At 41.1% G+C, this 72,089-nt stretch overlaps 4 protein-coding genes and 1 pseudogene across 4 annotated transcripts; 1 reads left to right on the forward strand and 4 right to left on the reverse strand.

The window, feature by feature from the left end:
- Nucleotides 1-9,128: 9,128 nt before the first annotated feature.
- LOC123796635 (olfactory receptor 7A17-like) lies at nt 9,129-10,061 on the reverse strand. Its single transcript, XM_045804160.2, has one exon. The coding sequence runs from the start codon at nt 10,059-10,061 to the stop codon at nt 9,129-9,131; it is 933 nt and encodes a 310-aa protein (XP_045660116.1).
- A 12,169-nt stretch (nt 10,062-22,230) lies between these two features.
- LOC123796634 (olfactory receptor-like protein OLF4) lies at nt 22,231-23,169 on the forward strand. The gene has a single exon (XM_045804159.2). The coding sequence runs from the start codon at nt 22,231-22,233 to the stop codon at nt 23,167-23,169; it is 939 nt and encodes a 312-aa protein (XP_045660115.2).
- A 16,476-nt stretch (nt 23,170-39,645) lies between these two features.
- On the reverse strand, nt 39,646-40,578 carry LOC123796636 (olfactory receptor-like protein OLF4; annotated as a pseudogene).
- Nucleotides 40,579-49,248: 8,670 nt separating this feature from the next.
- On the reverse strand, nt 49,249-50,211 carry LOC123796639 (olfactory receptor 7A17-like). Its single transcript, XM_045804163.2, has one exon. It carries the CDS (start codon nt 50,179-50,181, stop codon nt 49,249-49,251), a length of 933 nt encoding a protein of 310 aa, XP_045660119.2. The 5' UTR covers nt 50,182-50,211.
- A 10,995-nt stretch (nt 50,212-61,206) lies between these two features.
- LOC148108959 (olfactory receptor-like protein OLF4) lies at nt 61,207-62,157 on the reverse strand. Its single transcript, XM_087866653.1, has one exon. It carries the CDS (start codon nt 62,137-62,139, stop codon nt 61,207-61,209), a length of 933 nt encoding a protein of 310 aa, XP_087722779.1. The 5' UTR covers nt 62,140-62,157.
- Between the last annotated feature and the right edge of the window lie 9,932 nt (nt 62,158-72,089).

The following is a 72,089-nucleotide window of genomic DNA, read 5'->3' on the forward strand; positions in this document are numbered from 1 at the left end:
TTGTTTCCCAGAGTCCATAGTCTCTCATGCTTCATTCCCCCTTCTGATTACCCCCCCTTTCTTTATTCATTTCTTCTCGTACCAATCTTCCTAGTTCTTATGTTCCATAGATGAGAGAAACCATGTGATAATCGTCTTTCTCTGCTTGACTTATTTCACTTGGCATTATCTCCTCCAGTGCCGTCCATGTGGCAACAAATGTTGAGAACTCGTTCTTTCTGATAGCTGAGTAATATTCCATTGTATATAAAAAATAAAAAATAAAAATATTTTTTTCTTTCTGTATTTTTTATTATGTTAGTCACGGTGCAGTACCTCATTTGTTGTCAATGCAGTGTTCCATGATTCATCATTTGTGCATGACACCCTTGTCATACTTGTCCTCCTTACTACCCATCACCAGGCTAGACCATCCCCTCACCCCCCTACCCTCTGAAAACTTCAGTTTGTTTCCCAGAATCCAGAGTCTTTGTTTTTTTGTTTCTCTATTTTTAGCAAATAATCTTTTAAAATCCCCCACTTTTGTTGCTCTGTGTGCATTTCCTTTAGTGAATTGTGGGTGTCTTCCCTTTACTTGTTATTCTGGTGGGGTGTTCAGTGGGTCAGATGACTTTGTAAAGTAAAATCCTCTCTACATTTTCTTTTGGATAAATTGTCTTTTGCTTCTCTATTATTCTGGGCATCAAGACACTGCAACTGGGGGTGGAGTGTTGCCAGAACCAAGGACGTTTGCTCCTTCTCACCATCTCTGGGGGCCCCCTGAGCTTATTAGATCTTTCTCCCCACTTTTCTTCCTCAAAGTTTTTGGAACTGATTTTTTTGTTTCATTAAATACTGGACACAAAATGACCCTCTTAAAAGGGAGACCCATGATTACATGCTCACAGGAGACTTAACTCCTGGAATTTGGATGAGGTTTGACATTTTTAGGGGAAAGACAATCTGATATCGGCAGCTTCCCCTGTATCCCTGTTTGCCTAATTATTGTTCCTGGAGGTGAGAACAGCCTGATAGTGATTTTTAAACTGATAAATGAACAAAGGAAAGGCAGAATGGTGAAGGGGAGTGGGAGATACAGGCTTCCATTTAAGGAATGAATGGGTCATGGGAATAAAAGGCACAGCGTGGGGAATATACTCAGTGATATCGTCAGAGCGTTGTGTGGTGACAGATGGCAGCTCCACACGTGTGAGCACGGCGTAATGTTTAAACCGTTGTCACTGTGTTGTACACCCAAAATTAATGTAACATTGTGTGTTAACCACACTCAAGCTTAAAAATTAATTTTGAAAAATGCAAGTCTGTTCTGAGAGCCTTTGCAGCGTTATTCTCTCTGATGGGCACACGCTTCCCTGGATAACCTTGGGTCTCCTGCTGTCTCCTCCTGAGGCCTCTGTGTAAATGTGTGTAGCCTACCCCAGCACCCCGTAAAAAATAACACCTCATCCACTCTTCCCTTTTAACCCACTTTGTATTTCTTCATAGCACCGGTCACCTTCTGATATTCTATCTGACCTTTTATTTGCTTATCTTCTCCATCACTGAATGTGCAGACACTTGTTTCCTGACACCTGTACTCTTTGCCTGGAGGTTAGCTGTTACTCAAGTTTATTCCTCAAATGTGTGACAGAATTTCTCACTTTCTCAGAAAGTATGGAATACATGAGTACTTGAGGAAAAGGCCTACTGTGGGATGCATATTTTATTCAGAGCTGGCTTGGGGCATCTGGAAAGGGGACAAGTTCCATACAAAACTAGGGATATTGACTTTGTGATCGAAAAACGAAGATTGTAGAATTTCACTGATATTTGTAGTGTTCATTATTGAAAAAAATAGCCACGTTAGTTTTTTGCTCCCTGGTAGTCACCTGCACCACATGGAACCAGGCAATGATACACAAATTTCAGAGTTTGTTCTTCTTGGCTTATCAAGGACCCAGAACTGCAGCCCCTCTTATTTGGGCTTTTCCTCTCCATGTACCTGATCACTGTGTTTGGAAACCTACTCATCATCCTGGCCGTCAGCTCAGACTCCCACCTCCACACCCCCATGTACTTCTTCCTGGCCAACCTGTCCTTTGCAGACATCTGTTTCACCTCCACCACCGTCCCCAAGATGCTGCTGAACATCCAGACTCAGAGCAAAGTCATAACCTACGTTGGCTACATCACACAGATGTGCTTTTACCTACTCTTTGCAGGCTGGGATGACTTTCTCCTGGCTGTGATGGCTTATGACCGGTTTGTGGCCATCTGTCACCCCCTGCACTACACGGTCATCGTGAACCCTTGGCTCTGTGCACTGCTGGTTCTGGTGGTCTGGGTGATGGGTGCCCCGAATTCCTTATTACAAAGTTTAATGGTGTGGCGGCTGTCCTTCTGCAGAGAAGTGGAAATCTCCAACTTTTTCTGTGATATGAAACAGGTGGTCCAACTTGCCTGTTCCGACACCTTTCTTAATGACATAGTGATGTATTTTTCAGCTCTGCTACTGGGTTCTGGTCCCCTCATTGGGGTCATTTACTCTTATTCTAAGATAGTTTCCTCCATACATAGGATCTCATCAGCTCAGGGCAAGTATAAAGCATTTTCCACCTGTGCATCTCACCTCTCAGTTGTCTCCTTATTTTATTGTACAAGCTTAGGAGTGTACCTTAGCTCTGCTGCACCCCAGAGCTCCCACGCAAGTGCAGTGGCCTCAGTGATGTACACGGTGGTCACCCTCATGCTGAACCCCTTCATCTACAGCCTGAGGAACACAGACATAAAGAGGGCTCTGAAAAGAATCTTTGGGGTTCCAGTGATGTGAGGGCCCATTGTCCTGGGCTGAAGAAGCACCCATGATTGCAGGGCTCACAGCCTCAGAGCCAGGAACTGCTATTCTTTTGATCAGACTAGGGAACTGGAATCTGCACCTCATATTTATTTCCTAGAATTTCCATTTTTTTGAATTCAATTTCTCCACACTTTTAAGTAACTCACTTATTAATCTTCTGTTCTGTCTGATATACAGACAGTATTCTACTTTGTCTGTTTCCATGTGTTCCAATGTTTTCCCCAAACTTGGATCACAAATGCCTGGAAATTTCTATATCTTACATGGGACATGTTGGATTTCTTAAAAATAATTTCTTTTTTTTCTTTTTTTATATGATAATATTCTTTATTATATTATGTTAGTCACAGTACTTCTTATATTATACTTCTTATATTATTATATTATGTTAGTACACAGTAGTACAGTACTTCCCTAGTTTTTGATGTAAAGTTCCATGATTCATTACTTGTGTATAACACCCAGTGCTCCATGCAATACGTGCCCTCCTTACTACCCAGCATCAGCCTATCCCAGTCCCCCACCCCCCTCCCCTCTGAAGCCCTCAGTTTGTAATTTCATTTCAAATGACTTATACCATGCCAAGTAAATTTTCCCTAGATTTCCCAAAAGAAAACTCATGAGTTGTATTTTTCATATGGAAAACACTACATTGCTAAGCCCTTCATGTGACCTTATTGTAGAGGACAATACAAAACCACAGTTTTCACCTTGAATCTGTCAGTGTTTTTGTATCCCTACCTTCACTCCTCTTCCTGAAAATGTGAACTCTAACCTTGTTCTGTTTAAGTCTCAGGCTCCTGACAGGGATGCTCAGGCTAGGAAAGCCCGGACACCCCTTGTGCCCTGTGCTTGTGGACATTCCCACAGATGCCTCCTTGACCAGAGCCTCTGCTGTGGCTGCACCAGCCCTTGGGTTCTCACTGTGACTGCAAGACAGGCCTCAGCAGCACCATCAGAGACTCTAACAAAACCAGTTTATTCCTCACAGGTCCTGGAGGACAGAGGCAGAAAGTGCAGAGAGTCAGAGATTCAGAGCAAGAGAGAGAACGCCCAGAACTGGGGCCCAGCCTTTATTGGAGTCCATGGGCAGAGTGGCTATGGGTTTCTAGGTTCACTCTTTATTGGCCAGTTTAAAACATACAAGTGAAATTCTGTTAGGGAAAGAGAAAGGAGGGTCACTACTGGTTCAGTATCGAGGTCACCCAGATCTTTCTGTAGAGTACTTCATGGCTGGAGACAGCCTAACTGTTGATCTGATAATAGTGTCACACACTGGACAATATGTTTATTCAGCATGGTTGTCCTTGAAATGCGTGTTTCAGAAATAAAAGCTTCATGTGAGACACTTTCTTTACAAACATGCTACTGTGCTTTATAACTAGCTCTCTTGTTTTATTCTATGATTCACCTAGGTGTCCAGAAAGCCTAGCAGTCACCAGCACGTACTGGGTAGCAAACGTGCATCTCCACTGGAGTCTACAAGGAAAGACAAATTTGAATAAAGAGATTGAGCTGATATGTTCTTAGTGTCAGAGATGACCACAAATATGACGATGAATTTTCTTTGGGTAAATACTCAGTACTGTGATCCCTGGATCACAGGGTAGTTCTACTTTTAATTTTTTAAGGAACCTCCGACTGTTTTCCTAGTGGCTTCACCAATTTTCATTCCCAGCAATAGTGCAAGAGAGTTCCCCTTTCCCCACATCCTCTCCAACATCTGTTGTTTCCTGTGTTGTTGATTTTAGCCATGCTGACAGCTGTGAGGTGGTATCTCATGATTTTGGATGGCATTTCCCTGATGATGAGTGACGTTGAGCATCTTTTCCCATGTCTGTTGGCCATCTGTATGTCTTCTTTGGAGAAATGTCTGTTCATGTATTCTGACAATTTTTTAATGGAATTGTTATTAATTTTTTGCTGTTAACTTGTATAAGGTCTTTATGTATTTTGGAAATTAACCCCTTATTGAATATAACATTTGAAAACATCCTCTCCCATTATGTAGGTTGTCTTTTTGTTTTGTTGACTGTTTCTTTTGCTGTGCAGAAATGTTTTATTAGTTTATTTTACGCCAGCTAGAATGGCAAAAATAGACAAGGCAAGAGACAACAATTGTTGGAGAGGATGTGGAGAAAGGGGATCCCTCCTACATTGTTGGTGGGAATGCAAGTTGGTATAGCCACTCTGGAAAACAGTGTGGAGGTCCCTTAAAAAGTTAAAAATTGAGCTACCCTATGATCCAGCCATTGCACTACTGGGTGTTTACCCCAAAGATACAGACATAGTGAAGAGAAGGGCCATATGCACCCCAATGTTCATAGCAGCAATGTCCACAATAGCTAAATCGTGGAAGGAGCCAAGATGCTCTTCAACAGATGACTGGATTAAGAAGTTGTGGTCCATATATACAATGGAATATTACTCAGCTATCAAAAAGAACGAGTTCTCAACATTTGCTACAACATGGACGGCACTGGAGGAGATAATGCTAAGTGAAATAAGCAGAGAAAGACAACTATCATATGATTTCTCTCATCTATGGAACATAAGAACTAGGATGATCAGTAGGGGAAGAAAGGGATAAAGAAAGGGGGGTAATCAGAAATGGGAATGAAGCATGAGAGACTATGGACTCTGAGAAACAAACTGAGGGCCTCAGAGGGGAGGGGGTGGGGGAATGGGATAGGCTGGTGATGGGTAGTAAGGAGGGCACGTATTGCATGGTGCACTGGGTGTTATACGCAACTAATGAATCATCGAGCCTTACATCGGAAACTGGGGATGTACTGTATGGTGACTAACATAATAAAAAATATTATAACAAAAAAGAAACAAAAAATGCATAACATGCACACACACACACACATACAGAAGACACAACCACGCTGGAATGTTTTCTTTGAAGCAAAAAATTAATGTCCACCCATTTCATTCTTTTCGAACAAGTTTCATATAGAGTTATGTTTAACATTCCACACTGCCTTCAGAAATAAGGAAATCGCGTCTCAGGGAGCTAAAATGTTTAACAATTCCCTAACAAAACAGTTCAAGCTGATGTAAAGTCTTGAATTACGCACAGATGGAAACATGCACTGTGTACTCTTCACTTTTGTGATGGTTCTTTAATTCATCAAATGGTGCTCTCTGAATATGCAGCTATTGTGTGTCATTATACTCCAATGATGTAATTATGTGGGGAATTATCTCTGGTGCAAGGCAAAGAGTAAGATGGAGAGCACAGTGAATCTCCATGAAGGTTTGGGTGAGCTCTTCTAACAGGGAAGGAAAGCAAGTGTTATATGGATGTAGGAACAGTGGGATGAAATACAAATAATTCACGTAAGTTCATTTAATTCACAAATAGAAGAATAAGTTACATATGGAAATGTAGTAATAAGACCATAAGTTGACGGGTACAGAGAAGCACTACAACCAGGTACAACACCGTGAATGAGCCTTAGAAATACATGCAGATTCACTCCTGACTCCAGACCCAGGAGGAGCCCTGCAGAGATCAGAAATACCTCCCAGAATATAATGCTAATTGATAGTAAAGGGATTACTGATGAGGAGAACAAAGGCAAGAGAAATGTAGATAGAAGTCAATCTCCTTACAACCTGCAGCCCTTGATGAATCCCTGAGACATGCAGAGTGTGACACTCCTCCAGGAGCTCATGGCTGCCTCAATGTTGATGCTTTATCAGAGACTAAAAGGAAGCCTATCTTGACAATAGCCAGACCTCCAAGGTCTTGTAAACTTCACATTCAGCATATAAAATTTCTTTTGAAGCTACCATTATCTGCACCTCCTCCCTCGATAAACTCAAAAGTATATAACCAGTCATCCTCACAGTCCCATGCCACTCTTTTTGTCTATGCTTCCTGACCTATAATAAAAGCACAGTTTGCATCATAAAATGGATCAAGAATTCTCTCTTAACCTTTGCACATGACAACCACACATCAGTATGACATCCCATTTGACAAGGACAGCCTGTTACACAGCGAGAGCTGACTGACACAATCACCCAAGTGAGCAGACCTGAGGCAGTTAGATCATGTGCTGCCTTTGCCTGTGGCACAGGACCAAACAAATGAGGAGACCAGTCCTGGTCATTGTTACTGACGTCTATATCTGATGGCTTTATGAACAAGTGACTACATGTGGGCTCCTTCCGGGTCACTGGGAGAGTTTGAAGGACATGCATGTTTGTGCAGAAGAACTGGTGACCCTGAACCACACGAGCAGCAGGACATCCAGCTCTCCTGTGAAGTGTCCTCTGATCACACAGGTGGAAGAGACTTCTGAGCAGGAAGGAGGCAGGAAATGGATGATTCTGATATTGTTCATTCATCATCCCTTAGCATTTGTGGCAAATATTAAGAAGAGGGAGTCATTTTCTGTACCAATAGAGAGAGTCGTATTATCAGGTAGCACTGGAACTTTTCAAGTAGAAACAGAAGATAATTCAGTGATAAATATATATGACACTAACTGACCCTTCACCTCAAGGAATAAACCCCCTCAGTTGTGGACACCGATGATCAATATTTCCACATATACATTCACTGCATGAATAAGAAATATTTTGCACAGTAAGAAGATGAGTACAATGAAATTTTGCTTCCTCATATTTATGGTCGTTTCTGATGCTAAGAATGTATTAGATCGATCTATTTATTCATATTTGTCTTTCCATGTAGACTCCACTGGGAGACATACACATGCTGACAGTGTCTGCAGTGGCTATGGTGGGCTTCCTGGACACTGAGCTGAACCACAGCGTAAGACCAGGAGACCAGTTAGGAAACACAGGAGCATGTTTGTAGAGTAAGTGCCTGACATTAAGCTTTTGATTTCTGAAGCCTCCATTTCAAAGACAGACATTCAGATAAACATATTGCCAGTTGCGTGTATGACACAATTACTATATTAGCACGCAGGCCACCCACCAAGTACCGATTTAGAAAGTCCTGGTGATCTAGATAACCACCATGAGTGACTCTACTTTCCCCTTTCTGTGCCAAATTCTAGTAGGGTGCTCTTTGTATGGTTTTGTTGTTATTTTTAAGCACTGTAGGAAAATATTTTATTATATTCTCTTTAATTTTTTATTTGAGTATATAGACACACAATGTTACATCAGATTCAGACATACAACAGAGTGATTCATTGTCTCTCTGTTTTGCTGTGTTCACCTCAAGTGTACCTGCCCTCTGTCCTGTTACATCACTGTTACAATGTCATCGACTGTATTCCATATGCTGTGCCTTCCCATTCCCATGATTTATTCATCGCTTATCTCCATTTCCACTCTCCTTCACCAATTTTGTCCACCCTCCAACTCCACCCGTGTTTTAAATTCACCAATAAAAAAATGAGCACAAGCCCCTAACCACCCACCCATGGACCCCAATGAAGACAGATCCCTCAGCGGTGCTCAATCTCTCTCCCTCTCAATGCCTCTCTCCCCCTCTGAGACCTCCCCCAATGGCCTTTGGGTCCCATGTGACCTACAGGACCTGTGAGGAATAAACCTGGTTTTGTTAGAGTTCTCTGATGGTGCTGCTGAGGCATGTCTTGCAGTCACAGTGAGAACCCAAGGGCTGGTACAGCCACAGCAGAGGCTGTGGTCAGGGAAGCATCTGTGGGAATGTTCGCGAGCACAGGGGTGCAGGGGGTGCCCGGGCTTTCCTAGCCTGAGCATCCCTGTCAGGAGCCTGAGAGTTAAGGGGACCAAGTTTAGAGTCCACATTATCAGGAAGAGGAGTGAAGGTGGTGATGTAACACCATTGACAGACTCAAGGTGAAAACTGGAGTTTTGTTTTTTCATTTACAATAAAGTTATGTGAAGGGCTTAGGACCAAGCATAGTTTCTTCCATATGAAGAATAAAACTCATGATTAGTCTTTTTGGGGAATCTAGAGAGAATTAAATGGCATGACAGAAATCATTGAAATGAAATTACATTTAAGAAATCCAAGATGTCCCATGTAAGATACAGAAATTTCCAGGCATTTGTGATCCAAGTTTGGGGAAAACATTAGGAATATATGAAATTGGACAAGGGGGAGCCTCTCCATATATCAGAAAGAGCAGAAATTTAATGTAATGAATTACTTAACTGTATGAAGAAGTTGAATTCAAACAAATGGAAATTCCAGGAAATATATAGAAGGAGCAGGTTGTAGTCCCACAGCCTGATCTAAGAATGGCAGCATTTGGCTCCAAGGCTGTGAGCCTGGCAATCATGGGCAATTCTTCAACCTCAGGACCATTGGCTCTTACATCATTGGAACCCCAATGATTCTTTTCAGAGCCCCTTTTATGTCTCTGTTCCTCAGGCTGTAGACGAAGGGGTTCAGCATGGGGGTGGCCACCGTGTACATCACCGAGGCCACTGCACCTGCGTGGGAGCTCTGGGTAGCAGCAGAGCTAAGGTACACTCCTAGGATCGTACAATAGAATAAGGAGACAACTGAGAGGTGAGATGCACAGGTGGAAAAAGCTTTATACTTGCCCTGAGCTGATGAGATTCTAAGTATGGAGGAAACGATCTTAGAATAAGAGTAAAGGATCCCAGCAAGGGGACCACCAGCCAGCAGGACATCTGCAAAATACATCACCATGTCATTAAGGAATGTGTCAGAACAGGCAAGTCGGACCACTTGATTAATTTCACAGAAAAAGTGGGAGATTTCCACCTCTCTGCAGAAGGTCAGCTGCAACATCATTAAGCTTTCTAACAAGGAATGGAGGGCACTCATCATCCAGGACACCAGAACCAGCAGTCCACAGTGCTGGGGGTTCATGATGACCATGTAGTGCAGGGGGTGACAGATGGCCACAAAGCGGTCATAAGCCATTCCAGTCAGGAGAAAGTCATCCAATCCAGCGAAAAGTAGGAAAAAGTATATCTGAGTGAAGCAGCCATCATATGTTATGACTTGGCTCTGTGTCTGGATGTTCAGCAGCATCTTAGGGATGGTGGTGGAGGTAAGGCAGATGTCTACAAAAGACCGGTTGGCCAGGAAGAAGTACATGGGAGTGTGAAGGTGGGAGTCAGAGCTGACGGCCAGGATGATGAGTAGATTTCCACACACAGTGGTTAGGTACATGGAGAGGAAAAGCCCAAAGATGAGAGGCTGCAGTTCTGGTTCCTCTGATAATCCCAGAAGAACAAACTCTGGAATTTGTGTGTCATTGTTTGGTTCCATGTGATGGTGGTGACTAAAAGGAGAGAAAAAAAAAATACCATAGTTATTTTCAAGCAAATGGGCTTCTTACATATATTTCTTACCTTTTTTTTTCATTTTTGAAGTTTTTATTTAAATTTCAGGTAGTTAACCAACAGAGTAATATTCATATCAAACTTTGGTACAACAGGTGGTCCTTCCCACAAGTGCCCTCCTTCATCCCCATCATCTTTCACCCATCCCTCCCACCTGGTAGCCAGCAGGGTGTTTTCTATAGTTAAGAGTCTGTTTCTTGGTTTTCTCTCTCTTTCTCTCCCTCTCCCTCTCTCTCTCTCTCTCTCTCTCTCTCTCTCTCTCTCTCTCTCTCTCTCACTTTCCCTTTGTTCATTTGTTTTATTTCTTAAATTCCACATATGAGTGAAATCATATAGTACTTGTCTTTCTCCGAATTTTTTTACTTAGCATAATACTCTAGCTCCATTCAGGTCATTTCAAATGGCAAGATTTCATTCTGTTTTATGAATGAGTAGCATTCCATTGTATATATATCACAACTTCTTCATCCATTCATCTATTGGTGGACCTTGGTTTGTTTCCATAGTTTGGCTATTGTGGATAATGCTGCTAAAACATTGGAATACATGTATCGCTTTGAATTAGTATTATTGTATTTATTGGGTAAATACCATAGCATTGCAATTGCTGGATCATAGGGTCATTCTATTTTTAACTTTTTTTTATGTTATGTTAGTCACCATACAATACATCATTAGTTTTTGATGTAGTGTTCCATGATTCGTTATTTGCATATCACACCCAGTGCTCATTACAACACATGCCCTCCTTATACCCGTCACCGAGCTCCTCCATACTGTTTACCAGAGTGACTGCTCAAGTTTGCATTACCACCAACAGGGCAAGAGGGTTTCTCTTTCTCCACATCCACACCAATAACGATTGTTTCTTGTTTTGTTGATTTTAGCCATTCTGACAGGTGTGAAGTAATATCTTTGTAATTTTAATGTATATTTCCCTGATGATGGGTGATATTGGACACATTTTCATGTGTCTGTTATCCATCTGTATGCCTTCATTGGAAAAGTGTCTATTTAAGTCTTCTGGCCATTTCTTGACTGGGTTATATGTTATTTGGGTGTTTGATAAGTTCTTTGTAGATTTTGGATATTAACCCTTTATCAGATATGTCATTTGCAAATATCTTCTCCCATTCTGTAGGTTGCACTACTCGGTATTGGCCCAAAGTGCACAAAAACACTAATTCAAAGGGGTACATGCACCCTGATCTTTATAGTAGCATTATCAACAATAGCCATACTATTGGCATATTGTATGTTCAAATGTCCATTGAATGATGAATGGATAGAGAAGATGTGGTGTACATATATGCAATAGAATATTACACAGCCATCTAAAGGTATTGAAATCTTGCCATTTTCAATGACCGGGATGGAGGTAGGGTGTATTATGCTAAGTGAATAATTCAGTCAGAGAAAGACAAACACCATATGATCTCACTCATGTGTGGAAATTAAGAAACAACAAACAAACAACAACAACAAAAACCCAAACATAGTGAGGGAAAGAAAAAAAGAGAGGATTATGCTAAGTGAAATAAGTCAAGCAGAGAAAGACAATTATCATATGGTTTCACTCCTGGTGGAACATAAGGAATAGCCCTGAGGACCATAGGGGAAGGGAGGGAAAAGTGAAGGGGGAGAAATCAGAGAGGGAGAAGAACCATGAGAAACTATGGACTCGGAAACAAACTGAGCATTTCAGAGGGGAGGAGGTGGGGAGATGGGGTAATCAGGTGGGTATTAGGAGGGCACATGTCTTGATGAGCACTGGGTGTTATATGCAACTAATGAATCATTGAAAACTACATTAAAACTAATTTTGTACTATACAGTGGCTAACCGAACATAAAAATAAATAAATAAATAAATAAATAAATAAATAACTACATACCCAGTAAAAAATTTGAAAAAATAAAAAATAAAAATAACAAGAAAGTTAAAAAAGAGAGGCAAACCAGGAACCAGACCCTTAACTATAGAGAACAAACTGAGGGTTGCTGGAGGGAGGTGTGTGGGGGATGGGAAGAAAGGATGATGGGGATGAAGGAGGGCACTTGTGGTGATGAGCGCCAGGTGTTGTACGGAAGAGTTGAATCACTGAATTCTATACATGACGCTCATATTGTACTATGTTCTAACTTATTTTTTCACAAAAAACATATTTTATGATTCCATTTATATGAAATGTCCTGAAGACGCAAATCTCTAGAAACAAAAAGTAGCTTAGTGGCTGCCTAAGGCTGAAAGTAGGAGCTTGAGATGGAGTGACTTTTTTTGTTTGTTTGTTTTATGTTCAGTTAGCCAGCATATAGTACATCATTAGTTGTGATGTACAGTTCAAGAATTCATTAGTGCGTATAACACCCAGTGCTCATCACATCACGTGCTCTTCTTAACTAACTTAAATTTAAATAAAAACTTGGAGAAGAAAATAAGTAAATAGAAAGAAGAAAATAAGAAAATCCAAACATGGAGAAAGAATCTATATTTGGTTATACTTATTTAGTTATATATGTCTATATAACTGAAGATTATACACTGTGTCTGACGGTGACAGGTGCCATGAAGGAAAAAATGAAAGTGCGAAAATACAATTCCAATAAAATTACTTTGAAGATGCGGTATTAAATTGTCCTTGCCACTGGAATCTGAAAAATGCAAGCTCAGCCTGCAAGGTGATAAGCCAAAATATATTTACTTCAATGGCTGGACCAGTGTATCTGTAATGATTCCAAGACAATTAATACTAACACTAGCCGGTATGAAAAAAGCAGAGGATGGTGAGGGTGCTAAGTTTTAATAGGAGTTCAGGAACACCTGCAAAGCAGGTGACACTTGAACAGAAGCTTCCGGAAAGACTGAACAGGAGGCAGGAGGATATCTGGGGGGGGGGGGAGGGTGTGCCCTGCAGGGAAAGCAGAGCAAGGACCCTGCAGAAGGCACTTACTGCAGATCTGCAGATCTCCACATGCAGTCAGTGCGGTGAGGGAATGAGCAAGAGGGAGAGAGATGAGAGGTGCTGGCAGAGAATGTTGAGGACCCAGGTGGCTTTCCTGCCACTGATGGGACTTCAAGACATAGGGAATCCTTCTTTCACATGGTGTTCTTTGCATCTTATTAATTGTGTTCCAAGGTGTTCTGTGAATAGAGATGGATTCCTTCCTTATTTCCAACCATTTTTTAACATTCTGGCATTGAAGGGTCCCATACTGGAGTATATGAACTCAGATACCATTGCCCTGAGGATTGCTCATGCCCCACAACACACACACACACACACACACACACACACACACACACACACACACACACGGCACTCTGGCCTCGTGACACTGCATTTCTATCATGTTTTTCTTGCCCTCAGAAATTTTGAAAGAATGATACAAGGCAAGCTGTCAACGTCAAACTCTGCAGATTATACTTAAATTCTAGTTAGTAAGCCTCCCACCATCATGGAAACAAGGTTCTATTTTAATATGATCATCATGTGTCCTGTATGTAAAGAAACATAAGAAGGCAGTTCCAAAATCAGAGAGAGGAAAGAATGGACACAAGCGGTAAAGGAGATCTAATAAGCTCAGGGGGCCCCTGAGAGACTGAGGAGTAGAAATCTTCCCTGGTTCTGGCAGCATTCCAGCCCCAGTCCACATCCGCTTGCCGCCCAGAATGATGAACAAAGTAGGAAAATAACAGTGTACCTAAACAAGAAAGGAGTGGGATTTTTATGATGTCAACACATTTTACTGATGGATATCCCTCTAGAAAAATGTGCAAAAGGAATAAACAGCAATTGATAACAGAAAATATACAAGGTACAATAGAAGGGATTTTTTAAATGTTTTTTTTTATTATATTATGTTAGTCACCATACGAAGGGGATTTTTAAAGATGAAATAATAAAAGACTTTTTGAATGATTTTAAAGGCAAAACTTTTGGAATGAGACAACCAGGTTTTGAATGTCAGATCTACCACGTATATGCTGTTGGAATTTGGAGAGACATACAGTCCATCCAAATGGCAATATCTGTACTCAAATAGTGGGGATCGCATTATCCGATCTCCTAGGGTGTCAGACAGCCTTCGTCAGTGTATGTAAAAAGCTTACCATATAGTTTCTTCCTGTAAGTAAACGAGTGATTATCACCAGTGAGGAGATTTGGCTGAGTTTTTTCTTCTACCTCACAAATGTCTTCATAGTTTCCACATACTTTGGTCATGAAGTATTACAAAGTAAATCTAGTTAGCATACTCCTTTTTGCATATGAAATACAACTTTTCATGTGAATACTCAATGTGAGAGAAAATGCTGAGGAATGAACCATGAGAGACTATGGACTCTGGGAAACAGACTGAGGGCTTCAGAGGGGAGGGGGTGGGGGAATGGGATAGGCTGGTGATGGGTAGTAAGGAGGGCACGTGTTGCATGGTGCACTGGGTGTTATATGCAAGTAATGAATCATGGAACTTTACATCAAAAACTAGGGATGTACTGTGTGGTGACTAACATAATATAATAAAAAATATTATTATAAAAAAAAGAAAAGAAATGTAGGTCTCAAGGGGCTTTCTATAAATAGAGAACACGCCCAAAAACTCATCTTAAAAAGCTCACCACACATGCCTCCAAACTAATACTCTGTTTTCCTGCTCCCCTTAGCTGCAAACTCCTTGGATATGTTCTAATTTCACTGGAACCACTTCAGGTCCCCCAATCCTTCCTCAGTCATGTCCAACTGCACTTCCATTTCCACCACATATTGTCAACAAAGATGCCTGTGTTGCTGAGTCGAAAGGACACTTCTCTTTTGAACACATTACATAAATTAATTATAAATGAGTCTATCTCATCTCAGGTGAGTTCAGGACATGTTCTCAGCTTCCATTCTCTCTGACCCTTTCCTGAAATACCTGCTGAGCTCTCAGACTCACCTGGTGGGGTCTATAAGATGAAAGTCTCCGTGTGGAGGTGCCGATTCCTCCCTTGGTGGTTGATGATGGAGACCGAAGCTCTGTTCACAGACGGGACAGCAGGAAGCAGTGAAGCATGGGTCCCCCAGCCAGGCTTCGGAACCCAAAAATAGCAACCATGTTCCGGCCAGTCCAAGGATTCACATGCTGACGTTCTGAAGCAGAGGAGATATTTACAGCTCCCTGTGTCTGCTCACTAGGCACTGTTTCCATTGTTACTCTCACAGCAGAGCACTCCATTCTCCGTGGGCCACTGGTCTGGACAGAAAGGAAATTTTTCCTGCTGAGACTCTGTCTCTGGGAGACCAGACTAGAAGTCAGGTGAATCCACTTTTGTATTCCTCATTCTCATGAACTAGCCTGCCTTCCAGAGGTCTAACCTCCTTGCACTGTCCCTTAACCTTGAGATGATATCGTATTTATTTAGTTAAGGGTTTACTTTGCCATTTATAGTTTTGGCATAGACATAATTAATAAGCCATGAGATCTTTTTCATGTGTGGTTTTGAAAGAAAAGTCTAAGTGCCCACCTTAGAGTCGGAAATAAATTCTGTGTGTGATTCTTCAAAGGGAGGGCCTTTGAATTGACATCAAAAACACCTCTGACAAAGACTTTTAGTAGCAGAATAATGTCCCCAAGATATTTCCACATCTTAATCTACAGAATCTGTGGATATGTCTTGTATCATGACAAGGGAAAATTAAGGTTGCAAATGGTATTAACATTGCTAGTCAGCTGACACTAGGGTAAAGTTATTCTGATTATCAGGTGAGCTCAATAGATCACAAGGGTCTTCCAACTGTGGAAGAGGGAGACAGAAGACTTGGGGTCAGAGAGATTTTGAGATGCTATGTTGCTGACTTTGAAAAAAAAAGGGAGGGCAAATGAGGCAGGGAGTACAGGTGGCTCTAAAGCTGGAATAGGCAAGAAAACCTATTCTCCCCAGACTTCCAGAATGAACTCTTCTCTGCAGACAGAGTGATTTTAGCCCAGGGAGACCTCTTTCTGATACCTCCGACTTCCAGAGCTATCAAAAATAAATTGATTTGTCCTAAGCCAGCATCATGGTAATTTGTTACAACCATAGTAAAGATCTAATCCAGACATTAATCCAATAAGACTTTGTTCAAGGGAAATGAATTCAGCCTCGGATCTTATTCATTTATATTTCCTGGATAAGGATATCTGGTCTTGAAATCCCACTTGAATTAGAAAAAGAAATCTGAAGTCACTTTGTGGTTGTTCAACCCCAATTGCTGGTACAGAAAATCTCTCATGCCATGAGCCGTAGTGACTTGCTGACACTAAGGTAGAAAAACTGAATCATTACGGCCACTTGTTCTATCTTAAATCTTTGTGTTCAAATTTGTATATACTTTTCCTTTCCTTTTTTTTTTTGAAGGGGCACATGCATGGCCATCTTTTTTTAAAATAATAATTTATTATTATATTATGTTAGTCACCATAGAGTACATCCCTGGTTTCTGATGTAAAGTTCCATGATTCATTACTTGCGTATAACACCCAGTGCACCATGCAATACGTGCCCTCCTTACTACCCATCCTAGCCTAACCCAATCCCCCACCCTCCTCCCCTCTAAAGCCCTCAGTTTGTTTCCCAGAGACCATAGTCTCTCATTGTTCATTCCCCCTTCTTTTTACCCCCCCTTCCTTCTTCCCTGTCTACTCCTACCGATCTTCCTAATCCTTATGTTCCATAAATGAGTGAAACCATACGATAATTGTCTTTCTCTGCTTGGCTTATTTCGCTTAGCATTATCTCCTCCAGTCCCATCCATGTTGCTGCAAATGTTGTGAAATCATTCTTTTTGATGGCTACGTAATTTGCCATTGTATATATGGACCACATCTTCTTAATTCAGTCAACTGTTGAAGGGCATCTCGGCTCCTTCCACAATTTAGCTATTGTGGACAATGTTGCTATGAACATTGGGGTGCATATGGCTCTTCTCTTCACTACATCTGTATCTTTGGGGTAAATACCCAGTAGTGCAATGGCTGGGTCATAGGGTAGCTCAATTTTTAACTTTTTAAGGGACCTCCATACTGTTTTCCAAAGTGGCTGTACCAACTTGCATTCCCACGAACAATGTAAGAGGGATCCCCTTTCTCCACATCCTCTCCAACATTTGTTGTTTCCTACCTTGTCAATTTTTGCCATTCTAACTGGTGTAAGGTGGTATCTTAGTGTGGTTTTCATTTGAATTTCCCTGATGGCTAATGATGTTGAACATTTTTTCATGTGTCTGTTAGCCATTTGTATGTCTTCATTGGAAAAGTGTCTGTTCATATCTTCTGCCCATTTTTTGATTCATTTATTTGTTTCACATGTATTGAGTTTGAGAAGTTCTTTGTAGATCTTGGATACCAGTCTTTTATCTGTAGCATCATTTGCAAATATATTCTCCTATTCCATGGGCTGCCTCTTAGTTTTTTTGACTGTTTCCTTGGCTGTGCAGAAAGTTTTTATCTTGATGAAGTCCCACATGTTCATTTTTTCTTTTGTTTCTCATGCTTATGGAGATGTGTCATGAAAAAGGTTGCTGTGGCCGATGTCAAAGAGGTTGCTGCCTATGTTCTCCTCTAGGATTTTTATGGATTCCTTTCTCACATCGAGGTCTTTTATCCATTTGGAGTTTATCTTTGTGTATGGTGTGAGAGAGTGGTCAAGTTTCATTCTTTTGCATGTAGCTGTCCAAAGCCATCCAAGCCTCACTCAAAGGAATAGAAAAATCTAAAATGCAGTTTTTATATTCTCACCTCAATTAGGTAGAGCTAGAACAGAAGAACAGGCCTAACCCACGAACCAGAAAGCAGTTGATCAAGATTAGAGCAGAGATCAATTAATTAGAAACCAGAAGCACAGTAGAGCAGATCAACAGAACTAGAAGCTGGTTCTTTGAAAGAATAAATAAGATCGATAAGCCACTGGCCAGACTTATTCAAAAGAATAGAGAAATAGAGAAAGGACCCAAATTAATAAAATTATGGATGAAAGGGGAGAGGTCTCAACCTCTCCCAACGTCTACCAACACCAATGAAATAGGAAGGATCATTAGAAACTTTTATCAACAGCTTTATGCCAATAAATTAAACAACCTGGAAGAGATGGATGCCTTCCTGGAAACCTATAAACTACCAAGACTGAAACAGGAAGAAATTGATTATCTGAACAGACTGATTAATTATGAAGAGATTGAAGCAGTGATCAAAAACCTCCCCAAAAACAAGAGTCCAGGGCCTGACGGATTCCCCAGGGAATTCTACCAAACATTCAAAGAAAAAATAATACCTATTCTCCTGAAGCTGTTTCAAAAAATAGAAACAGAAGGACAACTACCAAATTCATTCTATGAGGCCAGTATCACCTTGATCTCCAAAGCAGGCAAAGACCCCATCAAAAAGGAGAATTACAGACAGATTTTCCTGATGAATAAAATTTTGATATTTTATCCCTCATTTATTTTTTTGGATTGAATTATTTTTATTTATTATTTTTTCTTTTTATTTCTATTTATTTATTTATTTATTTATTTATTTATTTATTTATTTTAGTTTCAGATGTGGAGTTCAGATTTCATCCATTGCATATAACACCCATTGTTCATTACATCAGGTATCCTCTTTAATGGCCTCACCTAGTAACCACATCCCCCCACCTACCTCCCCTCCAACAACCCTCGGTTTGTTTCCTAGAGTTAAGAGTCTGTTATGCTTTGTCTCCCTCTCTGATTTTGTGTTACTTTATTTTTCCTCCCTTCCCCTATCATCCTCTGTTCTGTTTCTTTTTTGTTCGTTTTGGGGTTTTTTTGGTGTTTTTTGTTTTGTTTTGTTTTGTTTTATTTTGTTTTTGTAATGTGGGATTCTGAACATAAATTTATATGAACATGTTGGGAATGAATAAAATGTGTGGACATTCTTTTTTAACTCAAAGAAAACATTTAAGGGTAATAGTTGTTTCTTGTATATGTGTGTGTTTACATACATTTACTTTCTTTATTTTTTATTTAAATTCAGAGAGGGAGATAAACCATGAGAGAGACTCTTAACTATAGGAAACAAATGAGGGCTGTCAGAAGGGAGGTGGATCAGGGGGATGGGATAATTGGGTGATGTGATGAGTATGTTTACTTTCAAATAAACTCACTCCTGTATGTACATGCACAGACACATTTATGATTTCATTTTTATGTTGATGGGGATGTTGAGAGAGCTGGAGAGGATAGCACTAAAAAAAGAATGAAGCTTTGAATTTATGTGAAATAAAAGGATGCAGAAATACAAACATAGATTTAAACTACAGTGGGTGATCTTGTACTGATCATGAGTTCCTTTCCTATGTCACTGCCTAAAACGCCTCAGAGTCAGACCACACTCATATTATTGCCATGAGGAATTCACGACACCAGCTGATGGGGCAAAATACAACCACATCGATTTAAAATTTCCTTTCTTGTGGGCTAGTTGAATTTAAATTTTAAAAAATTCCTTTCTACCTACTGTGGGTTTTTAATATAAATTGCCTTATCCAAGGGAAGCTGATAGGTGAATTGAGAGGCTTAAACTCAGTTTCCTCATACAATTTCATTGACTGTGTCCATGTGAGATTTCTCCTGATGCTGTTAAATATCCCCCCACTAGTTGTTTAAAACAAACACTTACGTGCTCTTATAGTTCTGGAGTCAGAGCCTTGAAAGGAGTCTCATCGGGCTAATAGCAAGATGTCTGCAGGGTTGAGCTCCTTCTGGAGGCTCAACGGAGGCTCTGTGCCCTTTCCAATTCCAGTTGATTACTGGTCACCTGCATTCCTGGGTTCACAGCCCTTTCTCCACCTTCAGAACCAGCAGGGCAGCATTTTCAAAGTCTCTCCGACACTAACTCTTTTGTCTCCCTTGTCAACATTTGACTGTTGTGATTACCTTAATCTCACCTGGACAATTAGAGGTAATCTTTTTATCCTTTTGTCTTTTTTTAAATTTATTATTTATTTTTTTTTTAAAGATTTTTCAATTAAAGTAAAATTAGCATACAGTGCTTTACTAGTTTGGGGGGTACAATACAACGGTTCCACAATTCATACATTTCCTAGTACTTATTATGTATATATTTTTTAAAGCTTTTATTTAAATTCCATTTAGTTAACATACAGCATAATAGTAGTTTCAGGTGTACAATTTAGTGATTCAACACTTCCATACATTACCCTGTGCTCATCAGGGCAAGTGCACTCCTCAATTTCAATGACCTCTTTCACCACAGCTTAACAATTTTTATTTTTATTTTTATTTTTATCATTTTATTAAATAGGCTCCATGCCCAGTGGGGAGTCCAACATCGGTCTTGAACTCAAGACACTGAGATCAAGACCTGAGCTGAGATTTCGAGTCAGAGGTTGGATTGACTGAGCCACCCAGATGTCCCTTAACCATTTTTAGATGCACAGCTCAGCGGGATGTAGCACATTCCCATTGCTTTGCAGTTGGCACCACCATCCATCTCCAGAACTCTTTTCATCTTGTGAACCTGAAGCTCCATACCTAAGTACTTAGCTTTTAATTACCAAAATATTTTATAAATTTGGAAGAAACAACAGCTCTTAATTTATCTTAAAGCATTGAACTCTTAACTGATTTGGCAAAAGTGTCGTGGAAGCCAAGGACTATAGTACCCATGGTTTTATGTCAAAGGAATACAGTCCTTCACCTTGTTGAAGGGGAAATAGCAATCTTTTGGAGATATCAGTGCTGTGTCCCACCATAAGTCAATATATGGGGGACCCAAGGAGCTTAGTAGGGAAAGATTCTTCATTCTTAGATTTGGAGAAATCTCTAACTCAGGGTTGGGATAAGGTGCTAGGAGGTTAGCTCTGTGGGAGGCAGGTGAGTTCAGGGAAGAATAATAACTGGATTCACCTGACTCATAAGCTGATCTCTTGGGAACGGGCAATTACAGGAAAAAAAAATAGCCCATCTGTCCAGAGCAATGTCTCATGGGGGATAATGTGCCCAGGGGTTAGAGGACCAGGAGGGAAATATGCTTAAGGAGCAAAGGGACATGTAAATATCTCTTCTGCTGCTGTCCCTCAGCAGGTGCAACCTTGGGCTGAGTGAGACACGGTTATTTCTTTTTGAAGTCCTAAGTCTGGCTAGGTGAGACTCCTGCTATGTTGTTTGAGAACAGAACTTCAGTGTCTATCATTAACCATTAAGGGAGGAATTCGGACTTCCATACAGAGAACACCATGCAGGTGAGTCTGAATATCCAGCAGGTGCTGCAGGAAAGGGCCAGCGAGAATAGAAGGGTGGGAATATTTACCTGAAGCCACCTGAGAGCCAACCCAGCCCTACCCAGCACCAGGCATCACTGCGGTTTTTGGCTTCCTTGAATAACTGGTGAATATATTTATTTATGATCCTAAAAAAGAAAACATTGAAATCAGCATGCAGAGGAGATAGTTGAAGATTAACTAGTGGTGATGGTTGTGTGATGATGGATGGTGAAAACTGGTCCCAATAAGACTGGAACACAAGTCCAAGAGTCTTTGCAATCAAGAGGAATAGAGATATAAGGTATTAGCTACGAGGGATACCAGTCAAGTGAGGGCATTCTTTTTACTCTCTTAAGCCAGGGAAAATTTGAGTGTGTCACCATATAGTAGTTCATTAGTTTTTCGTGTAGTGTTCCATGATTCATTGTTTGCGTATAACACCCAGTGCTCATTGCAATACATGCCCTCCTTACTACCCATCACCCAGGCTAACCCATCCAATTGCTCTGGCTAGAACTTCCAGTGTTCTGTTGAGTAGAAGTTCTGAAATCAGGCTTCCATGCCTTGTTCCTGATCAAAGAGGAAAAATGTTCACTGAATCCCCATGGAGTATCATGCTTGCTGTGGGTTTTTCATAAATGGTTTTATGTGCAGATAGTTTCCTTTTATTTCTAGTTCTTAGTATTTTTATCATGTCCCATACACAAATATAAACATTAAATTTCTTGATGCAGAATACAAACAACAATTTTTCTGCCATGTTAGTAATGCATGATTATGTCATGTTATTTTCTCTTATTTTGCTAGTCATATTGACTACATGGAATGAGAGAATGATACACAAATTTCTAGAGAATGATACACGAATTTCAGAATTTGCTCTTCTGGGATTTTTGGAAGAACTGGAATTGCAACCCTTCCTGTTTGGGTTCTTCCTGTCCATGTACCTGATCACTGTGCTTGGAAACCTGCTCATCATCCTGGCCATCAGCTCAGACTCCCACCTCCACACCCCCATGTACTTCTTCCTCTCCAACCTGTCCTTTGCAGACATCTGTTTCACCTCCACCACCGTCCCCAAAATGCTGGTAAATATACAAACACAGAAAAAAACCATAACTTATGAAAGCTGCATCACGCAGATGTACTTTTTCATACTTCTTGCAGGTTTGGACAACTTCCTCCTGACTGTGATGGCTTATGACCGCTTTGTGGCCATCTGTCACCCCCTGCACTACACTGTCACCACGAACCCCCAGCTCTGTTCACTATTGCTTCTCGTATCCTGGATCATGAGTGCCCTGCATTCTTTGTTACAAACCCTAACAGTGTTGCGGCTGTCCTTCTGTACAGAGGTGGAAATCCTCCACTTCTTCTGTGAACTTCGTCAGATGATTCAGCTTGCATGTTCCAATACCTTTCTTAATAACATGGTGCTGTATTTTGCAGCACTGCTGCTGGGTGGTGCTCCCCTGGCTGGGATCCTTTACTCTTACTCTAAGATCGTTTCCTCCATACTTGGGATCTCATCAGCTCAGGGCAAGTACAAAGCATTTTCCACCTGTGCATCTCACCTCTCAGTTGTCTCCTTATTTTATTGTACAAGCCTAGGAGTGTACCTTAGCTCTGCTGCTCCCCAGAACTCCCACACAAGTGCAGTGGCCTTGGTGATGTACACGGTGGTCACCCCCATGCTGAGCCCCTTCATCTACAGCCTGAGGAACACAGACATAAAGGGGGCTCTAAGTGTATTTTTCAGAGGGAAGCTATAAAAGGGCCATTTTTCAACTATTACCTGTGATTGCAGGCTTAATGCCTAACAGCCAGACATTGTGATTCTTTAACCAGATCATGAAAGAACTTCATCCCTCTATGTATATCCTGGAGATTCAATTTTCCTAAAGTTCATCTGCTCTATAGAATTTAAATAAGTCCCTTTGTTAAACTTTCTGCTCCTTCTGATAGCCAACAATCTTCCTTTTGTCTTCTTAACTTCCGAAGTTAATCCCAACCTTGAATCAGAAACATTTCAGAGATTCCCATTTGCCTCATATAGTGATGACCTGTACTAGTTTTTGAAATAAACTACATTGGCAACTGAGGCCACTTTTAATAATTTTGTTGTAGAGGAAATTCTGAGATCACACTTTTTCACTCTATGTCTACCATTTCTTTCTATGTTAATAGAATGCTCTTCTTGATAATAGAGACTTTAAGCTATGAGTTTGTTTTGTAGCTAGTCATGGGGTTTCATTATCCTCATTAGGATTCTGTTCCCTTATCAGCTCAGCAGCCACAGTATCCCTGTCACAGAATCGTGAGGCAAAAATAGCTTATGCATTAGTTACGCAACTAATGAATCATCAAACATTACATCAGAAACTAAGGATGTACTGTATGGTGACTAACATAATATAATAAAAAAAATTTTTTTAAATAGCTTATGCAAAACACCCTATTACCTATTACCCTGTTACCTATAGAAAGACAAATCTGCATAAACCAATTGACTTAACATGGGCTCAGGATCAGAGAAAATCTGAAATATGATGAAGTAAAATTTTCTATCACACCATATTTTATTGTGGAAAATATGTTTTTCACATGACGATGTGAAAATGATGATGAATATCAACGCACTGAGCTGTAGGGTATGTGGTGTCCCTGTTTAAATGGTTCTCTTAACTGGAGTGAAGAATTTAGTGCAGATTTTGTATTATTTAATTGGATGATTTTGCTGTTTCTAATTGAAAATTTCAAACCCTGCCTACAAATATTACTCCTTTTATTGCCCTAAACTTAAATTCCCCCCTTTAATAGGTTGTCATAAAACCTACAGTGTGAATGAGTGAACAATTGGTCATTAATTTCTTTTTTTAATAATAATTTTTATTATGCTATGTTAGTCACCATACAGGATACCCTTAGTTTTTGTTGATGTCATTAATTTCTTACCTTTTTTATGCTCTAAACTCTCTTCAATCCTATGATCAAAGGATGACTCAGACAAGAGCTGGAATTCCTGCCCAGTGAAGCTCTGGGAATGGAAACTTGTGACTGAGGGTCCCACAAGTTTCCTGCAAAAACATGCAGGTCGTTCCAACCTCTACCAGTTACCTGGAAGGGAATCTCAATGACAGTCACTTTTTAGTACAGTTATTTGGAATAAATGTGAATTACCAGGTCATTATGAATAGTCCTTTCAAATATCGGAACAAGTGTCAAAAATAAGAAGGAGTAGATTATTGTTAATATCCTCAGATCTGTTACACTGATTATTGTATCAGTCTGCTATTGCTGCATGACAACCCATGCCAAATGTAAAAGATATAAGATAATGCTTCTTTTAAAATCACATGGGGGACTACGTTGGGGAAGTCTTCTGGTCTCTGTTGCTCTCCTCATGAGGCTTCTGTCAGCTGTGGGTCAGCTGGAGGTGCTCTGCTAATCCTGGTTGTGTTCTCACATTTGGAACTTGCTAATGGTAGGCTGGTCTGGATTGGCCATTGCTGGTGCACCTGGGCTCTGCTCCACATGTTTGCTCCTCCTACAGCAGGCTACCCTGGACTTGTATACAGGAGTTACAGGAGAGGAGCAGAAACACAGCAAGGCCCCTTTAGGCACACTGTCATTCTCAGCATACACTATTAGTCAAGGCAAATGAAACACGAATTTCAGCCCAGATTCAGAGGTGAGAGGCTCCACCTCTCAATGGGAGGAGCTTCACAGTCACATTGCGGAACACCTGGATACAGAGATAAGTGGTGAAATGGGACCATCCTTGAAAAAGGTCTACCACAAGTGTCATTTTCAATTCACTACAGTTGTATTGGTGTAGGGCATGAAATCGACATACAGAACACTATAGTACAGTACAATGTAGTGATTCAACAATTCTACACGTGACTCAGTGCTCATGATGGTCAGTGTGCTCTTAAGGGTTGAGTTTGCAGGATTTTCAATATTTAGTTCATATCATCTGTAAATAAATAAATAATTTTACTTCTTTCTGATGTGGATGTCTTTTATTTCTTTATCTTGCTTGATTGGTCTAGCTAGGACCTGCAGTATTATGTTGGATAAGAAGGGTGGGAATAGACACCCTTGTCTTGCTCCTGATCACAAAGGAAAGTTTTCTAACCTTTCACCATTGAGTATGATGTTATTGCGAGTTTGTCATACATGGTCTTATTTTACATTGAGGTATATTCCTCCTACACCCAGTTTGTTGAAGTTTTTTATTCTTTTAATCATGAAAGTATGTTGCATTGTGTCTAAAACTTTTTCTGCATGTATTGAGACGAGCATATGGTTGTTATATTTCATTCTATTAATGTGATTGTATCACTTTTATGGATTTGCTCATGCTGAACGATCCTTGTATCCTGGGGATAAATTTCACTTGATGATGGAATATAGATCTTCAATGTGCTGTTTAATCCAGTTTGCTAATATTTTTTGAAAAAAAAATTGTGTCTATGTTCATCAAATATATTGGTCTATAGTTTTCTTTTCTTGTACTGACCGTTTCTGGCTTTGGTATCAGGGTAATGCTGGCCTTGTAAAATGAAGTTGAGAATGTGTCCTCCTCTTTAGGTTTCTGGAAAGGTTTGAAAAGGATTGTCACTCATTCTTCTTTAAGTGATTAGTAGAAGTCTCCTGTGAAGCTCGCTCGTCCTGGGCTTTTCTTTGCTGGGAGATACTTGATTACTGATTTAATAGGCTTACTCATTATTGGTCTGTTCCTATTTCCTATTTCTTCCTGATTATTCATGGTAGTTTGTATGTTTCTAGGATTTATCCATTTCTTCTAGGTTGTCCAATAGGTTGGAGTGAAATTGTTCGTAGAGGTCTCCTATGAGTCTCTGTATTTCTACGGTATTCCTTGTACCTTTTGCTGCTGATTTTATTTATTTACATCTTCATTTCCCCCTTTTTTTTGGTCTAACTAAAGCTTTGTCAATTTTGCTTAGCTTTTCAAATTATTGACTCTTTCTTAATCTTTCTATTGGTTTTCTTGTCTATATATCCTTCTTAATTCAATTTTATGGTTTATATATTCTTAAGTGATTAATGGAATTCACCTCTGAAGCTCTCTGGCCCTGGGCTTTACTTTCCTGGGAGACTTTTGATTACTCATTATTGGTTTGTTCATATTTCCTATTTCTTTCTAATTTAGTCCTGGTGGCTTATACCTTTCTAGGGATATATCCATGTCTTCTAGGTTTCCCAATTTGTGGGAAGGAAATTGTTCATAGCATTCTCCTATGATTCTTTGCATTTCTATGAAATTGGTTTTAAGTAACAAAGTTCCTGATAATTTTATATTTTTATTTTAAAAAGTTTTAAAACGATTATTTACTTATTTATTTATTTATTATTTATTTATTTATTTGAGAAAGAGAGAGTGAGAGAGAGGCATCTAAAGAGGGGGTGGTGAGAAGTAGAGGGAGAGAGACAAACTGACTCCTTGCTGAGCATGGACCCTGAGGTGGGGTCCTGAGATCATGACCTGAGCTAAAACTAAGGGTCAGATACTTAACTGACAGAGCCACCCAGGTGTCCTATTACTGATTCTTTTTTTTCCCTAACATCTTCTTTCATGATGATAGAAGTGTTTCCTTTTTTATTATTATTTAAATTCAATTGGCCAACATATAGCACATCATTAGTTTCTGATGTAAAGTTCAATAATTCATCAGTTTCCTATAACACCCAGTGCTCATCCCATCATGTGCCCTCCTGCTACTGATTTCTAATTCTTTGCATTTCTCCCCTACCATTTCCTTTGGTATAACTAAAGGTTTGTCAGTTTTGTTTAGCTTTTCAAGAAATTGGCTCCTAGCATCGTTAATCTTTCCTACTCATTTTCTGGTCTATATTTCATTTAGGTATGCTCTGATATTTGTTATTTCTTTTCCTCTGCTGCTTGGGACTTAGTTTGTTCTTTTTCTAGGTCTTTGAATCATAAACTGAGGTTATTTACTTAAGGTTTTTAATTTTCCTTAATGTAGGCATTTACTGCTATAAACTTCCCTCTTAGAGCTGCTTTTGCAACATCCCATAAGTGTTGGTAGGCGGTGTTTTCACTGTCATTTGATTCAAGATTTTTTAATTTCCTTTTTGTTTTTTTCTTTCACCCATACATGAGTGCATGGTTTAATTCCCGCATATTTGTAAATATCTCAGATAACTGTACCCTTACATTCATGCAGCATTATTTACAATAGCCAAGACACGGAAACAGCCCAGGATCCATTGTAAGGTGAATTAATAATATTGGCATATTCATACAATAGAATTCAACAAATAAAAAAAGGAAGACATCCTTTCATTTGCTAAACATGGATCAGGGGCGCCTGGGTGGCACAGTCATTAAGCCTCTGCCTTTAGCTCAGGGCGTGATCCCAGCATTCTGGGATCCAGCCCCACATCAGGTTTCTCCGCCAGGAGCCTGCTTCTTCCTCTCCCACTCCCCCTGCTTGTGTTCCCTCTCTCGCTGGCTGTCTCTCTCTGTCAAATAAATAAATAAAATCTTTTAAATAAATAAATAAATAAATAAATAATAAATAAATAATAAAACATGGATCAATCCCAAGGGCATTACACTAAATGAAATAATCAGACAGAGAAAGACAACTAGTGTATGATATCACTTATACGTGAAATACAAAAATCTGAATTCATAGAAAGAGAGAGTAGTTTGCTGTTTGTGTGTGGCTGGGGTTTGGGGAAATGAGCAGATGCTGATATCAGCCCACAAACATTCAGTTATAAGACGAATGAGTCCTGAACATAATGTACAGCATTTTCATGATGGTTAACTATATTGTGTTGTAGACTTGCATGCTGCCAACAGAGTACATAGTAAATGTTCTTACAACAAAAAGAAATGGTAATATGCGAAGAGATGGATGTATTCACTAACCTATCGTGGTGATCATTTCACAATGTATATGTAAATGAAATGGCCAATCGCAATTTTATATGTCAATTATATCTCAATAAAACTGCATAAATGGGGGCGCCTGGGTGGCACAGTGGTTGAGCGTCTGCCTTCGGCTCAGGGCGTGATCCTGGCGTTGTGGGATCGAGCCCCACATCAGGCTCCTCGGCTATGAGCCTGCTTCTTCCTCTCCCACTCCCCCGGCTTGTGTTCCCTCTCTCACTGGCAGTCTCTATCTCTGTCGAATAAATAAAAATAAAATCTTTAAAAAAATACTGCATAAATGAAGAAAAATATTCCTATGTCTCTGTATTCTATTTGAATTTCAAATGTCACCTCATTCCAGTGGAACTCTCCCCATAAAAAATAAATAAAACACAGTACCAGGATGAAAACCATCAGGAATATGTCACTGGGGAGGTCAATCAATAGGAAAACAGTATCTACATAAGGATGCCATGAAGATAGCATCAGTGATACAACAGTTCTTAGTTCCATCAATCAGTGAGTTAGATACAAGTGTCCTGGTCTCTCTGAGTCATCTGGAAAGAATATTGTTTCTTTCTTTATTCTTTAATTCTTAAACTAGGATGGTGATCTACAGGCAAGTGGTGGAGAGAATATATTTCCATTTGGAGGAAAGCCTGACACTGTGGAGTAGAATTTCCATAACTGCCCCATAGACACATAACACAATCTCTCTGTTAGTTCTGAGATCATTCCACCTTTGAAGGTGGAAATGGAAAGGAATCTTTCCAAGTTGAAATTTGTACTAGTGTAGACTGTTTGCAGAGATCGTCCCACATCCCCATCTTTCTCTGTAGTCATGTCTTTGAAAATGTGTGCAGTACCTTCTGGGCTGGATTAGGATATTTTATGTGCTGTGGCCAGCAGGATATTATGGGAGCGGCAGTGGACTTGAGAGCCTTGGTACATTTCTGCTGCTCTGTCTTTGAACTCTGCCTCCAAAAAATGAATTCAACCAGGGGGGCTGCCAGAGGAAGCAAGGACATGTGGAGCAGAGCCCAGTTGTCCAAGTCAAAAGTTGTCCACCCTGGATCAGCCACAGGTAGCTAACCAACCCCCAATTATATTAGAATACCCTGGCAAGATCATCAGAGCTCCCAGCTGACACACAACTGACTCAAGACTCTTGAGGAGATCAACAGAGATTAGAACAACTCATCACCATACAAGTCCACCTGATACTGGAGACATTATAGCAGGCCATTTGCTTTTAAGATGGCCTGTTATGCAGCAACATTCTTGATCATTCTGTTCTTAAAGTTTATTTTGGATACCTGCTAAAAAGAGATTCTAGGGGAGCCAGGGTGCCTCAGTTGGTTGAGTGTCCAACTCTTGGTTTCAACTCAGGTCATGATCTCAGGGTCATGGGATGAAGCTCTGCTTAAGGCTCCATGCTCTGCTGGAAGTCTGTTCAAGATTCACTCCTGCTCTCTCCACCCCTCTCCCCCCACTCATCTCCCTCTCTTAAATAAATAAATAAATAAATATTAAACCAAAAAAGTGACTCTAATGAGGATCCTGTTCAGGTATTAAGTAGAGTTTGGAAGGACATGCATTGTTGTGGAGAAAAATGGTGACCCCCAAATCACAGAACTAGGCAGGAATTCAGGGTCTCAGTGTCCTGAAGAGACATCTTGATTTTAGCCCAATCAGACTCATTTTTGGCTTTGACCTCCATGACTGGAAGAGTGTAAATTAGTTTCTCTTAAACCCTCCGTGTGGTAACTGATGAAAGCAGCAATAGAAAAGTGACAAAGACATTTCTCCAATAAAATTTTCTTTGACGTAACTGAATTTAAGCTTCTCAATTCAGTCACTTAGCTTCCTTGGTTAAGGGTATTCTGGGTTGAAATCCTACCTTAAGAAGAAGGAAGATCTAAAGTCAGTTTGGAGATATTCGTCTCTTTAGCTGGTGCAGAGAATTTCTCCTTGCATGTGGTTCTGTCCTTGAGGCCTCTGGGTATTAAGATAGGAAAAGTGATGCATTGTGAACATTAAGGCCACCTGTTCTACTCTAAATTTGTCTAAATTTCTAAATTCTTAGAATTTCATGTGACTGCAAATGTTCATTCTTTTCATTTCCTAACCCTCCAAGTTTCTCTCAAGCTTGCTTTCAAACAATAGATAGGTTACAATGAGTGATAATGATAGTTTGAGCCTTGCGCATGTACATAGATGAATGTGAGTGTGTTTTCTTGAAATAAATGAGCACATGAATACACATACATTTACATACACACAACCCTTAGTCTTGAACATTCTTTGGACCCAACAAATTATTTCCACACATTTCATCTTTCTCACAACATCCCTTGAAGTTATCTTTATGATTCTGACATTGCATTCAGAAAGAAATGAAAGCTGGAGAGATTACACCGTAACAATTGCATAATGAAGTAGTTAGAACTTACTGTGGGCCTTCTGGAGTTCTTTGGAAATGAACCATGTAGTGTGTTCCCATGAGTTTTCAATGACTCTTTCAATGCCTGAAGTTGTATGCTCTAAGTATGTACAGTAAGTATATCACATGTAACAGTGCTCCAATAAAATACTTAGAATTAAGTGTGTTTTATTTACTTTATTTACTTTAAATATGTTTAGTATATTGTATGTCATTGTATTTCAAGAAAGTGTTTAAGAGAAGAAATTCTGTTAAAACTACCGAAGGAATTCAGTAGGATATAAAGTCAATATACAAAACAATTGGTTGCATTTGTATACTCAAATCACAAGCTCTCAGAAAGAGAAATTAAGAAAACAATCCCATTTACAACTGCATCAACAAGAATAAAATATCTATGATTAAATTCAAACAGCAAGGCCCCCCTACAACCAGCAATTGCACTACTGAGTATTTACCCCAAAGATACAGGTGTAGTGAAAAGAAGGGTCATACGCACCCCAATGTTCATAGCAGCATTGTCCACAATAGCCAAACTGTGGAAGGAGACATTTAAGGCATTTCAACAAATGAGTGGATAAAGAAGATGTGATCCATAGATACAGTGGAATATTACTCACCCATCAGAAAGGATGATTACCCAACATTTGCAGCAACATGGATGGGACTGGAGGAGATTATGCTAAGTGCAATAAGTCAAGCAGAGAAAGACAATTATCATATGGTTTCACTCATTTATGGAACATAAGAAATAGGAAGATCAGCAGGAGAAGAAAGGGAAGAGTAAAGGGGGGATAAACAGAAGGGGGAATGAACCATGAGACACTATGGACTCTGGGAAACAAACTGAGGGCTTCAGAGGGGAAGGGGGTGGGGGATTGGGATAGGCCGGTGATGGGTATTAAGGAGGGCACATTTTGCATGGTGCACTGGGTGTTATACACAAATAATGAATCATGGAACATTGCATCAAAAACTGGGGATGTACTGTATGGTGACAAATATAACAAAATAAAAATTATAAAAAATTTTAAAAAATAAAAAAGATCCCAGAACATGAAAGCAAGGTGCTTGCAAATACAATTTGCATATTGGAAGTAAATGGCTAACAAGTCAAAAATCTATTCAGCCTCTGGTAATAAAATCGTTGCAAAGTGATGTTCCTTGCATATCTTTCATTTTTTTGTTTTGTCATTTCGTTTCCTTGCATATCCTTGCCTTTTCTCCCCCAGTGAATAGCAATGGGAGAGCAGATACTGTGAAATGTATGCCTCAGAAACTGCTGTCATGGGGTAGTATTTACCTCCACAGACCAGGATCCTTCTAATAAATACAGGACAAGCTAAATGCACCCCTTTTGGAAAATTTTGAAAACGCTCTCGCTCCACTGCTCACATCTCTAATTCTAATACTCTGTTTTCCTTCTCCCTTAGCTGCAAACTCCTTGAATATGTTCTGATTTCACAGGAAACACTTTATGCTCCCCATTCCTACCTCTGTCTCTTCCAACTGTACTTCCTTTTCGACCACATATTGTCGGCAATGATCACTGTATTGCTGGGTCCAACAAACACTTGTTTTTAAAATATATTAAATAAATTATTTTTAACCTTAGTAGACAACCCAGCAAACAAACATGCAAACTCTTGGCTCTGTATTAGGCTGGTTAGGTTCTTAGGTGACCTCAGGCAAAGGTTCTCGGGTTCCTTCTCCCTGATCCTTTCCTGAAATACCAGCTGAGCTCTTAGACAACACTGGGTGGGGTCTATAAGATGAAAGCCTCCAGGTGGAGGTCCCAATTCCTCCCTGGGGGGGTGATGATGGAGATTGGAGCTCGAATCCCAGACAGGACTGCAGGAAACAGTGGAGCATGGGTCCCCCAACCAGACTTAGGAACCCAAATGCAACAACCATGTCCTGCCTCCACAAGGATGCACCATGATAAGGGACTGCAGTGGAGGATATATTTACAACTCCCTGAGTCTGGTCACTAGGCACTGTTTCCATTGTTACTGTCACCTCTGAGCATATTATTTCCCCATGGGCCATTGGTCTGGACAGAAAGGAAGTTTTTTCCTGCTAATTCTCTGTTCCCAGGAGACCAGATTAGAAGTCAGTTGAATCCAGTTTTTCATACTTTATCTCTGGCCTTCCAGAGTATTTTTCTTTTTTAAAATTAAGTTCAATTAGCCATCATATAGTACACCATTAGTTTTTCATGTAGTGATCAAGAATTCATTAGTTGTGTATAACACCCAGTGCACATCACATATGTGCCCTCTTTAATGCCCATCACCCACTTATCCCATCCCCCACCCCTCTCCCTTCTACAACCCTCTATTTGTTTCCTGGAGTCCAGAGTCTCTCATGGTTTCTCTCCCTCTCTGATATCTTTCCGTTCCATTTTCCCTCCCTTCCCCTATGGTCCTCACCCTATTCCTTATATTCCACATATGAGTGAAATCATTTGATAATTGTCTTTCTCCGATTGACTTATTTCACTTAGCATAATCCCCTCCAGTTCCACCCAGTTAGATGCAAATGGTAGGTGTTCATCCTTGTTGATGGCCCAGTAATATTCCATTATATATATGAACCACATCTTTATCTGTTCATCTATTGAAGGACATTTAAGGTACTTCCACAGTTTGACTATTGAGTACATTGCTGCTATGAACATCGGGGTGCATGTGCTCCTTCTTTTCCCTACATCTGTATCTTTGGGTAAATATCCAGCAGTGCAATTATTGGGTCAGAAGGTAGCTCTATTTTTAACATTTTGAGGAAACTCCGTACTGTTTTCCAGAGTGGCTGCACCAGCTTGCATTCCCAACAACAGTGTAAAACGGTTCCCCTTTCTCCACATACGCACCAACATTTGTCATTTCCTGTCTTGTTGATTTGGGCCATTTAAACTGGTGTGAGGTGGTATCTCATCGTGGTAATGATTTGCACTTCCCTGATGGCAAGTGATGTGCAGCATTTTTTCATGGGTCTGTTAAGCACTTGTATCTCTTTTTTGGAGAAGTATCTGTTCATGTCTTCTGCTCATTTCTTGACTGGATTACTTATTTTTTGAGTGTTGAGTTTGAGAAGTTCTTTATAGGTCTTGGATATCAGCCCCTTATCTGTTATGTAGTTTACAAATATCTTCTCCCATTCCTTGGGTTGCCTTTTAGTTTTGTTGACTGTTTCCTTTGCTGTGAAGAAGCTTTCAATCTTGAAGTCCCAATAGTTCATTTTTGCTTTTGTTTCCCTGGCCTTTAGAGATGTGTCTTGCAAGTTGCTGTGGCCTAGGTTGAAGAGGTTAATGCCTGTTTTCTCCTCTAGGATTTTTATGGATTTGTGCCTCACATTGAGGTCTTTCATCCATTTTGAGTTTATCTTTGTGGATGGTGTAAAAGAATGGTCCAGGTTCATTCTTCTGCATGTGACTGTCCAATTTTCCCAGCACGATTTATTGAAGGACTGTCTTTTTTTTCATTGGATACTCTTTCCTGATTTGTAGAAGATTAGTTGACCATAGAGTTGAGGGTCCATTTCTGGGGTCTCTCTTCTGTTCCATTGATCTATGTTTCTGTTTTTGTGCCAGTACCATGCTTTCTTGATGATCAGGGCTTTGTAATGAAGCTTGAAGTCAGGTATTGTGATGCCCCAGCTTTAGTTTTCTTTTTCAATATTCCCCTGGCAATTAGGGGTCTTCCAGACCTTTAACGTCATTGCATCTTATCCCCATTTGAGTTCATGTTTTCTCCAAATCTAAGACTGAGGAACCTGCTTCACCAGGTCTCCTGGACTTCCAAAGTATGGTCTTTGGCAGAGAAGATCTCCCGATATAAATAGAAAATGGCTATTCCCCATTTTAACAAGAAAGAGTGGTACCTTAATTTGCTATAAATATATAGGAACTATGTCCTTGTCTTCCTTTTTTTATTATTATTTTTTATTTTTACTTTTTTATTATATTATGTTAGTCACCATACAGTACATCTCTAGTTTTTGATGTAAAGTTCCATGATTCATTACTTGCGTATAACACCCAGTGCACCATACAATATGTGCCCTCCTTAATACCATCACCAGCCTATCCCATTCCCCCACCTCCCTCCCCTCTGAAGCCCTCAGTTTGTTTCCCAGAGTCCATAATCTCTCATGGTTCATTCCCCCTTCTGTTTACCCCCCCTTTCTTCTTCCCTTTCTTCTCCTACCGATCTTCCTACTTCTTATGAGGAACTATGTCCTTGTCTTCCTGATGGTTTTGACTAATCAATCAGGTGATTCATGCTGATAACAAAAATTCAGAGCTGCCATTTACTGGTCCATTTTTAAAAGTTTGTTAATTATGAGAATTTAGTTCATTTTATGCACCATACAATGAGTGAGAATCCTATATGGATAATTTTATTTCATTTTTCCAGACATCCACTCTGTAATATTTGCACTACAATGAACCTTATGTGACACTTGTAAAAGTGGGGCTCAGAGGTGTGAAATGAGCTATCCTGAGTTCTGAGCTGAGGGAGGGATGATGTTTGACTTGCTCTCCACCAGATATTTTCAGTTTTCATGCTCTAGGTCATGGTTCTCAACAGGGGCTTTTTTGCCTCCAGACAGCACTTGACAAGATATGGAGAAACCTCTGGTTGTCATAACTAGGGATCTGCTACTGGCACCTCCCTAGTGAGCTGAGCTCAGGGATGTTGCCCCATATTCCACAATGCACAGGATGGCCCCCACCACAAAGAATTATCTAGCACAGATGTCAACAGTGGAGAGGCTGAGAACACTAATCTAGACCCAGAACTTCTCCAACATTACTGTGCATAGGAATCGCTTGAGGATCCTGTTCAATATCAGATTCTAATTTGAAGATCTGAGATCCTATAATTGTAACTATTTCCCAGATGCTACTGATGCCATCAGTCCTGGTCTGTGGAACAGTCTTTGAGTACTAAGGCTGTGGTTCAGTGTTTAAGTCAGGGAGAGTTGTTTCTACACCTTCTCAACCAAGAATCCTTGTGCTCACCTCAGGTCTGACCTTAGGTGGTCATATGATGGACTCAGTAGGTAAGCTTGCACATGTTCAAGTTTATGTGTGCTTCTTGAGGATTTCCCTCTTGAGCTGTGCTGCCTTAGGGGCAGGAAGATGCCAGATGGAAGACATGCATAGGACAAGGTATGGGGAAATGGCGTGGAGCTTCCATGTCTTCTCCAGGTCATGCCACCAACCTGGAAGCATTCTGAACCATCCTTATGGGTTTCATGGAAGCTTCATAAAAGACATGAAGGATTAAATCATTGGTCACTGGTGATTAGACTCCATCTCCAGCCCCTCTCCCATCCCACGAAGTCAGGGGGTGGGACCTAAAGTTCCTGTCCTTTAACCATATGGTTGGTCCTCCTGGCAAGCAGCCCCACTCCTTAGGTGCTTTCCAAAGTCACTTCATTAAGTTGATGAAAGACAACTTTACAGCTCTTATCACTTAGGAAATTCTAACTTGAGAAGCTCTGTGCCAGAAATGGAGATGAAGACCAAATGGATGTTTTTTGTTATAACTCATATTATCGTTGTTATAAATGTAGTACTGGATGAAGCCTTGATTGTAATTTTGTCACAATGCTACCAGTTCTCAAACTCTGGCACAGTGATTTTCAACCAGACATGGTTTTTCCCATGGGGATACTTGGGCCATGTCTAAAGGGATGCTGCCCAATGTTTATAATCCATGAGATAGCAGCCAACACAAATTGCTATCCAGCCCCAAATATCAACAGTGAGAAGGTGAGAAATACGACTCTAGGCCATAATTTCTCTACCTTCATTGTGCATACAAATCACTAAAGTGATAGGGAACTAATGAATCATTGAACACTACATTGGAAACTAAGTTAATTGAATTTAAATTAAAGAAAATTTTCAAATTCTAATTCATTAGGTGTCCAGTGCTCCCAGTGACTCTGTATTTCTAATAAGCTCCCAGGTAGTGTGGATGCTGCAGGTCCTGGTCTGTGGGGGCACAGTTTCAGAGCAAAGCTGAGGTCTTGTGTTAGAGTCATGTGTAGGTAGTAGTTAGGTCTTCTCCACCAGGAATCTTCCTTGAACGTGTTTTTGAAAGAATAGTTTTTCACTCACTCTTTTGGTGGTGACAAATTATGTGCTCAATTTTTTATATTGAAAAGCTATTGAGTGATATGAAAAATATCTATAAAAAAGATTTTGTAGCAGGCCCGGGAGGGCCTCCAAAAGACGTTATCCTGAATAACATCTGAAAATATTAGCTTACGTAGTAGGGTAATTAAGACAGCAGAAGGAATAAAACTACTGGTCATTATCTTACAATAAGAAGATAAGCCTGACTGACTCATTTCACTTAGCATAATAGCCTCCAGTTCCATCCACGTCAATGTAAATGGTAGGTATTTATCCTTTCTGATGGCTGAGTAATATTCCATTGTATATATGAACCACATCTTCTTTATCCATTCATCAGTTGAAGAAAATCTCGGCTTCTTCCACTATTTCACTCATATGTGGAATATAAGGAATAGTGCAGAGGACCATAGGGACAGGGACATAAACTGAATGGGAAGAAGTCAGAGAGGGAGACAAACTGTGAGAGACTTCCGACTCTGAAAACAAACTGAGGGTTACAGAGGAGAGGGGTGTGAGGGGATGGGGTAACTGGGTGATGGGCATTAAGAAGCTCACATGATGTGATGAGTACTGGGTGTTATATGCAACTAATGAATCATTGAACGTTACATCAAAAACTGGTGACGTATTATATGTTGGTTAATTGAATTTAAATTTAAAAAGAAGATAAGCCTGGATTATCCACATTGCACCAGTGCAATAACAATGGTCCTCTAAATGTGGAAGAGGGAGGAAGAAGAGTGCAGTCAGAGAGACACTTGAAACTACTGTTATGCTGGTTTTGCAGGTGGAGGAAAGGCCATGAGCCAAGGAATGTGGGGGCCACTGGACAGTGGAGCAGGAAAGGGGACGTTCTGCCCTGGAGCATCCAGAAGGGTCACAACCCACATAATTATTTTAGCCCAGTGAGACCCCTTTCATGCTACTGATTTCTAAACCCATCAGAGAATCATTTGTTTTGAGACACGAGTGTGGATATTTGTGACAACAGTGAAAGGAATCTAATGCAGATATTTGTCCAATAAGATAGTGTTTGCAGGAACTGAGTTTGGGCCTCTCAAATCATTCGGTTAGCTTCCCTTGGGCCAAGGCATTTTGTGCTGAAATCCCACATTAAGTAGAGAAATTGGAGTCAATTTGGAGAGATTTGTCCCCATTAGATGGTACAGAGAATTCCCCACTGCATAAATGTAAACCTGGTTCTGATTTTGGGCCTTTGAGGCATTAAGATAGGAAAAGTAATTCATTATTAAAATTAAGTCACCCTAATTTTTTAAAGATTTATTTATTTATTTGAGGGGGAGGGGAGGGGAAGAGACAGGGAGAGAGAAACTCAAGCAGACTCCACACTGAGCACAGAGCTTGACAGAAGGTTGGATCCCATGACCCCGAGATCATGACCTGAGCCAAAACATAGAGTCTGGCACTCAATGGACAGTGCCACCCAGGCACCCCACCCTAGATTACTCATTCTACTTTAAATCTTTTTTTTTAATTATGTTCAATTAACTTGTGTCAAAATTTCTAGATTCTTCTTATTTCACATTCATGCAAACATTCTTTTTCATTTCAATATTCTGAAAATTTCTCTCAAGTTTTCTTTCAGCACAATAGATGGGATTATAAACCAGTGTGTGTGTGTTTGCACACATTTGTGTGAGCATATTTATTTAAAAGATGTGCATGAGTGCACACACTTACGTCCATACACACACTCCTCACTCTCAAATGTTTTCTTTGCACATGACAAAGTGTATTCAACACTTTATTTATTCCTCACAACATGCATTTCAAGTTCCACATTACCTTCAGAAATAAGGAAACAGATGTCCAGGTGAATTACATTTTTAACAATAACATAAAAATGCAGATCAAACTTCCAGTGCATCTTCTTGAGTTCTTACAAATGAACCCATACAGTATATATGCTTAATTCAAGTATGGTGCCCTTAATTCAGAAATTCGTGCATTTAATATATCTGTAGCTTATTGTATGTAAACTGCAATAGGTGTATGACTTACATCGGATCAAAAGCACCTGTGGCTGTCACACCTGACAGGGGTGGGAGAAATGTATTATAACCATAAAGAAGGCAAAGTGGCACATAAGGATATAGAAATAGCAAAATTCAATAAGGCAATTTACATTTAGTAAATTAATTTTTGCATAAATTGTAAGATTAACCTACATATTTAAATGGGGTAAATATCATGTGCTAGTTGAAGAAAGAAACAAACTACAGCTCCGCACAACATAGCAGATGAGCTTTAGAAATACAATGTAGAGATGGTTAATTAGAACACAATACATCAGAACAACTCCCCACCAGACGATCTCATCCAATTATAAAGACATCATATGAAGACACGTGTTTTCAGAATAGCTGTTTATGCAGTTTTAGCAAACAGATACACTTATAAAAGCAACCTGGACTGAGAGATTATAAAAACCTGCTTCTTCCCATTCTGGGCATTTGCACTGATATTTGGGGACAGAATTCATGATTACGCTGCTATTGAAGTTTCTCAGAGCAGAAGATAAATAAAGTGAGTTACTTAAATGCATGCAGAATTTGAATTCAAACAAGTGGAAATTCTAGGGAATAAATAGAAGGAGCCAATTCTACTTCCATAACCTGATCAACGAATAGCAGTTCCTGACTCTAAGGCTGTGAGTCCTGCAATCATGGGCACTTCTTCTACCCCAGGAACATAGGCCCTTACATCACTGGAAGCCAAATGATTCCCTTCAGAGCCCTCTTTATGTCTCTGTTCCTCAGGCTGTAGATGAAGGGGTTCAGCATGGGGGTGACCACCGTGTACATCACTGAGGCCACTGCACTTGCGTGGGAGCTCTGGGTAGCAGCAGAGCTAAGGTACACTCCTAGGCATGTACAATAGAATAAGGAGACAACTGAGAGGTGAGATGCACAGGTGGAAAATGCTTTATACTTGCCCTGAGCTGAGGAGATCCCAAGTATGGAGGAAACTATCTTAGAATAAGAGTAAAGGATCCCAGCAAAAGGACCACCACCCAACAAGACAGCTGCAAAATACATCACCAAGTTATTTAGAAAGGTGTCAGAACAGGCAAGTTGGATCATCTGATGTAGTTCACAAAAAAAGTGGGGGATTTGGAAGTGGGTACAGAACGAAAACCGCAACATCATTAAACTTTGTAACAAGGAATTCAGGACACACATGATCCAGGACACCAGAACCAGCAGTCCACACAGCCGTGGGTTCATGATGACCGTGTAGTGCAGGGGGTGACAGATGGCCACAAAGTGATCATAGGCCATCACACTCAGGAGAAAGACGTCCAACACGGCAAAGAGTATGAGGAAATAAATCTGAGTAACTCATCCTGCATAGGTTATGACTTTGCTCTGAGTCTGATTGTTCCACAGCATCTTGGGGACAGTGGTGGAGGTGAAGCAGATGTCTACAAAGGACAGGTTGGCCAGGAAGAAGTACATGGGGGTGTGGAGGTGGGAGTCTGAGCTGACGGCCAGGATGAGGAGCAGGTTTCCAAACACAGTGATTAGGTACATGGAGAGGAAAAGCCCGAATATGAGGGGCTGCAGTTCTGGTCCCTCTGAAAATCCCAGAAGAAGAAAGTTTGAAATTTGTGTTTCATTGCTCGGTCCCATGTGGTGGAGGTGACTTCTGGGAAAGAGGGAAATAACATGACTGATTTTCACACAAACTTGCATTACTCACAGATTTGAAATGTTACTCGTTCTTCTTTCTAATCTAGAAATTCATTTTAATACATTGTGCATGCCTCTGGTCCCCTTCAGGGAATCCCATGTGCCACCATAGTGATGGCATTTTTGTTCCAATCATTTTTTGCCAAAAGGCCATGTGTTCTATAATTTTAATTAAAAAATGCTTCCAAATTTCAGAAATATACAGTGAGTGTTGGCCATGATTTAGGCATTGTCTAGGCAAGGAGTACAGGGTGCTAAGGAACAAAAGTCCCCATCACTCAATGATGGAGAAAGAATACATTCATAAATAAGGTAATTAAATAACATTTCAAATGGGGGCAGGTGGTATGAAGAAAAGGGGTCATCACAAATATGAAGTTTGCTAAAACTGAGATATCAAAAACTAATGATGGAACACCACATCAAAATCTAATGAGGTACTATAGGGTGACTAACATAACATAATAATAAAAAAACTGAGGTACTATATAATAGTACATCATAACATAATAAAAAACATTTTTAAAAAACTTAGATATAGTTTAAGAAAAAAAAAAAAGAAATGCCTGTTTCACCCAGCAGCCTCAAGTACAGACTTACAGTGCTGTTGGATAAGGGACAGGCGGGGTTAGACAGGGGACACAAGACTAGGGTCACCCAGGGGGCTGCATAACCAGTCTCACAAAAATCTCAGATGTGGAAAAAGAGACATGATATTTACAAGAAAACCTGAGTTATAAGTTACAAGTTACAAGTTACCCTGTTTGTTCTAAATAGATAGTTACAAGTCCACCCTGTTTGTTCTAAATAGAGACATGATATTCTCAAATCCACCATGATATTAACAAGAAATGTACCAAGTTCCCTGGTCAGTTTCCATACATCAGAGAGGGAGGCCAACCATGAGCCATAGGAAACAAACTGAAGGTTGCTGGAGGGGAGGTGGGTGGGGGGATGGAGTAACTGGGTGATGGGCATTAAGGAGGGCATGTGATGTGATGAGCACTGGGTGTTATATGCAACTGATGAACTGTTGAACTCTAGGTCTGAAAGGAATGATGTACTATATGTTGGCTAATGGAATCTAAATTTAAAAAATAAACTAAAAATAAAATCTTTATCAATTTAATAGGCCCCAAACAGATATTGTATTGCTATTCTAATTTTCAATTCTTTGTTTACTAATGAGGTTAAACATTTTTATTAAATGTTAGTGGCCATATAGACAACATATAAAATACTTTAAACTGGAGATCGTTAGGAAGAAGTGACCTAAAAAAAATGCATCAGATTCGTTTTCATTTTGCTTTCTGAAATGAGATTGTAACTACATTGCCAGGGAAAATGAGGGAGAGCATCCTGATTTTCCCACTCATTGCATGGACCCTCAGCTTCTGTCTTCCTTTGACTGGGAACAGCTGGCCTTTGAAAATTGGCCACAAGGTGATGCTCTCTGCACAGCCCCTTCAAGCCTTATCTTAGGCTCCTTGAAACTTGACCTCCTCTCCTTCCAGCTCTTTGAAGCCTCATTAAAATTTATTCTTCCCTGGAGGCATGTTTCCTATTTTGCTTCAAATAGATACTTATCTTTCCCTTCAACCAGATTGTAAGTTTCATTGAAAGCCACTTATTTTGTCACACTCCTGTTAGCAACCACAAGGCCAGCTGCCTCCAATGTTTTTCAATGGAAATAAATGTAAAGGTTTAAAAGGTAAAAAGAAAAGAAAGAAAGAAAAAAAAAAAAGAACAACCATAAAAGCCCTCAGTGGCAACCCATTCAGAACCCTTTCATTCCTTGGGCACCTGGGTGGCTCAGTCCTTAAGCAACTGCCTTCAGCTCATGGCCTGATCCCAGGGTCCTGGGATTAAGCCCCACATCAGGCTCCCTGCTCCACTGGGAGCCTGCTTCGTCCTCTCCCACTCTCCCTGCTTGTGTTCCCTCTCTCACTGGCTGTCTCTCCTGTCAAATAAATAAAATCTTTAAAAAAAAAAAAAAAAAACAACCCTTTCCATTCCTGATAGCTCTTTCCTTTCCCTTCTTAGACTCCATGAGACAAGAGCCCTGCAACAATGTTACATTCTTTGTGGATGGAACTTGTAAACTGATAGCCAAGGGGTTACTGTGAATTTGCTGCAGGAAGTAAGTGTTACAAGGGTGAAGGCAGAAGCTGAAGGCAGCTGTGTTCCAAATACTGATGTTTTTCACCCCAGGACTTCTCTGTCTCTGCTCCATGGACATTCTGGCCAGAGCCTGCCCTGGGGTCTGGGGTGTCCCGTGCATTCTGGGGTGTTTAGACATTCCTGTCCCCCACATACCCCTCTCAGTGTGACAAGCAAAGCTGGTTCCAGACAGTGATCAGTGATCCCCCGGGGGACAACCTCACACCCGATTAGAACCACACATTCAGTGTAACAATCTCAACATACTTTGCTAGCATCGTTATAATAGCGGTTTAATAATAAAGAATATGAAAGACCTTCAAAAGTGTGAGTAGCAGTCACTCTGTGAAATTGGTATTAGCACTGAATAAATACATTAATTATTTAATCAAGCAAAGAAACAGTGGTCACTCACTCTGACCTAGGTGGAATTGTGCCTCAGGTGGTGATGGGTCAATGTTCTTAGCTTCCATTCTCTCTGACCCTGTCATCCATGCTCCACTGGGGTGTTGGACTCACCTGGCTGGGTGTGTGACAGGAAGGTGTCCTTGTGGAAGTCTGAATTCCTCCCTGGACAGCAGATGACAGAGACTAAAGCTCTGACTTCAACCAAGACAGTAGGAAGGAGTGAAGCATCGGCCCCCAGCCAGAATTAGGACTCGGAACAAACAGACAAGGAGCATAGCCCTTCCCGTCCAAGGTTGCACAGGCTGATGGACTGGGGTCCAGGAGGTGTTTAGAGCTCCTCTGTCTGCTCATGAGCACATTTCCCTCTTGTGACTCCAGAGTCTATGCACATGATTCCCAAGTGGAAAAGTCCTCTGGGAAAAAAGGATGTTTCGCCTAATCAATCTCGGTCCCCAGAAGACAGGGTTAGAGGTCAATTGAATCCAGTTCTTTTGTTTCTTTTACTCCCTTTCCCTGAACCTGCCCCCTTCCTGATGTGTGAATTCTCCAGCACCTTATTTCAGCTGCGAGTTATAATTTTCTCCAAGGCTAAGACTAAGGGCCACACCTGGATTAGGGCTTTTATCTTCAAAGCGTTGACATGTGGTGGGGCCCAGCCCTGCTGTCACCAGACAGGGTCTACTTTTCTTTTCAATAAAGCAGAGAAGGGGGTTCTTCTGATAATAAACCTTGGCCACTACACACACTGGCTTCAAGACACGTTGGTCATTACAATTAGGAATTTCTTACTTTATACAGGTTAAGAGCTGTCATTTACTCCCTTATTATAAAATGGTTAGTAATTATAACAGACATGTTGAGACCTTTTTATGTACTATACAGCGTGAGATTCATGTGTCATATGGATTGCTTGATTTAATGTTTCTAAGCATCTTATCCCTGAGGACGTACATTTATGAACTCCATTCTACATTGTAGGGACTGTGCTTGGCGCTGCCTTGGGTTCTGTTCATATTAAATATCCGAGTATTTGGTGGCCTTGGTTGTCATTCTGTCAGGAGCTTCTAGTTCTCAAGCTCTGAGTCAGTGGTTCTCAACCAGAAATGAATTTTCCTCCTGGGATGTCTAGTGTCTGACGGGATGCTGCTGAACACCTGCCATCCAAAGGAAAGCACCCCCACCACATTATCATCCTGTCACACATGCCAACCGTAAACGCTGAGAGATCCATCTAGACCAGCATCTCTCCAACGTCGGCGTGCCTGTGCGTGCACACAGATCCCACTGCAAATGCAGGATCTGATCACAGGTCCTGGGCGGCCCAGAGAGTCTGCATCTCTGGCAAGCTCCCGGGGAATGTTGATGTGCGGGTCCTGGTCTGTGGACGATGCCTCAGTGAGCAAGGCTGTGTTCCTGTGGAAGAGATAGCTGTAGGTGGTTTCACGTGTTCTGCACCAAATACTGTCTTTGTGTGGAATTTTGAAGGAAGAGTGTCTGACGAGGGATCATCAAGCCCAAAGGTCAAGAGAGAATTCTTGCAAGTTTGACAGTGCACAAAAGGAGATTTTATTATGGCATGGGGACAGGGCCGGTGGGCAGAAAGAGCTGCACTGGGATTGTGAGGAGTGACTGATTACATACTTTGAAGTTAGTGAATGGTAGGGATTGTGTGAGTCACTCAGGAATTTGCAAGCAAGGCTTTCAGCACCTTGAGGGTCTTGCTGCTGTTAGATAAGTTGACATTGGTCTTTAATAAAACAAAACATTAGGCATTGAGGCAGCCACGAGTTCCTTGAGGAATGTCATGCTCTGCATGTTTTGGGTATCCATCTGTTGGCTGCAAGCTGTAAGGAGATTTCATTTAAGCTACATTTCCCTTGCCTTTGTTTCCCTCACCAGTGTATTCATTCCTTCCTGAGGCTGTGTAAATTCCATGTGTATTGCTTTTATGAGCGACACAAAATAATACATTTCTGAAAAAGACGTTGAAGAAGGCAGAAGAAAGCCCTCCCAGATATGCCCACATCTTAATCCCCAGGACCTTCAATGTGTTACTTCTTATAGCAAAGAAGGAATAAGACTGCAGATTGAACAGGGATGCTATCGGCTAACATTAGAGATGCTCATACCAAATCTCTAACCGAGATTAGCTATGAATGTCCAGGTGGGCCTAAGGTAGTCACAACGGTCCTCCAAATTTTGACGAGGGAGGCAAAGGAGTTGGTGTTTGAGAGACATTCATAATGGTACCCTGTTGGCTCTGAAGGTGGAGGAAGAGCAAGGCGCCCAGGAATCAGGGGGTCAGCCAGAGGGACTGGAGTTGGAAAGAATACAGCTTCTCGCCTGAGCCTCTAGAAGGAGCTCAACCCCACATGGGACTCCTTCCGAGCTTCTGACTCCAGAACTGTAAGAGCACATGTGTGTTTGTTTTAAGCAAGTAGTGTGGGGATATTTTACAGCAGCCAGAGGCATCTCATGTGGACATCGTCAATAACATTATTTGAGGGAACTGAATATACTCTTCTCAATTCATTCATCAGCTCCCATGGGGAATGGGGATTTTAAGTTGAAACCCACAGTAGGTAGAAAAGAAATTTTAATTTGATTTAGAGATATTCTACCCCATCAGTTGGTACAATGAGTTCATCGTTGCATAAATGTGAATGTTGCCTGACTCTGAGACCTCTGAGGCAGTGGTATAGGAAAAGAACTCATGATCAAGTTAAAGTCACACAGTGTAATTTGCAATTCTGTGCCCATATTTTGCATCCTTTTATTTCATGTTGATCAACCATTCATCCTTTTCAGTGCTATCCTCTCCACTGTCTCTCAGGATTCCTTTCAACACAAAAGACAAAATAATAGATTGACTGTGTGTGTACAGAAGTTGGGACTGTGCTTATTTGAAAGAAAAATGTGTAACATGCACACACACACATAGAGAAGACACAACCACGCTGGACTGTTCTCTTTGAAACAAAAAATTAATGTCCACCCATTTCATTTGTTTCTAACAAGGTTTATATATGGAAACATGCACTGTGTACTCTTCACTTTTGTGATGCTTCCTTAATTCATCAATGGAGCACTCTGAATATGCAGCTATTGTGTGTCATTATTCTCCAATGATGTAATTATGTGGGAAAATACATTTGGTACAACGCAAAGAGTAGGATTAGAGCACAATGACTCTCCACTGGAGGTTTGGGAGAGAACTCTTCTATCAGGGAAGGAAAGCAAGAGTTATATGGATGTGGGAACAGTGGGATGAAATTCAAATAATTCACATAAGTTAATTTAATTCACAAATAGAAGAATAACTTACATATGGAAATGTAGTAATAAGACCATAAGTTGACTGGTACAGAGAAGCACTACAACCACGTAAACACCATGAATGAGCCTTAGAAATACATGCAGATTCACTCCTGACTCCAGACCCAGGAGGAGCCCTGCAGAGATCAGAAAAGCCTCCCAGAAATAACGCTAATTGATCATAAAGGGATTACTGATGAGGAGAACAAAGGCAAGAGAAATGTAGATAGAAGTAAATTTCCTTACAACCTACAGCCCTTGCTTGATGAATCCCTGAGACACGCAGAGTGTGACACTCCTCCAGGAGCTCATGGCTGCCTCAATGTTGATGCTTTATCAGAGACTAAAAGGAAGCCTATCTTGACAATAGTCAGACCTCTAAGGTCTTGTAAACCTCACGTCCAACATATACAAATTCTTTAGAAACTTCCATTATGTGCACCCCCTCCCTCCATTAACTCAAAAATATATAACCAGTCATCCTCACAGTCCCATGCCACTCTTTCTGTCTATGCTTCCTGACCTATAATAAAAGCCCAGTTTGCATCATAAAATGGATCAAGAATTCTCTCTTAACCTTTGCACCTGACAACCACACATCAGTATGACATCCCATTTGGCAAGGACAGCCTGTTACACAGTGAGAGCTAACTGACACAATCACCCAAGTGAGCAGACCTGAGGCAGTTAGATCATGTGCTGCCTTTACCTGTGGCACAGGACCTGACAAATGAGGAGACCAGTCATGGTCATTGTTACTCACGTCTATTTCTGATGGCTTTATGAACAAGTGACTACATGTGGGCTCCTTCCGGGTCACTGGGGGAGTTTGAAGGACATGCATGTTTGTGCAGAAGAACTGGTGACCCTGAACCACACGAGCAGCAGGACAGCCAGCTCTCCCGTGAAGTGTCTTCTGATCACACAGGTGGAAGAGACTTCTGAGCAGGAAGGGGGTAAAAATGAGTGATGCTGATACTGTTCATTCACCATCCCTTAGCATCTGTGGCAAATCTCAGGAAAAGGGAGTCATTTCCTGTGCCAACAGAAGAGTCCTATTAGCAGGTAGCAGTGGAAGTTTTAAAGTAGAAACAAGAAGATAATTCAGTGATGGAACATACAAGGCACGAACCAATGCTTCATCTCAACGAATAAATAAACCTACTCAGTTGTGGACACACGTCTTCCAGCTTCAATAAATAGATGCACAGCATGAACTATGATGGAAAAAAGAAGAAGAGAAGGAGAAGGAGAAGAAGAAAAAGAACAAGAACAAGAAGAAGGACAGGAAGGAAGGAAGGAAGGAAGGAAGGAAGGAAGGAAGGAAGGAAGGAAGGAAGGGAGGAAGGAAGGAACACAATTTGTGTAGTAACAAAATGAGTGTTTTGAAACGTTGCTTCATCTTATTTACAGTCACCCTGACACAAGGAACACACCAGGTTCATCAATTTATTCAAATTTGCCTTTCCATGTAGACGCCACTGGGAGAGAGATGTTTGCTAATCAGTGCTTCCCAGAGACTCTGGTAGGCTTTCTGGACACTGACCAAATCACAGAATAAAAGCAGGGGACTGGTTCGTAAACACAGCAGCATGATTGTAGAGAAAGTGCCCGACAGTAAGCTTTTGATTTCTGAGGCATCCACTTCAAAGACAGCCATGCTGAGTAAGCACACTGCCAGGTGTGGGACACTATTACCAGACAAGCCCTCAGGCGGTCCCAGCCATGAAGTACCTCTTCAGAAAGCCCTGGGTCACCTCCATACGGACACCATAGTGACCCCCCTTTCCCCTTCAACACCCAATTTCTAGTCATATAAAATTCTACAAAGGGATAAACCCACAAACCCTTCACCACTCTGGCCATGGACCCTAATAAAGGCAGATCCCTCAGAGGAGCTCACTCTCTCCCTCCCTCTCACTGTGTCTCTCCCCTCTGAAACCTCTGGAAAAGCCTTTGGGATCCCCTGTCCCCTCCAGGACCTGTGAGGAGTAGACCTGGTTTTGTTAGAGTCTCTGATGGTGCTGCTGAGGCCTGTCTTGCAGTCACAGTGAGAACCCAAGGGCTGGTGCAGCCACAGCAGAGGCTCTGGTCAGGGAAGCATCTGTGGGAATGTCCACAAGCACAGGGTGCAGGGGGTGCCTAGGATTTACTAGCCTGAGCATCTCTGTCAGGAGCCTGAGACTTAAAGGGAACAGTGATGAGGAAGAGGAATGAAGGTAGAGATGTAAGAAGATGGACAGACACAAGGTCAATACTGGGTTTTGTATTTTCCTCTACAATAAAGTTTCTTGAGGGGCTCAGAGGCCAAGTGTACTTTCTTCTATATGAAGCATACAAGTCATGATTATTATTTTAGAAAAGCTAGGGAAAATTTACTTGACATGGTATAAGTCACTTGAAATGAAATTATTTTTAAGAAATCCAACATGTCCCGTGTAAGATACAGAAATTTAAAGACTGTTGTGACACAAAATTGGAAGAAACGTTGGGACCCTTTGAAAATGGGGAAAGAGGATACCGTCTGTATATCAGAAACATCAGAGGCTTAAAAAGTGAGTACTTCACTATATGAAGACTGTTGAATTCAAACAAATGGAAAATCCAGGAAATAAATAGAAGGATCAGATCTATGTCCAGAGTCTGATCAAAGAATAGCAGTTCCTGGCTCTGAGGCTGTGAGCCCTGTGATCATGGACACTCCTTCAGCCCCAGGACCCTTGGCCCTCACATCACTGGAACCCCAATGATTCTTTTCAAACCCCTCTTTATGTCTCTATTCCTCAGGCTGTAGATGAAGGGGTTCAGCATGGGGGTGACCACCGTGTACATCACCGAGGCCACAGCACTTGCATGGGAGCTCTGGGTGGCAGCAGAGCTCAGGTACACACCGAGCATCGTGCAGTAAAATAAGGAGACAACGGAGAGGTGAGACGCACAGGTGGAAAATGCTTTATACTTTCCCTGAGCAGATGATATTCTACGTATGGAAGAAACTATCTTAGAATAAGAGTAAAGGATCCCAGCAAAAGGACCCCCACACAGCAGGACAGCTGCAAAATACATCACCAAGTTATTAAGAAAGGTGTCAGAACAGGCAAGTTGGATCATCTGATTGAGTTCACAGAAAAAGTGGGGGATTTGGAAGTGTGAACAGAAGGAAAGTCTCAACATCATTAAACTTTGTAACAAGGAATTCAGGACACAGATGATCCAGGACACTAGAACCAGCAGTCCACAGAGCCGTGGGTTCATGATGACTGTGTAGTGTAGGGGGTGGCAGATGGCCACAAAACGGTCATAGGCCATCACACTCAGGAGAAAGACGTCCAACACGACCAAGAGTATGAGGAAATAAATCTGTGTGACACAGCCTGCATATGTTATGACTTTGCTCTGAGTCTGGATGTTCCACAGCATCTTGGGGATGGCGGCGGAGGTGAAGCAGATGTCTACAAAGGACAGGTTGGCCAGGAAGAAGTACATGGGAGTGTGGAGGTTGGGGTCCATGCTAATGGCCAAGATGATGAGCAGGTTTCCAAACACAGTGATCAGGTACGTGGAGAGGAAAATCCCAAATATGAGGGGCTGCAGTTCTGGTTTCTCTGAAAATCCCAGAAGAACAAATTCAGAAATTTGTGTATAATTTTTTGGTTCCATAAGGTAGATGTGTCTTCTGGAAAAGAGGGAAATAACATGACTGATATTCAGACAAACATGCATTACTCACAGATTTGAAATGCTATATTTTATATTTTGCAGTCCAGACATACTTTGTATTTTGTTTATTGCTTATTGTTTTTGTTTTTAAGTGGGTTCCATGCTGGGCATGGAGCCCAACGTGGGGCTTGTACTCAGGACCCTAGAGGAAAGCTGAGCTGGACGCACCTGGGTGGCTTACTCAAGCTTTTGCCTTCAGCTCTGGGCATTATCCCAGCGTTCTGGGATCCAGCCCCGCTTCTGACTCCCTGCTAAGCGGGGAGTCTGCTTTTTCCTCTCCAGCCCTTGCCTCTTGCTGTCTCTTGTTCTCTCTCTCAAATAAATTAATAAAATCTTTAAAAACAAAACCTAGCTGAGATCAAGACTCAGACGCTCATTGGATCTAGCCAACCAGATGTTCTCTGAAATAATTTTTAATAAGTTGTATATGGATATGATCTCCTTTAGAGGATCTCCTCTGCCACATCTGGTATTTTTCTTTTTAATTAGCTTCTTCCCTAAGAAATTATGTATTTTGTAGCTTTACTAAGAAATTCTTCATATATTTCAGGAATATAAATTGACTGCTGATGGTGTTTCAGGCACTACATGAGCAATGAGCATCAGCTACGTGAGAACAAAAGTCCCTACAGTGATGGGAAAAAAAAAAAAACAACATATAAGCAGATAAGAGAATTACACTTTTGTAGATGGTGAGGGGTGCTAGGAAGAAAAGGAAAATAGGGATAAAGCAGATATCAAATAGAACATTCTATTTTCATTGTTGTGTGGAAGTGTGTGCCTCGCAGAGGGAATGGCCATTGCAAAGGCTCCGAGGCAGGTACTTGTTTCCAATGTTCAAGTCAAAGAAGCAAAGCCAGTGCTTCAGGGAAATGAGCCAGAGGGAGACTGAGGAGAGATGCTGTCAGACATGCTGAGGAGGGACGTGGCCTCTCTGCTACCTCTGAACCCTTGAGGCACAGGGACTCCCTTTTCCACACTGTGTCTCCCACTGCATTCATTGTGTTGCAAAGATATCCCAGGAGGTGAACAAGATGCCCTTCTTGTGGCCTCTCTTGATCGAGTTCTGGCCCCTGTGTTGTGTCACCTTGGGACTTATGAGTCCTGGCTCCCTCTTGTGGGGACAGCTCACACTCTACAGTCACACACACACAGGACCCCATGGCCTCCTGGGTTGTGTTATTCCCCTGTCTTTCTCAGCCCCGCCATCCTGGTGATGCCAGGAATGGATTCAACCCAAGAAGGCCAGGTCAGTGGTCCTTCCTCTACAAAATGCAGAAATGGTTCACAGAAGCGCCAATTCTTACTCTGCCCATGGACAAATAGATTTGGAACTCCATGTTGGGATGGGTATTTTCTGCTGTGTATTTCACAAACATTAAAAAAAAGAATCTGTTTAAGAAGTGGAAAGACAAAGAGTGAGGGAGAAGGGGGAACAATATGAATGAGGGAGAGGAATAAGCCAGGTATCCCTGAGAGACTGTGAGGAAGACTCATCTCCCTTGTTTCGGGAAGCATTGCACCCCTGCTTACATGCCCTGACGCCCAGCAAAACTAACGTGAGAACACATTAAACTCACCCAAAAGACAAAAGAAGTGATATATATATAAAATCAAAATCTTACATATGAGAGACCCAAGGGGGAAAAAATGAGCAAAGAGAAAACTAACACTTCACAAAGGAAGCGTACACAATATGACAAAAGGTGGGTGAACACAAACAGAAGAATATCATATATAATGTTCCTAGATGCTCACTTTTTATTTGTTAAATGAGTCAGGAATTGGGTGTCAGTCTTACCACATGGCAAGGTTGTATTTCATTTTGGTGGGAAAGTTTGAATTGCTAAATAAATGCAGGCATAAAGAGATATCTGTCTGGAAGAACATGGAATCAATCCCCTCCCTCAGATCCTACCAAAAACCAGAGGGATTATGACCTCAGTGTCCGTGTAACTACACCATGTATTAGGACAGCGAGAAAACTGCATATAGGGCGTCTGGGGGGCGCAGTCAGTTAAGGGTCTGCCTTTCACTCAGTTCATGATCTCAGGGTCCTGGGATCCAGCCCAGCATCTGGCTCCCTGCTCATGGGGGAGTCTGCTTCTCCCTCTCCCTCTGCCTGCCCTTCCCCCTGCTCATGCTCTCTCTCTCTAATAAATACTTAAAATCTAAAAAAGAAAGAAAGAAAGAAAGAAAGAAAGAAAGAAAGAAAGAAAGAAAGAAAGAAAGAAAGGAAGGAAGGAAGGAAGGAAGGAAGGAAGGAAGAAAGAAAGAAAGAAAGAAAGAAAGAAAGAAAGAAAGAGAAGAAAGAAAGAAAGAAAGAAAGAAAGAAAGAAAGAAAGAAAGAAAGAAAGAAAGGAAGAAAACTGCATATAAAACTTACAGGTGGGCAGCACTACTTAAATAAGCCAAGAAACTCTGAAGAAAGACAGTAGATATACATAGATACATATATAGATATATAGAGATATATATTTTTTTCCATTCGTTTCACATTTTATTCTTCGAGATGATGGATTTCCTTTTGGAGATAGGAACAGAAGTGTTTATGGAAGAAATGCTAAGATACATTGAATTTGCTTCCAAACAATCCTGCAGTGGAAGTGGGGAGAAGTGGGTGGATAAACGTTGGGATATGGTGGTAATTGTTTGCAGAAGAATGATGGGTGCATAGGGTTTTATTAAACTCTTCGTTCCACTTTTTTGGAAGCTTTCCACAATAACGATTCATTGTGGATTTTTTTTCTGCCTCCTGTGAATTAAGATAAATGGTATTACCCACTTACTGAGAACTGTATTATAAAAAAAAGAAGAAGGTAGATATATTTAAATCAAACTTACAGCTTTTATGGTCAACGTATGTTCCAAACATTATTTGAGAAGCAATGATCGGAGGACATCATTGGAAATGCTGATCATGTTTTAAAAATAAGAAGAGAATAACCTATGGGTATAGAATAGAAAAGGCGATCAGAATGGTCATCAAATATCTGAAGTTTACTGAAACTGAGGGATAGTTTAAGAAAACTACAAACATTCTATCACCCAGCAGCTTTCGGGTGCAAACTGACAGAGCTGTTACATTGTTGTGGCTAGAACTTTTAAACTAGCACCCAAAGGGTGCCTCTGAATTTGCTGCAGGAAGTAGGTGTTAGAAGGGAGAAAGCAGAACTGAAGACAGCTGTGTTCCAAGTACTGATGCTCTTTACCCCAGGGGCTCTCCAGGCACCCCTCTCAGTGTGACAGGCGAAGCTGGTTCCAGTGATCACTGACCCCCCGGGGGACGACCTCACACCCGATTAGAACCACACATTCAGTGTAAGAATCTCAACATACATTTTCTAGCATCTCTATAATAGCAGTTTAATCATAAAGATTATGAAAGACCTTCAAAAGGTGAGTAGCAGTTCACTCTGTGAAATTGGTATCAGTACTGAATAATTACATTAATTACTTCATCAAGCAAACAAACACAGTGATCCCTCACTCTGAGCTAGGTGGAATTGGGCCTCAGGTGGTGATGGGTCAATGTTCTTGGCTTCCATTCTCTCTGACCCTGTCATCCATGGTCCACTGGGGTGTTGGACTCACCTGGCTGGGTGTGTGACAGGAAGGTGTCCTTGTGAGAGTCTGAATTCCTCTCTGGATAGCAGATGACAGAGACTAAAGCTCTGACCTCAGCCGAGACAGCAGGATGGAGTGAAGCATTGGACTCCAGCCAGAATTAGGACTCGGGACAAACAGACAAGAAGCATGGCCCTTCCCATTCAAGGTTGCACAGGCTGATGGACTCGGGACGAGGAGGTATTTACATCGCCCTGTGTCTGGTCATTAGACCAATTTCCTTCTCGTGATTCCAGCCTGGTTCCCAAGTGGAAACCTGTTTTGCACACAAAGAAATTTCTCTAATGAATCTTTGTTCCCAAGGGACCCGTTTGGAAGAAGTGAATCGATGGGGCCCCTGGGTGGTTCAGTCTATTGAGTGTCTGCCTTTGGCTTGGGTCGTGGTCCTGGGGTTCTGGGGTCCAGCCCCATGTCAGGCTCCTTGCTCCATGGGGAGCCTGCTTCTCCCGCTCCCTCTTCTGCACCCCCTGTTTGTGTGCTCCCACTCTCTCTCTCAAATAAATAAATAAAAATCTAAAAAAAAAGAGAAGTAGTGAATCTAGGGTTTTTTTTTTCTAAGCTTTTATTTAAATTCTGGTTGTTTTCTTTACTCCCTTTCTCTGAACTTGCTGCCTTCCTTGTACGTAACTCTCCTAGCATCTTATCTCTGCTCCAGGTTATAATTTTCTCCAAGTCTAAACCAGAGTAACCTGCCTGGGTTAAGTCTCTTTATCTTCAAAGCATTGACATGTGGTGGGGATCCAGCCCTGCTGTCTCTGACAGGTTTTATTATTATTATTGTTATTATTATTATTAATATTATTATTATTATTTTAATAAGTTTGAGAAGCTGGTTTGTTATTGAATACTGACCCCCGAGTGTCAGAGTCAAAGTGTAATGGGAAAGCAGACTTTGGGATAAAGAACACTAGCTTTACTGCTTTGCCAGGCAAAGGGGGCTGCCCCAGGCTAGACCCTTCAAAACCTGCAAGCCCAGTCAGGAGGAAGGGGCTGGGGTTTGACAGGGAAATACAGGATCTAGCTGGTTTTGACAGGAATTGGGTACTTGCTACCAGCCTCCTTTGTCCTGTCTTTGGGGTAGTCCCGGTTCTTAGAACAAAAGGCTGAGAAGGAAGTGGAGAAAGGGCTACTTTAAAATTGAGCTTTGCTGAAGCATTGGTGCAGCCATTTGGACTTTTGTTCATCTTTTTGCTGGCAATTGGTTTCAGATTCTTGATAATAAATGTTGGGCACGACACACATCGACATCAAGGCAGTTTTGCCCTTACAAGTGGCAAGTGGGTGGCTCAGTGTGTTAAACATCCAACCCTTAATCTCAGAGTTGTGAGTTCAAGCCTGTGATGGGCTCTGAGCTGGGAGTGAAGCCTACTTAAGAAATAAAAAAAGGGGGGGTTCTTTTGCCATTACAATTAGAATTTCTTACCTTATCGCAAGTATAAAGCTGTCATTTGGTCCTTCATTATAAAACGTTTGTTGGCTATAAATGAAATAACTAGGTCTTTGTGCGAGCATCACCTGTACTGAACACCTTTTGCAGATTGGTTATATTTTTGCAAATGTGTTATCCCTGTGGAAGTACATTTCCCAGCTCCATTCTCCGCGTAGGAATGGCGCTTGGTGGCATCTAGTGATCTGCCCCAAGTTCATGTTCAAGTACGTGGTGGGTCTTGAGTGTGATTCTCTCAGGATGCTTCTAGTTCTCAAGCTCCAGGACAGTGGTTCAACCAGAAATGAATTTTCCCCTGAGGATGTCTGGTAACGTCTGATGCTCTGAACACCTACATCCACAAGAAAGGAGCCTCCAAAAATAGAATTACGCTCTCCCAAGTGTCAAAGGGAAGAAGTGAGAAAACCTTTTCTAGAACAGCTTTTCTCCAACTTCAAATTGTCTACAAGGTGTCCATGAATCCACACAGATCCCGCTACAAATGCAGAATCTGATTGCAGTTCTGAGTGGCCCAGAGATTCTGCCTTTATGGCAAGCTTGCAGTTGCTGTTGATGTTCGGGTCCTGGTCTGTGGACCACTCTTTGCTTAGCAAGGCTGTGATCCTGCGTTAGTTAGCGTAGGTAGTTTTAGGTCTTCTGCACCAAAAATTGCCATTGCATGTAATTTTGAAGGAAAAGGGTATTCACTCATTCTAGAAGCTGTGCAAATTCTATGTTTCTTTTATATACAGGCCCTAGAGTGACATAAAACACGTTTTTTTTGTTAAATATATATTTTATATATTTATATTTTTTGTTCAATCTCTCTCTATATATATTATGTAGTTTCTAGTAGAGTTGACACACAGGTTACATTAATTTCTGGAGTACAGCAATGGGAGACAGAGGCTTTCAGTTATGGAATGAATAGGTCACAGGAATAAAAGTCACATCATAAGGACTACAGTCAATACATTGTAATAGTGTTGTATGGGGACAGATGGTAGCTACACTTAGGGTGAGCAGAGCATAATGTATAAACTCTTCAAATCATGATGTGTACACCTGAAAGCAATATACTTCTGAAAAAGACTTTTGAAAAAGAACTTCTCAAACTCAACACCCAAAAAAACAAATAATCCAATCAAGAACTGGGCAGAAGACATGAACAGACATTTCTCCGAAGAAGACATACAAATGGCCACCAGACACATGAAAACATACTCCACATCAGGGAAATACAAATCAAAACCATCTCACACAGGTCACAATGACTAAAGTTAACAAGTCAGGAAGCAACAAATGTTGGCAAGGTTGTGGAGAAGGGGAACCCTCTTCCACTGTTGGTGAGAATGCAGGCTGGTCCAGCCACTCTGGAAAACAATACAGAGGTTCCTCAAAGAGTTAAAAATAGAGCTACCCTATGACCCAGCAATTGCACTACTGGGTATTTACCCCAAAGGATACAAACATAGTGATCCAAAGGGCACCTGCACCCCAATGTTTATAGCAGCAGCGTCCACAATAACCAAACTATGCAAAGGGCCCAGATGTCCATTGACAGATAAATGGATAAAGAAGATGTGTTATGCTAAACAAAATAAGTTAATCAGAGAAAGACAACTATCATATGAACTCACTCATATGTGGAATTTAAGAAACAAAAGAGAGGATCATAGGGGAAGAGAGGAGAAAATAAAAGAAGATGAAATCAGAGAGGGAGACAAACCATAAGAGATTCTTAATCATAGGAAACAAACTGAGGGTTGCTAGAGGGGAGAGGGGTGAGGAGAATGGGGTAACTGTGTGATGGGCATTAAGGAGGGCATGTGATGTAATGAGCACTGGGTGTTATTATAAGACTGATGAAACACTGACCTCTTCCTCTGAAACTAATAATACATGATATGTTAATTGAATTTAAATAAAATTTTTTTTAAAAAGATTTTTAGAAGAGAGAAGAAGGGTCTCCCAAATATGTGCACATCCTAATGAGTACTTACGAAAATGTTATTTTGTAGAGCATAAGGAAATTAAGGCAGCAGATTGAACAGGGCTGCTAATTAGCTGCCATCAAGATAAAAAGATAAGCTTTGATTGTCTGGGTGGGAGGAAGGTAATCACGAAGGTTCTCCAAATGTTGATGAGGGAGACAAAGGAGTTGGTGTTGGAGAGACATTCAAAATGCTGCCTTGTAGGCTCTGAAGGTGGAGGAAGAGCCAGGAGCCCAGGAATCAGGGGCCAGCAATAAAGACTGGAATTGGAAAGCAAACAGATTCTCTCCCGAGCCTCTAGAAGGAACTCAGCCCTGCAGACATGTTGCTATTAGCCCGATGGGACTCCTTCCGAGCTTCTGACTCCGGAACTGTAAGAGCACATGTGTGTTTGTTTTAGGAAACCAGTGTGGGGATACTTTACAGCAGCCGGAGGAATCTCATATGGACAAAGTCAATAACATTACGTGAGAAAACTGAGTGTAATCTTCTCAATTCATTCATCAGCTTCCCTGGGGAATGGGCATTTTAAGTTGAAACTCACAGTAGGTAGAAAGGAAATTTTAATTTGATTTGGAGATATTCTGTCCCATCAGCTGGTGCAGTGAGTTCCTCGTGGCATCTGACTATGGGACCTTTGAGACAGTGACATAGGAAAGGAGCTCGTGATCAAAATTAAGGTCACTCATTGAAACTTACATCTCTGTGTCTATATTTCTGCATCCTTTTACGTCATGTTGATTCAAATGTCCATTCTCTTCATGGTACCCTTTCCAGTTCCTGTAGTTTCCTTTCAATGTAAGTGATGAAATCATAAATGTGTGTGTACCTGTGTGAGTGAGCTTATGGGAAAGAAAATGTATACAAACACACACATACACATTTCACCCTAAAATGTTTCTTTGAGACAAAAAGGAAATTCCACACATGTCATTCATCCTCACGATATCCACATGGAGTAATGTTCAATATACAACAGTGACTTGAGAAATCGGGAGACCAAGGCTCAGATGCTTGAAGTTTTAGAAATTACCTAATAAAGTAGCAGGGCACCTGGATGGCTCAGTCAGTTAAGTGTCCAATTCTTGATCTCAGCTCAGACAGTGATGTCAGCGTTGTGAGTTCAAGCCCCACATTGGGCTCTATGGTGGGTATGGAGCCTACTTAAAAATATTACCTAACAAAGCAGTTAAAACTTATGTGGCATTCTTCAATTATACACAAATAGAAACTTGCACTATATGCTCTTCATTTTTGTGGAGCTCCTTTAGTTCACTAAAGTGTACGCTTTACATATGCAGGTTATTGTGGGTAATTTTACTCCAATGATTGATTCAGTGGAACTGATCTAATGGTGCATGGCTACGGGTAGGATCTAGAACACAGGCAGCTGACTCTCACTTAAGAGGGGTGGGAGATAGCACTTCTAATGGGGAAGAAAGCAGGTGTTAATATGGATGTTGAACAACAAATTAAATTTAAGTAATTCACATGATAAACTAATTTTTATGTATAAATAGAAGATTAACTAACAAACGGAAATGTAATAATAAGAGCCCATAAAGTGGCTGGGACAGGAGAGCATTACAGCCACACACGACACCATGGTTCAGCCTTAGAAAAAATATGTAGAGATTCACACCTGACTCCAGACCCATGAGGACCCAGCAGAGATCAGAAATGCTCCCCAGCATATAATTCCAGTTGATTGTAAAGTTGTCATGAGATCCCATTTCACAAGGACAGCCTGTTACACAGCGAGAGCTGACTGACACAACAATCCAAGTGAACAGACACGAAGCAATCAGAACAGGCTCCTTCCGGGTCACTGGGAGGGTTTGAAGGACCTGCACATCTATGCACAAGAACTGGTGACCCTGAACCACACGACCAGCAGGACATCCAGCTCTCCCGTGAAGCACCCTCTGATCATGCAGGTGGAAGAGATTTCTGAGCAGGAAGGAGGCAGGAAATGGATGATGCTGATACTGTTCATTCATCATCCCTTAGCATTTGTGGCAAATATTAGGAAAGGGGCTTACTAGTGTGACAATAGAGAGAGTCGTATTATCAGGTAGCATTGGAACTTTTCAAGTAGAAACAGAAGACAATTCAGTGATAAATATATATGACACTAACTGACCCTTCACCTCAAGGAATAAACCCCCTCAGTTGTGGACACCGATGGTCAATATTTCCACAAATACATTCACTGCATGAATAAGAAATATTTTGCACAGTAAGAAGATGAGTGCAATGAAATTTTGCTTCCTCGTATTTATGGTCGTCTCTGATGCTAAGAATGTATTAGATCGATCTATTTATTCAAATTTGTCTTTCCATGCAGACTCCACTGGGAGACATACACATGCTGACAGTGTCTGCAGTGGCTACGGTGGGCTTCCTGGACACTGAGCTGAACCACAGCGTAAGACCAGGAGACCAGTTAGGAAACACAGGAGCATGTTTGTAGAGTAAGTGCCTGACATTAAGCTTTTGATTTCTGAAGCCTCCATTTCAAAGACAGACATTCAGATAAACATATTGCCAGTTGCGTGTATGACACAATTACTATATTAGCACGCAGGCCACCCACCATGTACCAATTTAGAAAGCCCTGGTGACCTAGATAACCACCATGAGTGACCCTACTTTCCCCTTTCTGTGCCAAATTCTAGTAGGGTGCTCTTTGTATGGTTTTGTTGTTATTTTTAAGCACTGTAGGAAAATATTTTATTATATTCTCTTTAATTTTTTATTTGAGTATATAGACACACAATGTTACATCAAATTCAGACATACAACAGAGTGATTCATTGTCTCTCTGTTTTGCTGTGTTCACCTCAAGTGTAGCTGCCCTCTGTCCCGTTACATCACTGTTACAATGTCATCGACTGTATTCCATATGCTGTGCCTTCCCATTCCCATGATTTATTCATCGCATATCTCCATTTCCACTCTCCTTCACTAATTTTTCCCACCCTCCAACTCCACCCGTGTTTTAAATTCACCAGTAAAAAAAATGAGCACAAGTCCCTAACCACCCACCCATGGACCCCAATGAAGACAGATCCCTCAGCGGTGCTCAGTCTCTCTCCCTCTCAATGCCTCTCTCCCCCTCTGAGACCTTCCAGAATGGTGTTTGGGATCCCCTGTGCCCTCCAGAACTTGTGAGGAATAAACCTGGTTTTGTCAGAGTCTCTGATGGGTGTTGCTGAAGCCTGTCTTGCAGTCACAGTAAGAACCCAAGGGCTGGTGCAGCCACAGCAGAGGTTCTGGTTGGGGAAGCATCTGTGGGAATGTTCGCAAGCACAGGGGTGCAGGGGCTGCCCGGGCTTTCCTAACCTAAACATCCCCATCAGGAGCCTGAGATGTAAAGGGAACAAGGTAAGAATCCACATTATCAGGAAGAGGAGTGAAGGTGGTGATGTAACAAGATTGACAGACTCAAGGTGAAAACTGGAGTTTTATATTTTCACCTACAATAAAATTATATAAAGGGCTTATTGACCAAGTATAGTTCTCTTTCCACAAGAATATACAACCCATGATTATTATTTTAGGAAAGCTGGGGAAAATTTACTTGGCATGATTTAAGTTCTTTGAAATGAGATTATTTTTAAGGAATCTAACCTGCCCCATGTAAGATACAGAAATTTCTAGGCATTTGTGATTCAAGCTTGGGGAAACATTGAGGACATATGAAAATGGAGAAAGGGGAAAACTATGTATCAGACAAGGCAGAGGCTTAATAAAGTAAATACTTAAATGCATGGAGAAGTTGAATTCAAATAAATGGAAATTCTAGGATATAAATAGAAGGAGCAGATTCTACTTCCACAATCTGATCAACAAATAGCAGTTGCTGGCTCTGAGGCTGGGAGCCCTGCACTTCTTCAGCCCCAAGATGATGGGCCCTCACATCACTGGAACCCCAATGATTCTTTTTAGAGCCCTCTTTATGTCTCTGTTCCTCAGGCTGTAGATGAAGGGGTTCAGCATGGGGGTGACCACTGTGTACATCACCGAGGCCACTGCACTTGCGTGGGAGCTCTGGGGAGCAGCAGAGCTAAGGTACACACCGAGCATCGTGCAATAAAATAAACAGACAATGGAGAGGTGAGATGCACAGGTGGAAAATGCTTTATACTTGCCCTGAGCTGATGATATTCTAAGTATGGAGGAAACTATCTTAGAGTAAGTGTAAAGGATCCCAACAAAAGCACCACCACCCAGCAGGACAGCTGCAAAATACATCACCAAGTTATTAAGAAAGGTGTCAGAACAGGCGAGTTGAACCATCTCATTGAGTTCACAAAAAAAGTGGGAGATTTGGAAGTGTGAACAGAAGGACAGCCGCAACATCATTAAACATTGTAACAAGGAATTCAGGATACACATGATCCAGGACACCAGAACCAGCAGTGCACAGAGCTGGGGGTTCATGATGACCGTGTAGTGCAGGGGGTGACCGATGGCCACAAACCGGTCATAAGCCATCACACTCAGGAGAAAGACGTCCAACACAGCAAAAAGTGTGAAAAAGTACATCTGGGTGATGCAGCCTGCATAGGTTATGACTTTGCTCTGAGTCTGGAGGTTCAGCAGCATCTTGGGGACGGTGGTGGAGGTGAAACAGATGTCTACAAAGGACAGGTTGGCCAGGAAGAAGTACATGGGGGTGTGGAGGTGGGAGTCTGAGCTGACGGCCAGGATGATGAGCAGGTTTCCACACACAGTGATCAGGTACATGGAGAGGAAAAGCCCGAATATGAGGGGCTGCAGTTCTGGTTCCTCTGAAAGTCCTAGAAGAAGAAATTCTGAAATTTGTGTATCATTTTCTGGTTCCATGTAGTGGAGGTGATTTCCAGGAAAGAAGGAAATAGCATGACTGATTTTTATACAATTGTGCATTACTTACATATTTGAAATGGTACATTTTATATTTTGCAATCCAGAAATTTATTTTAATATTTTGTTTATGGATTGGTATCCTGTAAGAGTTTCCCCAATGTCACCTAATTATTCTATTTTTCCTCCAACAGTTTTTTTTCCCCTAATAGGTCTTGTATTCCACAGTTTTAATTAGATAGCTCTCCAATTTTAAGGGATATATATTGAGTGCTCACCAGGTTTTAGTCAGAGAGAGAGACAGAGAGAGAGAGAAAGAAATAAATAACATCTTCAAAATATAGATCATTTCAGATGGTGACAGGGAGTTAGAAGGATAGAGTGAATAGGTCATTCTATTTTCATGGGTATTTAGGCCAATTCTGCAAAGAATGTGACATTGGAACACAGAACTCAAGTAAGAGAGGGAGATAGATCAAGGATTATGGGGGAAGTGTGTGCCCAGCAGAGGGAATGGCCAGTGCAAAGGCTCCTAGGAAGAAGGTACTTGTTTCCAAGGTTCAAGCCAAAGAAGCAAAGCCAGTGGTGCAAGGGGAATGAGCAGGAGGGAGACTGAGGAGAGACACTGTCAGACATGCTGAGGAGGGAAGTGGCCTCTCTGCTACCGCTGAACCCTCAAGGCACAGGGACTCCCTTGTCCACACTGCCTCTCCCACTGCATTCATCGTGTTGCAAAGACATTCCATGAATTGAACAAGATCCCCTTCTTAGTGGTCTCTCTTGATCTAGTTCTGGCCACTATGTTGTGTCACCTTGGGATTTATGAGTCCTGGCTCCCTGTTGTGGGGACAGCTCACACTCTACAGTCACACACACACAGGACACCGTGGCTTCCTGGGTTGTGTTATTCCCCTGTCTTTCTCAGCCCCACCATTCTGGTTATGCTTGGGAATGAATCCAACCCAAGTAGCCAGATCCCTTCCCCTGCAAAATGCAGAAATGGCTCAGAGAAATGCCAATTCTTACATCTCCCATGGAGAATTAAATCTGGGGCTCCATATTGGGGTGGGCATTTTCTGCTGTGTAAGCTCAGGAGGTCCCTGGGAGCCTGTGAGGAACAATAACTTTCTTTGGTTTTGGCAATGTTCCACCCTTGAATCTAACCCCAGTGCCCAGCTACAATACTAAGAGGAGAAAAAAACAAAATAAAACAGACAAAAAACCACACATACACACACACAAAAACCCACCAAAAAAAAAAAAAAAAAACCTCTTCCAAAAGCCAAAGCAGTGGTATATTTCTGTTGTCAAATACAGTATATATGATAGACCCATGAGAAAATAAGCAAAGCGATCAACCAATACTTCACGAAAGGAACCCACTCAAAATAGCAAAAGCGGGCATTTGCAAACCCAAGCATAGAAAACTTGTTTTTCCTGTACCTCCTCCATCATTATCTGACCAATTCATTTTCATGAATTCTGATAGGGGATGAGATTATCTCCTTTATCCCCTTCGTTTTCTTTTTTCCCCCCTCTTAAATTTATTTCCCTACCTCTCCACTCAATGTGGGGCTTGAACCCATCACCCTAAGGTGAAGAGTCACTTGTGCCTCTGACTGAGCCAGCCAGGTGCCCCTCCTTTATCCCTTTTCGTCTGTGGCATCTTTCACTGATATTCTTGGGCTCTGGGTATGTATCTCTTCTGACAAACCCAAAGGGCACCTCTAATCCTCATTCTGGATTTCATTCCATGTGCAAAGCCCTCCCCAGACCGTGCTTTATAAATGCTGCTAATATCATGACAGTCTATCTTTTATACCAAATAACTTGCTTCATATGATCATGCCTGAAGACATTACATCATCCACTCGTTCATACCACTGTACTCTGTCCTCACCGTTAGGATGCGGGATTCAAAGGTGCAGGGAACTCACCTCCTTTGTTCACTTTTGTTTTTTTCCACAAAGATATGTGAATATATGTACTGAATATACAAACAAATCTAATATAAAAAGTTACAGAATGAAAGTAATGAATCATGGAACTTTACATCAAAAACTAGGGATGTACTGTATGGTGACTAACATAATATAATAAAAAATATTATTAAAAAAAAGAATGAAGGGATAATGAAACCAGGTTAAAATGAGTAGTTTCAAGAACATATTTTCCCAGATTTGGGGTGAGAGTGTGTCCCTAGTATCCTGCAGTTCAGAGACATCTCCAGAGAATAAACCCTTGACTGCGGGTTTATTGAACTTCGCAGATATCCACCGAGCTCAGGCAAGGAGGGGATTTGGGACTCTAAATACCTTGTATTTATTTCTTAAAATACTTTTTAATACCTTGTATTTATTTCTTAAAATACTTTTTAAATAGATATTCAATTGTTATTCTGTTTAATCTCTATCTTCACACCTGTTTCAGAAATACTACTGATACTTAAATGTTTGGGGTGTTCTTCAAAATAACTAGGCTGCTTTTCAGCTTTTCTTACCATGTGTTCAAGAACCCATATTCTCAGGTTTGGCGCTGGGTTAGGGCTAGATTTAGGGGAAGGGCTAGGGTTAGGATTAGGATATGTGACCGGGTGACAGAAGACAGGGTACACTGAGCTGCAGCAAGTGTAGGACTTGGGGGCCTCAATACTCAAAATTTATATTCAGTTGCTCTTGGTTTTATTTCTATCTTCACACCTATTTTAAGAAATGATACCAATTCATTTTTTTAAGTTTTTAATTAAAGTACAGTTAGTTAACGCACAGTGTAATATTAGTTTCAGGTATTGAAATATTAGTTTTTATAGTTGAAATATTAGTTTTTTAGTTGAAATATTAACATACAGTGTAATATTAGTTTCAGGAGTTGAATTCAGTGATTCAACACCTCCATACAACACTGGTGCTCATCACAGGTGTCCTCCTGAATCCCATCATCTACTTCATCCATCCCCCCAACCCCATCCCCCCTGGTAACCAGCAGTGAGTTCTCCAGAGTTAAAAGTCTGTGTCCCGGTTTGCTCTGTCTCTCTTGTTTTTCTGTATGTTTGATCATTTTGTCTCTTAAATTCCACACAATAAGAAAACCTGGATGGCAACCTAGTTATTCCAGAGAAGAACCCAAAGATTAAACAACTGGCAATATTTCTGAAATTTCTGAGAAGGTAGAGATAAAAACAGAAGGAACAATTGTTATCTATTTAAAGAGAATTTAGAAGTTGTGGTCCATATATACAATGGAGTATTATTCAGCTATCAAAAAGAACGATTTCTCAACATTTGCTGCAACATGGACGGGACTGGAGGAGATTATGCTAATGAAATAAGTCAAGCAGAGAAAGTCAATTATCATACGGTTTCTCTCATCTATGGAACATAAGAACTAGGAAGATCGGTAGGAGAAGAAAGGGATAAAGAAAGGGGGGTAATCAGAGGGGGGAGTGAAACATGAGAGACTATGGACTCTGAGAAACAAACTGAGGGCTTTGGAGGGGAGGGGGTGGGGGAATGGGATAGGCTGGTGATGGGTAGTAAGGAGGGCATGTATTCCATGGTGCACTTGGTGTTATACACAACTAATGAATCATCAAACTTTACATCAAAAACTAGGGATGTACAGTATGGTGACTAACATAATATAATAAAAAATATTTAAAAAAAATAAAGAGAATTTAGAGCTTCAAATCCCAACCTGGCCTCTACTCCATAGATGGCTGCAGTGTTTTTTCTCACCCCAGCGGGAATCTGGGGTATTACTCTCTGGAGATGTCTCTGAACTGCAGGATGCTAGGCACATACCCTAAGCCAAACCCTAACCCTAGCCCCTAACCATAGTGCCTAACCCTAACCTAATCCTAACCGTCTGGAGGAGACCCTGAAATGCCGGTTACCAGGCACATACCCACACTCTGGCCCTAAACCTAACTGTAACCCCAACCCTGGCCCTAACCCTAACACTAACCCTGGGCCTGAGGGGGGAAAAGAAGTAGATGTGATATGCAATGGAATATCACTCAGCCATCAAAGAAGAATGAAGTCTTGCCATTTGCAACAACATGGATGGAGCTAGAGAGTATTATGTGAAGTAAGTCGGTCATAGAAAGACAAATACCACATGGTTTCACTCAGGCATGGAGTTTAAAGGAAAAAAAAATGATCAAATGAAAAAAACAATGGTTTAAGGAAATTATTTGAAAGGCTGAAAACTGAAACAAAATGAAAACAAACAAACAAAAAAACCTGGGAGGTGGATAACATGGTCATAGAATAATAAAAGCCGATCAGAATGGCCATCAGATATACAGTTTGCTAAAACTAAAGGATAGTTCAAGAAAACAACAAAAAATGTCTCTTTCACCCAGCAGCCCGGGCAACAAACTAACAGAGCTGTTACACTGCTCGTGGTTGGGACTTGTAAACTGGTGGCCAAGGGGTTACTGTGAATTTGCTGCAGGAGGAAAGTGTTACAAGGGTGAAGGCAGAAGCTGAAGGCAGCTGTGTTCCAAATACTGATGATCTTCACCCCAGGGCTTCTCTGTCTCTGTGCCATGGACTTTCTGGCCAGAGCCTGCCCTGGGGTGGGGGGTGTGCTGTGCATTGTGGGGTGTTTAGTGTTTAGACATTCCTGTCCCCTGCAAACCCCTCTCAGTGTGACAGGCAAAGCTGGCTCCAGACAGTGATCAGTGACCCCCCCCAGGGGACAAAAATCACACCCGATTAGAACCACACATTGAGTGTAACAATCTCAACATAGTTTTTCTAGCATCGCTATAATAGCAGTTTAATAATAAAGATTATGAAAGACCACCAAAAGTGTGAGTAGCAGTCACTCTGTGAAATTAGTATTATCCCTGAATAAATACATTAATTATTTAATCAAGCAAACAAAGAAACACAGTGATCACTTGCCCTGGACTAAGTTGAATTGGCTCTCACATGGTGATGGGTCAATGTTCTTGGCTTCCATTCTCTCTGACCCTGTCATCCCCTGCAGTGTTGGACTCACCTGGCTGGGTGTGTGACAGGAAGGTGTCCTTGTGGAAGTCTGAATTCCTCCCTGGATGGCAGATGATACAGACTAAAGCTCTGTCTTCAGCCGAGAGAGCAGGAGGGAGTGAAGCATCGGCCCCCAGCCAGCCAGAATAAGGACTTAGCACAAGCACATAAAAAGCATGGTCCTTCCCATCCAAGGTTGCACAGGCTGACAGACCGGGGACGAGGAGATATTTACAGCTCCCTGTATCTGCTCATTAGGCACATTTCCCTCTTATGACTCCAGCATGGTTCCCAAGTGGAAAACTATTTTGTACACAAAGGAAATTTTTCTAATGAACCTCTGCTCCCAAGAGACCCATTTAGAAGTAGTGAATCCAGTTGTTTTTATTTGGGGGGGGAGGGGTTGGGGTTTTTTTTCACTCCCTCTCCTTGACCTTGCCCCCTTCCTGATGTGTGAGTCTCCTCGCATCTTATTTCAGCTCCGAGTTATATTTTTCTCCATGTCTACTGCCCAGGAACCCGCTTGGTTTACATCTCTTTTATCTTCAAAGCATTGACATGTGGTGGGGACTCACCCTGCTGTCTCCAGACAGGGTCTGTTCTTTTCAATAAGGCAGAGAAGTGGGTCCCTCTGATAATAAATCTTGGCCACTACACATATTGGCTTCAAGACACATTTGCCATTACACTTGGGAATTTATTACTTCATCTCAAGTTAAAAGCTGTCACTTGACCCTTGTTATAAAATGTTTGTTAATTCCAAGTGACATATCTAGGTCTTTGTGTGAGCTATCACCTGTACTGAGCACCTTACAGGGATTGTCTGATTTTATTTTGGCAAACATGTTATCCCTGAAGAAGGGTATTTCTCAGCTCCATTCTTCATGCAGGAATGGTGCTTGGTGAAGTCTAGTGATCTGCCCCGAGTTAATGTTTGACTATTTGGTGGGTCTTGAGTGTGATTCTTTCAGGATGCTTCTAGTTCTCAGGCTCCGGGACCGTGGTTCAACCAGAAATGAATTTTCCCCTGAGGATGTCTGGTAACATCTGATGCTCTGAACACCTACATCCACAAGAAAGGAGCATCCAAAAATAGAATTAACACTCCCACAAGTGTCAAAGGGAAGAAGTGAGAAAGCCTTTTCTAGACCAGCACTTCAACTTCAAATTTTCTACAAGGTGTCCATGAATCCACATGGATCCCACTACAAGTGCAGAATCTGGTCATGGTCCTCATTGCTAGCAAGCCCCCAGGTGTTGATGCTAGGGTCCTGGTCTGTGGACCACTGTTTGACTCGCAAGGCTCTGATCATGTGTCAGGGATGGTGTAGGGAGTTTTAGGTCTTCTGCACCAAAAATCATCGTTGCATGTAATTTTGAAGGAATAGGGTATTCACTCATTCTAGACTGTGTAAATTCTGTGTTTCTTTCATATGTTGTTCCTCGAGTGACACATATTAAAACACTTCTGAAAACACTTTTTGAAAAGTAAAGTAAGGGCCTCCCAAATATGTGGACATCTTACTCTCCAGGACCTATACACAGGTTATTGTTTGGAACAAGGGAGAATGAAGGCGTCAGATTGAACAGGGTTGCTAATCAACTTACATTCAGATAAAATACCAGCTGTGGCTGGAGAAATTGGAAACATTGTGTACTGTGGGTGAACATGCATGTTGGTGAAGCCACTGTGGAATACAGTATTAATTAAAAATTGAATTAACATGCGATCCTGTATTTGCACTTCTGGATGTTTACTCAAGGAAAACAAAAACATTAATTGGAAAAGATGCATCATGCACCCATATGTTTATTTTCAGCATTATTTATAATATTGTACACATGGAAACAACAATGGATATGTATGTATACGCATATACATACGTGTATATGTATTTATATACTACATCTTCATATCCACTTATCCATATATAAAATCCATATTATATATATATATATATATATATATAATGGCAAATACCTCATATATAACAAGATTTCCTTCTTTGTTATGCCTGAGTAATATTCCATTTTATTTATATGTATTATAAATACATACATATTTATTTATAGATAAATATAATTTTATAATCTATAATATTAATATGATACTAACATATAAATCATAAACTTATAATATATGATATATATCAAATATATATTGATTTAATATATATAAATATAAAGGAATATTTCTCAGGCACGACAAAGAATGAAATCTTACCATTAGCAATGAGGTGGATGGAGTAGAGTGTATTATGCTCAGGAAAATAAGTCCGTCAGAGAAAGACAAATACCAGATGATTTCACTTGGGTGTGTAATTTAAGACATAAAACAAATGAGCAAAGGGAAAAAAGAGAGAGAGAGGCAAACCAGGAAATAGTCTTTTTTTAAAGATTTTATTTATTGATTTGAGAGACAGTGATAGAGAGTGCATAAGAGGGAGAGGGTCAGAGGGAGAAACAGGCTCCCGCTGAGCAAGGAGCCCAATGTGGGACTCAATCCCAGGACCCTGGGATCATGCCCTGAGCTGAAGGCAAATGCTTAATGGACTGAGCCACCCAGGTGCCCCCGAGAACAAACCGATGATTACTAGAGGAGGGGGGGCTGGGGGGTGGACAAAACGGGGAAGGAGGGCGGTTGTGATGGGCATTGAGTGATGTATGGAAGTATTGAATCATTGTACTGCACCCCTGAAACTAATAAAACAGTGTATGTTAATTATACCTCAATTAAAATTTTTTAAAAGAAGAAATAAAAAATGAATTAAAAAAAAGACAAAAAGATAAAAAGATCAGCTATGATTGTCCAGGTGGGACGAAGGTAATCACAGTGGTCCTCCAACGTTGAGGGAGACACAAGAGTTGGTGTCAGAGAGACTTTGAAAATGCTGCCCTGTTGGCTCTGAAGGTGGAGGAAGAGCCAGGAGCCCAGGAATGCAGGTGTCCAGCAAGAGAGACTGGAATTGGAAAGGAAACAACAGATCCTCCCTTGAGCCTGTAGAAGGAGCTCAGCCCTGCAGACATCTTGCTATTAGACCCATGAGACTCCTTTCAAACTTGTGAGTCCAGAACTGTTAAGAGCTCGTACATGTTTGTTTTAAGCAACTAGTGCGGGGGTATTTTACGGCAGCCGGAGGATTCTCATATGGAAATAGTCAACAAAACTATTTGGGAAAAATGAATTTAGGCCTCTCAATTCCTCCATCAGTTTCCCTCGTATAATGGCAATTTATATTAAAAATCCACAGTAGATAGACAGGAAATTTTAATTTGATTTGGAAATATTTTGCCCCATCAGCTGGTACAGTGAGTTCCTTGTGGCATAAATGTGTCTGTGGTCTGAGTCTGAAGCCTTTGAAGCCGTGACATAGGAAAAGGAGCTCATGATCAAAAATAAGGTCATTCCTTGTAATTTACATCTTTGTCTGTATTTCTGCATCATTTTATTTCATGTACATTCAAAAGTTCATTCTTCTCAGTGCTATCCTCTCCAGCTTTCTCAAGATCCCTATCAACATGAAAGATGAGATCATGTATGCATCTGTGTGTGAACACATGTGATGAGCTTATTTGAAAGATGATGCATGGAAACACACACATACACAAGACACAACTGTTACCCTCAGATGTTTTCTTTGAGGTAAAATAGTAAGTTCCACACATTTTATTCATTCCCCACAATGTCCATATGAAGCCATGTTTAGAATCCCACGTTACCTTCAGAAACAGGGAATATGATGCTTAAATTTTTAGCAATTACCTCCCAAAGCAGATGAAACTTATGTACAGTCTTATATCATAGACAAATAGAAACTTGCAGCATGTATTCTTCATTTCTGTGTAGCTCCTTGAATTTGCCAATGCGTACATTTCACATATGCAGGTTATTGTGTATAATTTTACTCCAATGATTAATTCGGTGGAACAGATCTAATGGTGCATGGCTACTAGTAGGATCTAGAGGACAGGCAGCTGACTCTCATGTAAGAGGGGTGGGAGATCGCACTTCTGATGGGGAAAAAAGCCAAGTCTTAATTATGGATATATGAACAATGGAATTAAATTTAAGTAATTCACATGATAAACCAAACTTTTTTTATGAGTAGAAGATAAACCTACATATGGAAGTGTAGTAATAAGAGCCCATAAATGGACTGAGCTAGAAAGACTACAGCCACAGACAGCATCATGGATAAGTTTAGAAGAAGAATCTGGACATTCACACCTGACTCCAGATCCATGAGGACCCAGCAGAGATCAGAAATGCTCCCAACATATAATTCCATTTGACTGTAAAGGTGTTATGATATCCCATTTGACAAGGACAGTCTGTTACACAGCGAGAGCTGACTGACACAATCATCCGAGTGAACAGATCCGAGGCAGTTAGAACTTGTGCTGCTTTTTATTTGTGGCACAGGATCTGACATTAAGGAGAACAGTCAGGATCATTCTGTGATTCAAGTTTATTCTTATGACGTTATGAACAAGTGACTATATGTGGGCTCCTTTCTGGGTTTCTGGGAGAGTTTAAGGACTGACAGGGTATCCAGCTGTCTTACAAAGTGTCCTCTGCTGGTTCAGGTGGAGGAGATTTCTGAGCAGGAAGGGGGCACAGAATGGATGATGCTGATACTGTTCATTTACCATCACTTGTTTTTTTTTTTTAAAGATTTTATTTATTTATTTGAAAGAGATAGAGATAGCCAGCGAGAGAGGGAACACAAGCAGGGGGAGTGGGAGAGGAAGAAGCAGGCTCATAGCAGAGGAGCCTGATGTGGGGCTCGATCCCATAACGCTGGGATCATGCCCTGAGCTGAAGGCAGACGCTTAACCGCTGTGCCACCCAGGCGCCCCATCACTTGGTATTTTTGACAAAGATTAGGAAAAGGGGGTTATTTCCTGTTGCAATAAAAGCGACATATTACCAGGGAGCATTGGAAGTTTTCA

This window comes from Ursus americanus, chromosome 14, assembly GCF_024610735.1.
Source record: "Ursus americanus isolate L20-20 chromosome 14, mUrsAme1.1.p, whole genome shotgun sequence".
Taxonomy (NCBI): domain Eukaryota; kingdom Metazoa; phylum Chordata; class Mammalia; order Carnivora; family Ursidae; genus Ursus; species Ursus americanus.

What these genes read in the sequence shown, in the direction of transcription:
- LOC123796639 (XM_045804163.2), bottom strand. Translation starts at nt 50,181, where the DNA reads ATGGAACCAAAAAATTATACACAAATTTCTGAATTTGTTCTTCTGGGA.
- LOC123796635 (XM_045804160.2), bottom strand. Translation starts at nt 10,061, where the DNA reads ATGGAACCAAACAATGACACACAAATTCCAGAGTTTGTTCTTCTGGGA.
- LOC148108959 (XM_087866653.1), bottom strand. Translation starts at nt 62,139, where the DNA reads ATGGAACCAGAAAATGATACACAAATTTCAGAATTTCTTCTTCTAGGA.
- LOC123796634 (XM_045804159.2), top strand. Translation starts at nt 22,231, where the DNA reads ATGATACACAAATTTCTAGAGAATGATACACGAATTTCAGAATTTGCT.